Raw genomic sequence first — 72,089 nt, 5'->3', positions numbered from 1 at the left:
TAGTCTCCATGGTTTGAAGTACAGCACCCATGTTGGCCATGTGAGTCTCCAAGCTGTCAAGGCGAGACTCAGTTCTCGCCATCCTCTTACCTGATTCCTGCATAAAGGTACTAACCACATCCTCCAAAGACTGCTTACCCCCATCCTTGTTTCCATTGAACCCCGGAGGATTCAACACATTTCTATTGTTAGCATACGAAAAATTTTCATGATTACGCAAGCTAGGATGATAAGTATTTGGGACAGGGTTACCTCGATAGCCTCCATAACCTCTCTGATTTATGTACTGGGCTTGTTCATGATAGTGTGATTCATCCACTGCAACCGAAACACCTGCTGGTTCTATAACACTCACTTTATTCAATGCAGCTACCTGTGTAGTCAGTGCAGATAATAGAGCAGTGATGGATGTGAGAGGATCCACTGCATACACTCCAGCTGGCTTCTTTACTCCCATACGCTCAGATGGCCATTGAAAACTGTTGACCGTCATGTGCTCCAGCATATCATAAGCCTGCACATGGTCCTTAGAAAAAATGGTGCCTCCAGCAGCAGAATCGACATTCATCCTTGTAGGCGCATTCAGTCCGTTGTAAAACCACTCGATCTGTTCCCAATCTGCAAACTTGTGGTTAGGACAACGTCTAAGTAATTCTTTGTACCTTTCCCATGCCTCGTAGAGCTGTTCAGAATCCATCTGCCTGAAGGTGCTGATTTCGATCTTCAGTTGGGTGGTTTTGGCAGGTGGAAAATATTTCGCAAGAAATTTTTCTGTCATCCCCTCCCAAGTAGTGATTCTTCCAAGCGGCAGTGATTGCAACCAACTTCTGGCTTGATCCCTGAGAGAAAAAGGAAACAAACGTAAGAGTATTGTATCCTCTGAAACACCATTTATTTTGACAGTATCAGTAATCTCTAGAAAAGTGCGCAAGTGTATGTGAGGATCAGCAGTGGCAGTTCCATTGAATTGGTTCTGCTGAACCATGTTAATTAATGCCGGCTTCAACTCAAAGTTGTTGGCATTTATTGTCCCTCGAGCAATTCCAGAATAGTGAGCCTGGATCGTCGTCCTGAAATGATCTCTAATTGGCACCAAGGGCAATTCATTAACATTTTCTCCAGCCATGATTAGTTGTTCTTCTTTCCTTGCTCTTCTCAAAGCGCGTGCAGTTCGTTCAATCTCTGGATCAAAGAGCAAAAAATTCGCACTTTGAGATCTTCGCATAAACTGCAGTTAAGAACAACAGCAATTTATTAGTACATAAATTAAAAATAAAGAAAAGCTCTAAATTAAAACTTCTACTAATTGGTAACAAGACTAAACAAAATCAAAAATTATTCCCCGGCAACGGCGCCAAAAACTTGTTGTGAAAAATACTCGCAAGCGTACGAGTGTCAAGTTTTAGTATAGTGATAAAGAGAGTGTCGATCCTACAGGGAATAATTTGAAAATATTCAATACTTGTAATTAAAATAGCCTTAATTTTATCTAGAAAAATCAAACTTTGGAAAATTTGCTGAAAACTTAAACCAGTAATGGGGAATTATCAAGCTCACGCACACACAAATCTTGAGAAAATATAAATTAGAGAAAAATAGTCCAGAGGTTTTGATTTCACTTGGTCTCGACAATATTCAATCCTAATTAATCTATTTTATGAATTTTTTTCGATTAATAACCAAGAACACTTAGATTATTCTATTCCCCTCTCCCGAGCAACGAATAGAGTGTATCAACTACAATTCGATTTCAATATCCCTATTAAAAATCTAGATGTAGTGATATGTGTAAAACAATGTTCCTTAAAGATTCTATTAAAGCTATATACTCTCTCGAGCTATATAAACAATTAATAGTGTAATTCATATTGATCCTACTCAAAATCTCCTCTCCCGAGCAACGATTCTAAGTAAATATAAAAACTCAATTTATGGCCAGTAAATTAAGAAGATATTCAATTCTAGAAACACAATTAATCTATAGAAATTCAATTCATTAAAATCAAATATTCATGAATATGTCTCAACCAAGCTACGTCAATCTCTAAACTAGAAAAGTTTAGTTCATAATCAAATTCTGAATAAAACAAATCATGTTCAGAAATCTAGACATCAATTCAACAATTAAGAAAGATAAAAATAGAAAAACAAATCCGTAGTCGCTCTTCCGTGTCCGGTTGATTGATCTTCGAGTTCTTCCTTTGATGTAGTGCAGATTTCTCCTCCAATATTTTCTCTCAAATCTCCAGTTTAAGCTCTAATAATTCTTTTATGTATTTTGGCGGCTCTCCCCCTTTGATTGTGTCTTTGAAATCTCTTTTATATGTCCTCGAAGCCCATCAAAGAAAGCCCGACAAATCGAGAGTTTTAAAGTTGCAAAAATCTGCCAATTTCTCGCACAGAGCGGCGCGGGCGCGCAGTAGAGTGGCGAGGGCGCGCCTAAAATCGGGGCGGGCGCGCCTTCCTCTCGCATGAGGAATTCTGCAACGCGCGATAATTTTCAAAAAATCATATCTCTCAAACTAACCGTCGGATTGAGCTGAAATTTTGGCAGAAATTGCTAAAATCCTAAACTTTATTATGAACGGTGAAGATCGGATTTGAATGTCTCAATAATTCCCAGTAATTTTCTGAAGTTGCTGCTCCAAAATTCATCCTTCCGCTTCTTATAGCTACTTTTGCTCCAATCCTTGCAACTCACAAAAACAACAACAAATATGCGTAATATCCACTAAATACATCACAAAAGCCAAGTCAAATCATATATAAATTAAGTGCATAAAATGCACTTATCAATAACTATAAATAAAATCATAAGTTTTTTTCTACTTATTTCGAATTACCTTACATATTTTTTTTCCTTTGATACGATTGTTATATATTACACCGTCAAAGCTCCTCTAAATCATTATTCTCAACCACATAGTCCAAATTTTAATCAAATTATTAGTCGAAATAATTTTCAATTGTTTTACAATAAATCGTCTCGGAATAATTTCCGATGGAAAACCGTCGGAAATGGTTTCAACGGCTTTTCCAACGCATTATTGAAACCATCGAAAAACCGTCAAAATAATATCCAACTATTTTACAATAAACCATTGAAAATATTAAATCGTTGAAATAATTTCCGACGATTTTTATACAACCGTCGGAAACGTTTCGACGATTTTAAAAAAAACCGTCGAAAATGGTTTCAACGAAGGCTTTTCCAACGCCTTATTGCAACCATTGCAAAAGGATCGGAAATGGCCAAATTTTTTTTGTAGTGTTTGCATATTATCACGTATAAATATTTTTTAAACATTTATACGGTGTTTTCAATGTTATTATTTTTTATTAATATTGAAATGGTTTGACGTCTCAATTACAGAAATACCAGATATAAAATTTCAGAGGTAGTGTTATTTGTAGTGTTGGCAACACTTTAAAAACACTTATGCAGCGGAATAATTACTCAATAAAATAAATGACACAAATATTTATGCACAAGTAATAAATACTTGTGCTTGTGCGGTGCCTCAGGAAAAAAAAGATCACTAGTAAAATAGATCAGTTTACACAAAAAAAAAAAGACAACTAGTGAACTCATACGAAAAATACTTTTCTCAACAAATTGAGAAAACCATAAAACATCCTAAACACTAGTTGAAACTAGAACAAAAAACAATAGGATGTTTCCACAATCTGCCGAAAGAAAAAAACCCAAAAACAACCACTTTCAGAACACCCTTCACTCGTGTGATCTTCAATGTATTCAACACTCTTCGACAACACTGGATCTCGACATAAAGAACTTCAGAATTTATTCAATGGTCTGCCTTTATTCTCTACACTTCTAGTTCTCCGTCCTCATTTCATTTCTGTAGGATTGTTCTCTTAAATAGATATTCTTAGAATTCCTACTTAAAAATTCAAACACAAAATTTGTTAGTATAAAATATTTGATAAATAAACTTAATAAGATATAACTCATATCTTTAAACAAGAGATAAATTATTAAATTAAAATATACATGATAATATCAATATGATAAGATCAATTTAAACACATGTCAAGAAAAGGCAAAATCTAAAATAACAAAACGTGATATGCACGTTCTTTCAAACTCCCCATTTTTTGCCTTTCTGGACAAAACACATAAGTACAAATAACTCCCCCTGAGTTAGATAATTACTGCTCCCCCTGAATTTAACCACGTCAGTACTAAGAGTTGTGAATTATTGTTGGCAACACTCAACACTTACTGTCAACACTTAACAAATGTGAGCAGCAAGGTGCAGAAAAATATATCAGACAAAATACTTGATAATTTAAACAACACAACATATAAGACTTCAGACCAAGAGAATGAGCAAAACAATTTTATCACTAATCAGAGCATAACAAGAGAGTCACTAAAAGTAAGAATTGAAAGAACCAGCTCCAGCTCCTGATTATTCATCATCATCATTAGCTCCAGAAGATCCAGCATCATCTACTCCCATTTTTTGTCCATAGAGGTTTTATAAACCAAGCTTGTGTCTGTACTCACCAATAAGGCTTCGTAGTACTCAATATCAGCTTTAACTTGAATGATTTTCTTCTCTGCATGTTGCATTTGAGATCTGATTGCAGTAGAATTTAAGACAAGTAGAGCAGTATTGTGAATGATAGTCGGAAGAACAGGCTCAGTTTTGGCAACACTTGGTGCAACACCTGTCCACGGTAGATCAATTTTACGATTTCCTCGTAACAGAGTAGGAGCAATCATCAACAAATCATCTCCTCTAATTAATTCTTCATCAGCTTCCTTTTGAAATCCCTGGGACTCCAGCATCCCATAGATTAATGAGGGAAAAGGTAGCTTGACTTTCACCCACCATCTCTGAATGATGTAATGATGCAGAACACTTGCTTTCCAAAATCAAACGATGCTAGAGTTCCAACAACAAATAGAACTAAAGCTTGTGGCCTTGTAACCACTGTGGTGTTAGCAGATGGAGTCCAATTTCGAATAGCCAGCTTGTGTAGCACTGAAAAGAACGAGGTCAACTTAGCAGCAGAAAGTCTGTCCGGATGAAGAGGGGATTTTTGAACAAGTCCTTCAGTGATAAGTTTGGTTATCTGATCAATATCCTCATTGACTGCATCATTCTTGAAATCAGGAGTATGATAGTGTTCATTGATGAGCATAGGAGTAAAGTCATAGACTCTGCCTCGAACATACACTTGACCAAACTTGGCAGACTCTTCATTCCACGTACTTGTATTGAGATTACTATAAAATTCAAGTACGGCCTTCCTGGAAAATGGTGCAGCAGTAGTAACTATAGATAACAGTTCTTTTTTTTCTAGAAAACTTACCAAATTCTGCTTGTTTAAGGCATCCAAATCGATGTTCTTTTCTTCCCAACATTCTCGAGTAGAATGTACTTTCCATTCATTAGCAGACTCTTTTGAGTAAAATCTGAGACTGTATGCCTTGGTAGGATCAATCTCACTATCAGATTCATCTGCAGTGTTGTCTTCAGTGTTGGCAACATTGTCTTCTGCAACCAGTTCCTCCCCACTTTCAGAGCTTTCTGTTTCAGCTGCTTCATACTCTTCTTCCTCAGAACTTGAAGAAGGTGTATTATCAGACTTCTGAGGCCTGTTTTCCTCATATTATTGTAGCATTTCAGCGTATGGTTCATCATCATCAGAGGGATTTGGAACAGTTGCCTCAAGACTGGACTTCCGAATGCTACCCATGAAGGAAGCCAGAGAAACTTCATCCTCATCAGAGAAATCAAGCTCACTAGGTACAGTTTTATCAGAAGCCTTAGTTTGGGGCTTTGAGGCAGTATCAACAGTCACACATGATGGCTCTTTTCCATCCAGAGTCACATCATAGTGTGAATCATTATCTAAAGAAATTGAATCCTTCGCCTTTTCCTTTGCATCAGATGGTTTTGGCCTCTCCACAAACTCAAAATCATGATCCTCATAATCATCTCCAGATGAGAAGTTTGGGTCATTCAAAATAGGTCTTGATGTCTCCCCCTTGCTTCGAAATCTTTTGGTGGTAGTAAAATCCGGATTGTAACCTGCTTGGCGTTTGGATCTCCCGTAGGATTGGGGGTGCTGGACACACGCGATTCAACACTAAAAAATCTGGAGGATTTTCAATGTCAATCGCATTCCCAGGTTCTCCAGGGGCAATGAAATCAAGCGGTTTCGGTTGAACAACTGCAGGAACGATCGAGAGAGAGGGTTTTTCTTAGAGATTAGGCGACGATGAATCTAATTCCTTATGCCCCATCTCCGAGCGTATATCGTGAGCATCAAAAGCTTTGCCTGCCATTTTTAGAGAGTTGTATGTGAGAATTTCATAGAGAAAGTGTGTCAGAGATTTGTTTAGGGTTTGGGGAAGATGATGATAAAACCACACAGTAAATCCAATAAATAGGGATTTTAGGATTTAAACGGTAACAAACCCTATCATAATCAATCTCTCAGACTCCTAATTTTTTTGGGCTTCTGTCTTTCAACGGTAAAAAAGATAAGGCCAATGGGTAAATTTTTCAAATTGAAAACTAAATCCTTAATTATAGTATTTACCCGATCAACTCAATGTTTTAAATCAATATCTGCCCCAAAATTAACTCCACATAGAATTAACACCACTGAAATTTAATCTCAAACAATTCAAATTTTAGCAAGTAGGGCAATTTTCAAATTTTTTTGTCCATAAACTTTTAACCCTTGGCGGATAAATATACATACTTAATGTAATATGCATGACCTGATTTATGTCTAAAACATAAATATGATGCATCTAGAAACAAAAATATGCAGTGTGTGCACATTTCATGTTAAGCACTAGTGTTGGCAACACTTTCTAGCAACGCAACAGTCTTCAAAATATTTTGATTGATTTTTACACTCACAGAGCCATGTATCAAAATTATTTTGGTTTATCTCCAGAAGTGGTAGTCTGCGCACTAAAAAAACGGTCTTTCTTGGACTCTTTTAGGTAGCTTTTTCCAATTTTCTTTTGATATATTTGAAAAAGACTCTAAATTTGCGAAACCACTTTTCACATGGGACACGATCATGAAATACACGAACATCCCTCAACTAATTCATGGTTCAATTAAAGCATACTCTAAATTTGCGAAACCACTTTTCACATGGGACAAGATTATGGAATACACGAACATCCCTCAACTACTTTGTGGTTTAGTTAGAGTAAATTATCATGGCAAGTGTTATTCAAAAGAATTTTTGCAGAACACTACAGCATGCTAGTTAATGTTAACAACCAGTGCAAAACAAGGAACAAAATGAAAATGCAGTATGCCTAAGTCCTAAAAATCCACATGCATATTTGGTGTTGTCCTTCAGTGTTGGAAACACTTAAGAACAACAACCTTGAGTGATTATAAAGAACACATGATGAGAGATTTCCTAAGACTGGAGAATCTCTCAAAGTCTAATGCTTTTGTGAAAATATCTGCCAATTGGTTATTGGTTCCAACAAACTCCATATGAATCATGTCTTTCTCAACTAAATCTCGAATGAAGTGATGTCTAATGTCAATGTGTTTTGTTTGAGAGTGTTGTACTGGGTTTTTATATATGTCTATTGCACTTGAGTTGTCACAGTACACAATTGGGATTTTACTTTTTAGACATAGTATTCTAGCATTTGATTCATCCATAACAATTGAGAGCAACAACTTCCAGCTGCCACATATTCAGATTCAGCAGTTGAAAGAGACAAACAATTTTGTTTCTGTTGTACCATGTGTAGTAACCCGCACCTCATTTTAAGTAATTACATGGTTAATCAAGGATTTTAAGGTGTTTAAGAGATCGGAACTTCCGAAGTGGGATCGGAGCTTCCGGTAGAGATCGGAACGTCCGATGGCGATCGAAGCTTCCGATCGATGATCGGAGCTTCCGATGACGTGCACCGATGACATTTTGACAAGTGTCGCACATGCGCATATTAGAGCTTCCGATACAGAACGGAGCTTCCGATCCTGGCCGGGAATTTTGTCTATAAATAGTGGTCTCCGGAGTTCATTTTCAAATACGAATTTCGAGTTTCCTTCTTTCAGTTATATAGTGTGAGATATACACTTGAGGGCCCTATCGGTTATAATAGAGGTTATGAAATAACCAAGGTGTGGTTATAGTCATCCGGGACTAGCGACTTCAAAGGGCTATCTACGGACGAAGGTATGGTACAAGAATCTATTTAAATTTTATGAGTACTTATTAGCTTAGTTAAGACTTATATAACTTGTGTAGTGATACGGTGAACTTTTGAATATAGGCTTGGAACCTAGGATCCTACTAGACTTGAACTAGCCTAGAGGTACGTACACATTGACTGAGATTTCCAGCGAGTATACATGTTTATATATTGCATTTATTTGGGCATTACTATATGGCATGATATATGATTTACCTCTTTTCATATTCATATGTCATGTGCATATACATGTTGAGCCTATACCTTGTTATACCTGATTATAGAGCCGCTCAACTCTATACTCGATAGTCTGTCACTGATACCGCGACGGTGGGGACATATTTGTCTGACTACTCTGGTGTACTAGACGAGTGTGGTTGCACCCAGAGGTTGATCTGTGCTGTGGAAGCACTCATGTGGCGTTGGTACTGAGCATGACTTTCAGATGACATTTTACCAGTCATCATTTTGCATGCATTATATATATATATATATATATATATATATATATATATATATATATATATGTTTACTCATGTTTATGTACTGGGCGTTAGCGCTCACGTCCTAGTTTTTATCTTGGACACCCCATTCCACGGGGCAGGTCGCAGGATGAACGGAGCATGTGGTTCAAGGTAAGACTAGGGAGCCAGAGCTTTTGAGGGATTTTATATAGCAGGATTTGTTTAGCTGTATAATGTTTACTTTTTAGTTTTTCGATTTGGTTGTATCACTACAGTATTAAGCCTGGATTTGTTTTATTAAGCTGATATGTAAATTATGGATTATGTTTCTGCACGTTTTACTCTGTTAAGCATTCTTGCTTTATTAAGTTTAATGCATGCTATTAGTTGTCAGTTAGTAGGTGATACAATGCAGGGTCACTACATTTTTTGTCTCAGAGCATGCTTAGATTTTGGGATTAGTACTTGGGATTTAGTCTAGTCTTAAGTAATTATTGCGCATTTGAGATTTTTAATGTACAATTATTTTCAGGATATGGCTGGCGAGAGTCACGGTTGTGTTGACCAGGGAGGTGGTCATAATCATCGTCACCATCGCCATCATGATGATCGGCATCGTGCTCATGAGGGTAGACATCGCTACACTATCAATAAGTTCATGCAAGTAGTACCGAAACCCTTGGTGGGAGTCGAAAATCCTGAACAGACAAGAGGTTGGATGTCCAAACTCGAGAGTGAGTTTCGAGCTTTCGATTGCACTGAGGAGCAGAATCTTGAAGTTCTATAATTTGTTCTAGAAGATCGAGCACGCTTATGGTGGGATGCCAAGGCTACTCAGGCATGTACTGAGAGAGGACATGCGACTTGGGGGGATTTCTGTCAGCAGTTTCAGAAACTGTATTTTCTTCCAGCTGTTCGCCAGGCACGATTGATGGAGTTGCTTACTTTGAGGCAAGGATCAATGACTATTGATCAATATCAGCAACGATTTCTTGATCTGCTACCTTTCATCCCTCATATCAGGGACAGTGATGCGTCCAAGTATGATATCTTTCTGCAAGGCTTGAACCAAGATATCTACTCACAAGTTGTCGTTTGTGATGATCCGACATCTTATGAAACTTTGGTGAACCGTTTCCGTCAAGTGGAAAACAACAACAGGCAGGCACAGTTGATGATTCCAGAACAGCCTAGTGGATCTCTTGGGCCTAGGCTCAATCTATTGTGCAATCTGGACCTATGTCTTCTTCTACTACTACTACTTCATCTGGTTCTCGTGGATCACGAGGTACATTCCATTTTGGGAAGAATATGAAGAAGGAGGAATTTTGCAGCCATTGCGGTGGAAAGCATCCTGCAGCTTCATGTCGGAAAGCTACTGGTTCTTGTTATATTTGTGGTGAGCAGGGACATCTGCGGAGAGATTGTGCTCAGCGTATGGGTTTTGCTAGTGGATCGGGATCACAGTTTGGATCTCAGGCTTCTACTTTTCCATGTTAGCAGCCAGCACCACAGAGTTCTTTTGGTTACCGTCCATAGACTCAAGGGAAGATATTTGCTCTGTCTCAGGAGCAGGCTACTGAGGGAAGCGATCGCATGTTGGCAGGTACCTTTTTGTTATGCGGTATTCCTGCACTTGTTTTAATTGATACGGGAGCATCGCATTCCTTTATTTCTAGCCATTTTGTTAAGAGACATAGATTACATTATGTATCATTAGATATGGATTTAGTTGTATCTACTCCGTTAGAGCAGGAGGTAGTAACTAAGCGTCTAGTGGTTGCCTTCTAGAGCTTGAGGGAAATTTGTTATCGGCTAATCTGATGATATTAGAGACGACAGATTTTGACTATAATTTTGGAATAGATATGATGACTTTGTATCACGCTACTGAGGATTGTAATCAGCGTCTGGTCCAGTTTCATCTGTTCTGGGTGATAGCTGGTACTTTTATAGTGAGGGTGCGCGACCTCCGATGCCACTTGTATCGGCTCTGAAAGCATGTCATGTCTTGGAGTCAGGTGGGGAGGGTGTTAGAACCTAATGGTGGGGGGGGGGGGGGATTTAGGTTCTATTGGCAACTTTAGCAATTTAAAGCAATTATGCAAGTACGCAAGCGGAAGACTTAAAGTAATCAAATAATAAGTGCGGTAAATAAATGCGTAAGTAAATAAAGCAGTAAAAGGGATAAGAGATGTTTATGGAAGTTCGACGATAAATCGTCTACGTCTCCTCTTCTTGGTTAAGATCGATTAACCAAGGATCCACTAGCACTTCAACGTCTTGGCCTTGATGGCTCCAAGGATAGTCTTACAACTTCAACACGATCACCGCGCCGATACAATACAATATTTGGCCTTAAGGGCTCCAAGGATAGCCACAACACTTGTAAATACACTTGGCTTCACACACAAGTGTTTACAATAATCGAGCAACCAACTCACGAATTAAATTATACAAACAACCCTCGATTTTGAATATAAATCACACAAATATTTTTGAACTCTTGAAGAAGATGATCTTGCTTGTAATGAGAGTTGAGAGTGAATTGGTGAGTTGAGAAGACTTCAAATGGCATGTATTTATAGGTGCCAATCCGAACGGGTTCGGGTCGTCCGAACGGTCCTTCGGGTCTTCCGAACCTTGTCTGGTTGAAATTCAAATTCTTATGGCTGATGAACTGTTCAGGTGGTCCGAAGCCTTCTTCGGGTCGTCCGAACGACGGCATTAAATTCATTCAGGCAATTTTTCTTCCGACAAAATCTTCATTGCCGTAAAGTAGTTCGGGTCATCCGAACATGTCTTCGGGTCGTCCGAAGTGTGCATTTCGTGGCCTCCGAGAGTGCCTCCGATCTTTATTTAATTTCAGAAAAATTTTTGGGTCGTCCGAACTAACTTCGGATCGTCCGAAGTAGTCTTCGAAGCCTCCGAGCCTGTCCTCCGATCTTTATTATATTTTGGAAAATCTTCGGGTCATCCGAAGAGGACTTCGGGTCGTCCGAACCTGGACAGATTCGAACCTTTGAATTTTTATTCGCAATTTTTGATTATCGGTTCTTGCTTCCAATATTGTCTGTACTCAAAAATATTATTACCTGCAAATTTCTTACTTTAAACGGTTAATAACGATAACCAAAGTTTTGTAATCATCAAAACAATTTAATTATGAGAATTGTTAATTTAATATTTGTTAAACATTAATAATTAAAACTCCCCCTCAATTTAATAAATAATTATTTAACCAAATTAATTCTCCCCCTTTTTGCGATAATCAAAAAGCAATTAAAAGACAAGAAAAATTAAATTACACAATAATTTCATTAAACTAATTTAGAAATTTTTTACATAAAAAGCATAAACAAATACAACTTAAAATGCAAAAATAAAATCTAAGAGTCATCATCGTGCATCCATAGATGCAGTAGAAGATGCAAAGTGGGTGGCTAGATTCCCTTCAATGCGATGAAGAGTCTCAAAAAGACGATCAGTCTGAGGAGCGGGGGTAGCAGGAATCTCGGGTAGCTCGAAAGGAAGATCGCCAAGATTTCTTGGAAAAGTATGAAAACCAGAAGAAGAAGGTTCTCCTTCTTCGACAGGAGGCCCATTGGGAAAACCCTTAGCCTTAGAAGTGGGTGAAAGGCTCGAATAGGGGAGTGAAAAATGTTTGTCCGGAAGATATTTTTTAAAGACACGAGTTGGGTCATTAACCCAATAAGAAAGGACAGGATTCCAAGATAGTTCCATCTTGGTAATCGAAGAGTGGTTGACAGTGTGATAATCAGAGATGGCAAGAGGATTTGGGTCATCAAAAGAGATATCAAAATGAGACAAAATGTGGTTGATGACACGAGCAAAAGGTAGAGAAACTTTCCTCGTGGCTTTAGCCGCATTATGCTTAGCCTGCATAATGAATCGAGGAAGGTTGAAAGGACGGGAGGAGACAATATGGTAGAGAACATAGAGGTCAAGATATTTTCAGGTGGATGAGTCTCCACTACGCGGAATGATGGAAGTGGTGATTAATTTTTGAATGATTTGGTAGTCGGGACGGAGTTGTTTCAAAACAAGACGATCGTCGGCAGCAGTAGCTGGACGACCAAGAATGGTAGAAAGGACCTCATCTCGATCAAAGGTGGGATCGTCAATGGGCCATCCCTGAACAAAATAGTTGCTGGGACCCAGCATAGGAAGATCAAACCACTCGGCACAGTTGGAGACAGAAAAGCAAATATGCCGACCCTGGACAATCGTGGAGATATGAAGCTCCTCGCCAAGTTCAAGTTCCAGGTTGGCATAAAACTCGAAAAGTAAAAATGGAAAGATAGCATCCGGAATGGAAGGGTGGAAAAAGGATTCCCAATGCTGGGCAGCAATGAGAGGCAACAAAAACAGATGTGATGTCGCAAGATAAGCGACATCCAGAATACGACCGGGTAAAATCGGTCGAGTGGGATAATCCTCAGGGATAGGGCGAGAAATAGCCGGTAGGTTTGGATCATGGATTGGGATTGGGCGACTAGAGCTGGCTTGATCGCGATGGCTTTTGGCAGGCATTTTTATAGGCTGGATTTCGGATGAGAGATGAGAAAAGAATGATTTTTGGTGTGAATTTTTCGGATGGCCCGAGGGGGTATTTATAGCAAAGGGTTCGGACGATCCGAACTGGGTTCGGACGGTCCGAACCTGATTAATGAGGAGATAAGTTTGACAATCTGTAATTAATGTTCGGAGGGCCCGAAGTGTTTGGATGGTCCGAACGGTTCATTTTAATGTCCGTGACGTCCGAAGCTCTTCGGAGGGCCCGAGGCTGAGGCGGTCAAAAATCAAAAGTTTACCGCGCAGAGTTCGGATGGTCCGAAGTCTATTTCGGATGGTCCGAACTAGCCAGATTGGAGGGAATTTTGAAAGTTTTTAAACTGAACGGGCGCGAGCTGTTCGGACGATCCGAACGATGGTTCGGGTGCTCCGAACTTGCCGAAGTCAGAATTTTCGAAAATGACTCTTAAAAAGATATTTTGCATTTTCAAATAATAAATCAAATAATTCACATAAAATATGAGCTTTTTAATTTTGAATAAATACAATTGATTTATATTATTCAAAATTAAATTGCTCAAATTTAATATTATGTTCCCCCTTAATATGACATTAAATTTTAATTTATGTCTACAAGCGATTATAACTCAATCATGCCAAGTTCACCACGTAAACGTATAAAAGTATTTTCATCTAGTGGTTTTGTAAAAATATCGGCAATTTGATTTGTAGTGTCAACATATTGAAGTTCAACTTCATTTTGTTCGATGTGGTCACGAATAAAATTATGACGAATGTCAATATGTTTGGTGCGCGAATGTTGAATCGGATTCTTTGTTAGACATATGGCGCTAGTGTTGTCACAGAAAATAGGGATTTTTGAAAAAAGACGCCATAGTCGAGCAATTGATGCTTCATCCATAGAATTTGCGCACAACAACTACCAGCAGCCATATATTCGGCTTTGGTCGTTGACAACGCAACACAGTTTTGCTTTTTGGAAAACCAAGAAACCAAACATTTTCCTAAAAAGAAACAGGTTCCACTAGTGCTTTTTCGGTCCACCTTATATCCACCAAAGTCGCCATCACAATAAGCTTTTAAATCAACGAAAGAATTTTTCGAATACCACATGCCGAGATTTGGAGTATTTGAAAGATATTTGAAAATGTGTTTTAAGGCGAACAAATGTGATTCCTTTGGACATGATTGAAATCGTGCACACAAGCAAATACTAAACATAATGTCCGGTCTACTAGCAGTAGCATAAAGTAAGGAGCCAATCATACTACGAAAGGAAGATTGATCTACAGTTTTACCATTATCATCCTTGTCGAGTCTGATTGCTGTGCTCATCGGTGTGGATGATGATTTTGTGTTCTCCATTCCAAACTTCTTTAGAATCTCCTTGATGTATTTGCTTTGGTTCACAAAAAAAAACCATCTTTGCACTGTTTGATTTGTAATCCGAGGAAATAGTTAAGTTCCCCCATCATACTCATCTCGAAGTGTTCCTGCATCAACTTAGAGAATTCTTGACAAAGAGTTTCGTTAGTAGAATCAAAAATTATGTCATCAACATAAATTTGCACAATCAATAAATCATTTTTGACATGTTTGGTAAACAAAGTAATATCAATCTTTCCTCTTGAAAAATTATTTGAAATAAGGAAAGTTGATAGTTTTTCATACCAAGGTCGAGGAGCTTGTTTCAAACCATACAATGCTTTGTTTAGTCTATACACATGATCAGGCAAAGCAGTATCAACAAAGCCATCAGGTTGTTCAATATAAACCTCATCTTTCAATTCACCATTAAGAAATGCACTCTTGACATCCATTTGAAATAATTTAAAATTTCTAGAGCAAGCAAAAGCAAGTAGCATGCGAATAGATTCTAGTCTAGCAACAGGCGCATAAGTCTCATCATAATCAATGTCTTCTTCTTGAATATAACCTTTCGCTACAAGCCTAGCTTTATTTCTAGTGATAGTACCATGCTCGTCAAGTTTATTCCTAAACACCCATTTAGTTCCAATGATAGATCTATCATGCGGCCTAGGAACAAGATTCCAAACATCATTACGCTTAAACTCATTCAACTCATCTTGCATAACAATAATCCAAGAATCATCTAATAAAGTATCATCAATACACTTAAGTTCAACATGCGAAACAAAAGCAAGATGATTGCAAATATTATTAAGAGAAAAGTGAGTGGCTACTCCCTTCGAAGGACTTCCAATGATAAGATCCATTGGGTGATCTTTGTGAAGCGTCCAATCCTTCGGAAGTGGTGTTTCCTCAACGGAAACATCTATATCATTTAGGCTTGAGGAAGCCATCTCTTCTTCGAGAATTTCTACATCATTGTTAGTATTACAAGAAACTATAGACATGGATTCATCAAATATAACATGCATAGATTCTTCAACAAGTAAAGTGCGTTTATTAAAAACTCTAAAAGTCTTACTTGAGGTAGAATAACCGAGAAAGATACCATTGTCGGATTTGGCATCAAATTTGCCAAGGTTGTCCTTACCGTTATTATGAATGTATCATTTGGAACTGAAAGCTCGAAAGTATGAAATGTTAGGCTTTCTCCCTCTCCATAATTCATATGGAGTTTTCTTGAGAATTGACCTTATTGATACACGATTAATGATGTAACAAGCAGTGTTCATTGCTTCAGCCCAAAAATATTTTGGTAGAGAATGCTCACATATCATGGTCCTTGCAATCTTCACAAGTGTCCTATTTTTCCTTTCAACGACCCCGTTTTGTTGAGGAGTCCTAGGACAAAAAAAATTATGACCGATACCTTTATCTTCACAAAAGTTTGAAAAACTCTCATTTTGAAATTCAGTTCCGTGGTCACTACGGATCTGTTTTATTGAAAGATTTTTCTCATTATCAACATGTTTGACAAAAGTTTTAAAATAATCAAATGCATCATTTTTGTGAGCTAAAAACAATGTCCACGTGAAACGTGAAAAATCATCCACAATGACAAATGCATAAAGCTTTCCTCCTAGGCTAGCGTTCCTCGAGGGACCACATAGATCTAGGTGAAGAAGTTCAAGTGGCATAGAAGTTGATATAAAATTTTTGATTTTAAAAGATTCTCTTGTGTGTTTGCCAAGTTGACACGCATCACAAACAGAATCTAATTTTAAATTAAGTTTTGGCATACCAACAACTAAATCAAGTTTAAAAAGTTTTTCTATGGTACTAGGACCAACATGACCTAGTCGTCTATGCCAAAGAATGTTTTCATCAACATTCAAGGATACAAGGCTTTTAATATTTGATAAAAATAAATTATTTAAAGAAACCTTGTATACATTTTCACTTCTATATCCTTTGAAATTTATGGATTTGTCAGATGTGAGTGATATAGTGCAGTGTTGGGGAGTGAACATAACTTCATAACCTCTATCGCACAATTGACTTATGCTTAGTAGGTTATGCTTAAGCCCTTTCACTAGGAGTACATCATCAATCAAGCAGGATTCAGATATACCTATTGAGCCGATTCCTTTGATAACTCCTTTGCTGTTGTCTCCAAAGGTGACAAATCCTTTCTCCTTTGGTTTGATTGATTGGAGTAGTTCTTTGTTCCCCGTCATATGTCTAGAACATCCACTGTCTAGATACCATATGCTAGGGAGAACATTTTTCCTATTTCCCTACAAAAATTTATTTTGGTACCTTTTAGTTCTTTTGGGTCCACAGTGGTAGAAAAGAGAGATATAAAATAGACTTCTAAGAGTTCAGTCTCTCATAGCAACATCATCGCCACTTTCTAAGAGTGCTCCCAGTAGTAGGTAGGGCTATGGCCTCTTTAAAAACCTATTTTTTTGGACAGAGCAACGTTTATCAGGAAGACCAGTGGCAAGTCAAGGCAGTTTAAACCGGTCTATGATGAACTCCCTTAGATCATGATCTCATAATGACAACTGATGAGTTGTTAAGTACTCTTAGGCCTCCATTTCTTATAGCTCTTTTGAACATATTGATATTTTAAAGATCTATATTTATGTCTAGCATGTCCTATTTTACAATAGTAAGAACATGTTGGGGGTGATCTCATTTTTGCTTTAGCAATTAGACTAGTGAAGTCTATTGTTTTCTTACCATATCCTATTCCACCTTTATCAAAACTACATTTCTGCATACTTAGTAAATTATTCAAATTATTACTACTAATATTGAATTTATCAAAAGATTTTTCTAATTGGGATATGTCATCCTTTAATCTTAGGTTCTCATGTCCCTTAGATTCTAATTCATTTTTAAGGTTTCTATTTTACTTTCTAAGAGATTTAGCCATATCAAACATTTGTTTATATGCAAGTAGTAGTTCGTCATAGGAAGGTACCTCATCATCATCGTCGGAGACGATGTCATCACTTTTAGCCATGAGGCAGAGGTTAGCTTCCTCCTTGTCATCGTCGCTATCGCTCCAAGTGGCTAGAAATGCTTTCTTCTTTCCCTTGTCAACCTTCTTCTTGAGAGGACACTCATTTGCATAGTGGCCTTGTTGTTGACAGTTGTAGCAAGTAACTTCCTTGTCCGTCTTCTTTTTGAAGTTGTTTCCTCGCATGAATTTTTTGAATTTTCTTGCGAAGAGTGCCATATCATCATCATCTTCTTCTTCTTTGGATTGGCTAGATAAGGCAATCCCCTTTGCCTTGATATCTTCTTTCTTTATTTCCTTCCTTGTGGATACTTCCAACTCATGGGTTTTTAAGGTCCCATGTAGTTGATCAAGATCGTACGATGCGTTGTCGCCTTTGTTGGACTCAATTATAGCCGTTCTCTTGGAATCCCACTCCTTGGGTAGGGCGCGGAGAGCTCTCCTCCACACTTGCTTGGTTGGATATTGTTCCCCAAGTTGGGCCAACTCATTGATGCTTTGAGTGAGCCTTCGGAACATTGTGTCAACATCCTCATGGGTTTCCATCTCAAATGTTTCGTTTTTGAGTTGGAGTAGATCGATCTTCGTCTCCTTGACTTGGTTTGTAAGGCCCTAAAATTAATTATTTTGGGATTAGTGGAATTTATTAATTATTATAATTTAATTAATGGGAATTAGTTGAGCCGAGATGGAACTGATTTAATTTGGAGTTTCAGGGACCGGTTTGCGAATAAGTTGGTTGACTAGTCTTTGGAGACTTATTATTTTTTTTTATCTACCCTACCTCTCTCCTTCACCCATCACTTCTTCTCTCCCCCATCCCTCCTTCACGTCGACCGAGAGGGATAGAATACATGGCTATCGATTCCCAAGCTTCTTCTTCCGTCCGATTCGCTCGATCCGTCCGTTAGAATTTCTAATTGAAGATATATTCACGATCACCGCAACGAGGGCTACATTCTGACGTAAGTTTTGCTACGATCCACGAATTTTGATTTTTGTTGGGTTGTCAGAATTTGATAATCTCCTAGTATGTTGTTCTTGAGCTAGGATAGATCGTGTATTCAAAGTCGGTTCGGAAAAAGAACGAAGTTTGGATTTTATATGATTTTTGGGGCTTAATTTCAAAAATGGGTTTTAAGATTGTGGTTAGATTTGGTTGTTTTTGATGGATTGGAATATGATATGAGATGGTTTGAGTTGTTTGATGATGTTGGTAAATTATGGGTTGACAGTTTATAGCCGTTATGCCATCGAAATCGTGTTTTGGATTATCGGGTGTTTATTCGGTTGTTTTTCGGGTTTGTTTGAGTTGTTGAATTGATATCGAATCCGTATGTTCTACATTTTCAGAGTTGATTATAGGATTCGGGGTTGGAACGAACTTGGAAGTTGAATCGTTTTGAGAATTGAAGATGATATAGTATTGAACTTCTTGTTTGAACTTGTTTTGATTTGATTCGATATTGATTGAGTTCGTTGTATTTTCTTCCAGATTTGAATCCTCGAAGAATTTGAAAGGTAAGAAGACGACAATTGAATGAATAGGACGATTAACTCGAATTTGAATTAATTCGAGTGCCCAAAAGAAATCACATACTTTCATGCTACTTGAATTATATGTTATTTGTTTTACTTGAATGGGTTTTTGATATGCATCGCATTCATATTGAGCTAAATTCCTTTGTTTTGCGGGCAAGAGAGGCCCTGAAGAATTAGACGTTCTGTGGACTATAGTTGAGTGACATTGGTTAACAGATTTTTACCAATTGTCGAGAAACACTCTCTATAGGTGCCCAGAGTCTAGAAGAGTAAAATATTCACCGTCCACCTCGATCGGGAGAGTCGGTGAGTTGGCGATATTTTATCCTCGGGATCCCAATTGAAAAAAGAGAACTTTTACCTTGTGATTATCCAGACTTGATAATCCCAGAGTTTTAAAGACATGCATTTCATTATATGCATTTGATTTGAGTTTAGACATGCTGTTGGAATTGCTTGTCTTGTATGAATATATCTTGTTTTGATATATTATTTGATATGTATGTTTTGTCTCTTTTACTGGGAATTGTATTCTCATCGGATTATCCGGCTGTCGTTTTGTTTGTATGTGTACTTGATGGTAGGTGGGGCATGATCGTGTCAGAAGAAGCATGAATAGATCGAGTTGGAAGTGATAGAGTGAGACACCGTCTAGAAGTTTGTTCTTTTAGAAATCTTGTATTATAGGGTTGATGAACTTCATGTTTTGAATCATGTTTAGGAAACTCGAATTTATCTGAATTGTCGAATAACCCTATCGTCGAACTTCTTATTGTATTTTTGAAAGAACTTAGACTATTGCATGATCTACTCTCCTTTTGTATTTAGAATATCTTATGATTGTTGAATTATTAGTTGGATCATGTCGGAACCTTTCCGGGTGTTTTTGTACGCTTTTGAAGTCTTTTCGGAGGTGTTTTCAGCAGGCTGTGCGCGCCCGCTCGTCCGGGAGGCGCGCCCGCGCGCCCTGCACCTCCCCGGACAGGATGCTATGCGCGCCCGCGCGTCCGGGCAGGGCGCTATGCGCGGCCGCGCCTGGGGAGGCGCGGCCGCGCGTCCCAAATTTAAAAAAAAAATAAAATTTATTGATTAGTTTTTCTGCGGCTCTTTGTGATCGAATATGTTTGATTAATCGAGTTTAGAAGATTAGAAACGGGGTCTCACATTAAGTGGTATCAGAGCGATAAGATTTTAGGATTTGAACTAGAGTGAGCGGGGTAGATCGAGTCCGCATGAATTGAATTCTCGCATGTGATTGATTTATTTAAATGATTATTTAAATACTTGCGAGCATGATTTATTGATTCTTGAATTAATTGAATTACATGAGTTTAAATTTAATTTTCGAATCACGATTACTTGATTTGATTGAAAGAATGCTTTATTAGTTGTAAATTACTTGAAATTTCATGATTATGTGATTTATAATTTAAAGCATGAATTACTTGAAATATGAATTGTATTTTAATTTTCGGATCCGAGTTCCACTATCTGCATGAGCTAGCAGATCAGAGTTTGTTACGAGGTGAATTAGAATCTGATTGAGATCCAAAATTCAGTAGTCTGTAGTTGATTGGAATTTTCGAACAAAGACGTGGAACACTGAATTTTGAGATGGAGAATTGGTATCCTTTCTTACTGAATATCAGAATTGTCTCCTGAAGAACTTTAGCAGACGACAACCGCCAGTAACTCCTTCGACTGATCTAGATCGTACCACTACTTCACTGTTAGATGTCACTCTGACATCGATGGGTGTTCTAACGAGTAAGTTTTAGTCGTTTAGGTTACCAATTTTGAAGAGTACCGAGAATGCTGTTGGATGCGGGAGTTGAATAGAAGGGATCGATCCGTTGGGTGTTTCTCTGAACTACACAGATGACCGTAGACTTCGGTTAGTGTGGTACCAACTTAGAGGATTGGTAAAAGTTGGTAGGATATGAAGAAGAGAGCATTATTGAATCAAGGTTCGATCACTTTTTGGAATCCTCTTTCATCCGAATTTCTTTGACACATTCCTTTTCACCGTTTGATCAGAGTTAGAGGGACTTGGAGATCATCTTTCATTGAAGAGAAAGCAGTTTTTGAAATCAGTGAGCAGTGCTTTGAGAACAGAAGACACTATCAGGTCCGTCATCAGCCCGAACGCTTTACCAGAGTTCGTCATCTTGTTATTATCGAAAGATCTCCGAAAGGAATTTTCTTGTCTCTTTAACTCCGACAAAGATTTTAGTCGTTTCAGTTGCTCCTATCAGCCGCAGTGACAGAATCTATGAGCAACTTAAATCATTTGGCGAATCAATCTTCGAGGCAACAGATTCTGGTTGTACTCTTATTGATGATCAGACTTAGATTTCACCGATGACGACCACAGGAATCAGTAGAGTATGGTTTCTTTTCTTATTCTGATATGATCGGTTACACACCTTATCTTTCTTCTTATTGATATTTATTGATGCATCTCGGTTTGTTGAACTTTGATTATCCGTAGTCACAATTCTTTGAATTGATGGGATAAGTTGGAACCGAACAGTATTGTACTTCAGATTCTGATTTGATTGAGATTTTGATTTGATTGTAACTGAGCAGTATCGTACTTCAGTTATCAAAGTTCGAGTTGATTTTCGGTTAGCTATTGTATCCAGTACAGGATTACTATGGATTTGCTTCAGGAAGTTGACAGATTTAGATCCAAGTCAATAGACGAACGGAAATCCTCCGGTAAGGATTCTCGATTCTAGGATTCCTTGTTAGTTGATCTGCCGAATGACCTTCTGATTTCAGAATTTCGCGGAGGAATTCTCTTGTTCAACTGATGTCCTAGAATCTAGTCTGAATTGGTTGATAAACCAGTGATTAGAGAGTTGTTGTTATCATCCAGATGAGATTTCTAGATTACCTCTGAGTCATGAGGTTAGATTCAGCAATGACTTGAGATTAGACATTATCAGCTGAGATTTTGATAGAAAGAAGTATTGAAGACTGAACTTGGATCGAGGTATGACTTCTTTGGAGTATAGTCGTACCGTTTGAAGAGAAACTCGTCTACAGTATTGTAGATCTTTTGAACTGAATATATCAGAGATATTTAGATGGAATTAGAAATTCTTATCGATCTTTTCGGTTCTGTTCGAAGAATAGTGTTGATCATACAAAGTATTGGAGATCGGTCTTACAGAATTTTGTGCCGAGATGAGGCATGTTTTACTATTGAAGTCTGAATTTTGATTGTATAGAGATGTCCTTTCCTCGATCATTTAATTCCAGAGCTGGAATTTCAGCGATCATGGCAAGACTGAAGCTATTTTGATTGAAACCAATCCGACATCGGTACATAAGAATTGAAGATTTTGAATTCTATAGCAGATTTTCGAGAGATTCTTATCGTCGTGGAGCCGATTTCTCATCTAACTCTAGAGAATGCACTTGTACCTGAATCGAATCTTATGTGATCAGTTTGTTTGACTTGAAGAAGAGATCGACCCGAGATTCAATAATTCTTATTTTCCTCTGTACTGATAATCTTCAGTGCATTGCATCTTCTTATTCCGATTCTGGAGGTTTTATTATTCAGAGGAAGTCTATATTAGTAGCAGTTGGAGCAGTTCGAGACTCAATATCTGATTCGTGTTATTGTTTGGCAGTAATCTTATTGCTTGTTAGATCGAACATCACTATCTCCAGTGAAATTTTCGAAGTCTTTTGTTGAACCGAGAAGTCAGAGTATGAGTCTCGCAACCGAACTGATTTTGAGATTGAGGTAAAAATTGGGTATGATGAAGATTCCGATTGTGAAATTCCAGTATGATCCGAAGTATTACAATGAAGCAACTACGGTTTGAACAGAATGATTTGTTATTATTTTATCTACTATCGTTATTCTCCTTGAGCCGATGGATCTGTTCTTATTTTATCTACTATCCTTGACTTCACCGACCGATGAATGTTGCACTCCTGATTTAGAGTCTGGAACAAATGGGAAGTCTATCAGAATTCTTTTATCCGAACTGGACCAGAATTGATTTAGAAGATGGAGATAGCGCATAAAACAGATTCAAATTGGGGAATTTATTGAAGAAGAGTCAGAACTGGGCACAGGCTGAGTTTCAGGACAGTGACGGTACCTCAGTTTTGAGTAATTGTTTTGGCATGTTAGAGATTTTGATTGAGACAGAGTACCTTGAGATTATCCCTTTGCAGTTATTCACTAATCTTTCAGACGACCGAAAGTTATTCAGAGGATTGAGGAATCGATAAGTCTGGAAATTAGAAGCAAATGAGCTTTATTAGACAGATTGCAGAACCTGCTACTGTATCCCGTACGGAATGAATTTCAGAGTTGACCCGATGTTGAGAGGTTGGTCTGAAAGAGTGGGTGCCCAGTGAGCCAACTTGTGGCTATGGGCTTTGATGACTCTTTGTAAAAACAATCTTTTTTTTAATGTAATTTACACTTTTATTAATGGCAATGACTTTATATTACTTCATATTGTTATATTGTGATATACTATTGTTGTTTTGATAAAGACCTTGAATATACCATAGTGTATGTAAGATGTGGTAGAACATGGAGATGTCTATCATGAAATACATCTTATAGTCACTGTATATTCTAAACTGTTCCTAGTCGATTGAGCCGTCCGATAATAAGGATAAGGATCGCTCGAGTTTGAGACTAGCATTTGCGATGCGGAGTACCACGTTTCATTGGTAGGGAACATAGAGATGTTCGAAGCATGCAAATGGATATTCATAGGATGAATAATCGAACTACCCTATCCGGACTTTCCAAGTGGTTATCACTTATCGAGTGGATAAAGTCCGCGGTTTTGGTTGTACACCATTAGTCCTTACGACTTGAAACATCATGGAGACTCTATATGCTAGTGCTGTGCTTTGACTCGTTTACCGACTCTATGGGGTCATCAGGTGTCGAGATTGGGTACAGTTACGACACATATAGGAGTCGATGCATTGTTGTCAAGGATTCACCACATACTTGCGAGTGTGGATATCCTATGCGATCTGAGGAGATATTAGTGTGACAAATCTCTGGCCAGAGTACTTGATGTGATTTAAGAAATGGTTTCTTAGTAGCACATGCGATGTCACTAATTTGATCTTCAAGATGTATTGCATAGTTATCGAATCTTGAGCGACTCTCGATATACCAATGGTTGTTGATTCGATCGGGATATATGGATGAAGGGACCGTACTGTACGCTAACCAAAATCTACTGGTTCTTGTAGGCACTATCAGTGATACCTAGGGAATCATGGGGCGATGTTGCTAGGCGCTTTACCATGATTCGTTGGGCAAGTCGGAAAGTGTTGTTCCGAGTCACAAGGAGTTGTGAGCCCACGGCTAGCTGTATCCCTGAACCATTGAGGGTCACACAGTGTAATGGAGTTTTAATCCCCGTTGAGATAGTTAAATTTAAAGAGTTAAATTTAATGAACTAAGGAGTTGGACTTCTTAAATAAGAGTAAGGGAGTAGGATTTCCTAAAATGACATAGGGATGGACATTTTTGGAAACCACTGAATTCGGATTCAGGAAAATTTATTTTGACTTTAAAATGTGCAGAAATGGTTTCTGTGCACATTGGTGAAATCGGTTCATCAATCGGAGTCACGATGAATTTTATATTAATTTCTGAACGAGCGGGCTTTGCTTGTCGGGCCTGAACTTATGACTAATGGGCCCTAAGCTGTTAGTGGCCTGCATTATAAATAAGTTATTGCAGTACAGAATTACACACAACAGCTCATTATTCTGAGAGAGAAAAAAAATCGAACCCTAGCTCTCTCAAAGAATTTTCGGCCGTCCCCCTCCTGCTCTGCCCGAGAAAATTTCGGTCTGTGATTTTGAATCGCAGTCAGGAATAACGAATCAGATTCGTTTAATCTCTTCGCAGAAAACTTCTGACAGATTTTCTAGTGCAATCTGTCAGAGGGATTTAAACCTCATTCGTGGACCTGATTGAAGGAGTTCATCAGTTCCTGGGAGATACAAGAAGCGCAGAGAAATCTGTGTGGTGTCCATTAATCTCGCTTCGAGATTGAAGGTAAAATTTAATTAATTGTTATTTGAATTTTACACACACAATAATTTAATCGTTGAACGGTTGATACCCACACCATGGAATTGTTCCATGATAAAATTTTAAACTTCCGCTGCACCGGGTATCAATCGTGATTGATCTGACCGCCAGTTTTCCAACAGTGGTATCAGAGCTAGGTTGCTCAGACCAAACGATTAAATTAATCGATTGTACAAAATTTTTGAATCTCGGTTTTTGGAAAACAAAATAAATATTTTTTAAATAAAAATTTTTTTCGGGGCAAAACCCGGGCAGTGATTGGATCGCTGCCCGGTGGGGCAGCAATTGTTGCTGCCCCGGGCGGCGCACGGCGCCGCCCAAAGGGGGCGCACGGCGCCGCCCAGGACGGCGACCGTCGCCGCCCAGGGCGGCGCACGGCGCTGCCCAGGGGCGGCGCACGGCGCCGCCAGGGCAGCGAGAGTGCTGCCCTAAGGGGGCAGCCGGGCTGCCCCCGGCCCGCTCCCCGGGTGCGGGCCGGCCCGGGAGTGTCCCGGGCGGCCCGCGGGAAAAAATTTTATTTTTATTTAAAAATTAATTTTAATGTGTTAAAATTTTATTTTTGGTCCGGTCAAAAATTGTTTTTGATTGGTTCACGAGATTTCGGATCGAATTGTTCGAGTCCGTAAATTTTAAAATTGATTTTTGGATAAATTTGAATTTTTGGAAAATTTTAATATTTTATCCTTAAATTGAATTTTGAAATCAATTATTTTTGGTACAATTGATGATAAGATATGATCTTATGATATATTAAGTAAAATATGATTTTATCTGTAAAATTGGATTTTATAGATGAAATATGATTTTATTTGATATAGAGATAAAATATGATTTTATATGTAAAATGAGATTTTATATAAAATATGATTTTATCTTGTTTAAATTTGAATTGCCACTGCATGTTATCCAATAAATTAATTTTGAATTAAATGTTATTGGATAAGGATGATCGATTGCCATGACCAATTTTGTAGGTGTATGTTAGGAATTTACATTTTGTTTTTATTGTTGTTGGTTTTATTAATGGGCCTGGTTTATGGCCCGATATGAATGTCATATGTAATAAAAGTGGGCTTGGTTTATAGCCCGTTCCCACCCCTAAAAATGTATCCCCTACTTGTCATTGTTATTTATTGTAAATACATTAGTTTTAGTGGGAGATCAAGATTTGAAGACGGTGGGCCCAGCAGACAATAAAGACTGAAGAAATGTAAATTGGAAGCACATGTAATAGGATTGCATTGCATACTGCATATTACCTAGGATTGGACTAAGACCCGTGATTGGCAACCACGGGTCAATTAGAAATGGAATCGATCATCCTATATAATATTTGATATTATGATTGTATGCATGTTTAGACATAATTGCGTGAATCCGGCAAGCATGCAATAAATTAAATATGATGAGACAAATATTTTTATAATTAAAAATCACTCATTTTAAATATGATTTAAAATTGATATCAAGATAAATAAAGGAAATTTAAATTTGTTTAAATGTTCCTACCTTCCATCAACGGTCAATGTATGTGATGCTACCCGCGGATACGGTCCGGCTCATATTATTGGGGGGCCCGTCCGTCGGAAAGCTGTACATTGGATCGACAAATGTTGTAAGTTGGGTGGAACTCCCATGGGATCGTCTCATATTATTGGGGGATCCACATGGCGACCGTCCATCACAACTTAATATTGATGGGTCATCTTGACATGTCACTTTAAACGGCGTCATATTATTGGGCCCTTATTGGACATGAGGTAAACACATGGGGGTTGCTTTGGAAGCAATTGGGCTCTACCTCTTGAGAATTATGGTTGGCTGATATTATTCGGGACCATAAGTTTGTCAATTGGACTCCATGTTCTCACTAAGGAAAAAGTTTCCCGTTTTCACCAGAGGGTGGTGAAATCGTTAAAATAGTGGGAGTGAAATTCATAAAATTAAATTCGCCTATTTTATGTCTTAGTAAATTATTTAAACAATCATTGATATATGTCTGTTTTTCTTTTCAGTATTTCATACGATGAATTCGCGTAATCCTTTATTCTCGATCCTCGAACAAAACAAGTTGACTGGCGCCAACTATACGGAATGGTTCCGGAAGTTGAAGATTGTCTTAACTTCGGAGAAAATGCTCTACGTGTTAGAGAAAGCACCTCCGAAGGAAGCACCAGCTGATGTAAGTCCGGAGGAATTGGCCAAGCTTGATGCATGGTGGGACCATGACATCAAGACCAAATGCTATATGCAAGCCTCGATGTCTGATGAACTCCAGAGGCGATTTGAGGACACGGTGAATGCTGCTGACATTCACGCGCAACTCAAGGAACTTTTTGGGGCTCAGTCGAGGGCTAAAAGGTTCGCAACTGTTAAGGAGTTGATGACGTGCCGCATGCGTGAAGGGACTTCGGTCCGTGATCATGGGGTACGAATGATTTGGCTCATACAAAAGTTGGCGACCCTTGATTTGGTGTTGGAGCATGAACTCAATGTGGATTTACTGCTTCTGTCTCTTCCTTCTTCATTTGATGGATTTGTGGTAAATTTTAATATGAACAAGATAGAGGCCACCCTTGAAGAGATGGTCAATATGCTCGTTACATATGAATCCACACTTAAGAAGGATAAGCCCGTTTTCTTGGTGGGCTCCTCATCTTCTGCTAAGAAGGGGCCAAGTATGAAGGGCAAGAAACGTTCTGCCCCACCCAAGAAAATCGAGCCCGAGAAGAAGCAAAAGACAAAGGCTTCAAACAATGGAAAATCCAAGGATGTTTGCCATTACTGCAAGAAGCCGGGACATTGGAAGCGTAACTGCAAGGAATATCTTGAGCAGTTGCGAACTGCAAAGGGTATGTTCTATATTGAAATTAAAGTTTCGCTTAACACTACTTCTTGGGTATTGGATACCGGATGTGGATCTCACATTTGCAATGATTTGCAGGTGATGACAAGAAGTCGGAGGCTTAGAATGGGTGAGACCCAGCTGAGGCTCGGGAATGGTTCCAGAGTTGAAGCTACAGCCGTAGGAGACGTTTGTTTAACTTTGCAGAACGGTTTTAAGTTATTATTAAGAGATGTTTTATTTGTTCCGGATTTAATTAAAAACATTATTTCTGTTTCTATGCTAGATAGAGATGGTTATTCTTGCAATTTTGTGAATGGGATTTGCAATATTTACAAGAATGAATGTTTGATTGGAAATGGACAACTTGAAAACGATCTATACAACTTAAAACTAAAAGACGTTCCAATTAATTATTTTGATAAACCGGCTACAACAAACAAAAGGAAAATCGATAGTCAAAACCCGGCAAACCTTTGGCACGCTAGGCTAGGTCATATTTCCTCAAGGAGGATGAATAAGCTAGTGGGAGAGGGCATGTTTGATATGTCTGATATTAACTCTCTACCTACTTGTGAATCCTGCCTAAAAGGAAAAATGACTAAATCTCCTTTTAAGGGGAAACCTGAGCGTAGTCAGAATCTGTTGGATTTGATCCATACAGATGTTTGTGGTCCATTTAGAGTAGGGACTCAACATGGCCACACCTACTTCATTACCTTTACTGATGATTATTCAAGGTATGGGTATTTATATTTAATGAAATATAAGTCTGAAGCATTTGAAAAGTTCAAAGAATTCAAGGCTGAAGTAGAAAACAAGCTAGGTAAAAGTATTAAAGCACTTCGATCGGATCGAGGTGGAGAATACTTGAGTACCGAGTTTTTGGACTATCTGAAAGAGAATGGGATTCTCTCTCAGTGGACTCCTCCTATGACACCACAGCTTAATGGTGTATCGGAGCGTCGTAATCGAACTTTGTTGGACATGGTTCGATCTATGATGAGCTTCACTGAGCTTCCACCTTCGTTTTGGGGCTATGCGCTTGAAACGGCGGTATTGTTGTTGAACAACGTCCACACTAAAGCAGTGGACAAAACACCATACGAGTTATGGAATGGCAAAGCTCCTAAGTATTCGTACTTGAGGATTTGGGGATGTCCTGCTTACGTGAAGCAGACAGTGGGAGACAAGTTGGATAGTCGATCCAGCTTATGTTATTTTGTGGGGTATCCGAAAAATTCAATCGGATATTATTTCTATTATCCTAATGAAACAAAGGTGTTTGTTTCTAGGAATGCCACCTTCTTGGAGAAGGAGTTCTTATTGGATAAGAAAGGCGAGATGATGGAACTCGAAGAGGTTCGAGAAGAACCCGAAATACAAAATAACGATCCTACTCCTCAGGAACCATTGCTGAACACGCCTGAACCTAGAAGATCCGAGAGGACTTCTAGACCTCCTATTCGATATGGTCTTCTTCTTGAAGGGGATCAAGATGAACCCGACATTGGATGTGATCCAAGAAACTTCAAGGAAGCAATTTCTGATGCGGATTCGAATTTATGGCTTGAAGCTATGCAGTCAGAATTGGATTCGATGCATACAAACCAAGTTTGGTCTTTGGTAGATCCTCCCGATGGAATTGTTCCAATAGGGTGTAAATGGATCTACAAAAGAAAGCTTGGGCCTGATGGTAAGGTATTGACCTACAAGGCGCGATTGGTGGCGAAAGGTTATACTCAAAGGCAAGGAGTTGACTATGATGAAACCTTTTCACCAGTTGCTATGTTCAAGTCCATAAGAATCCTTATTGCCATAGCTGCATAGTATGACTATGAGATATGGCAAATGGATGTGAAGACTGCTTTTCTTAATGGAGACATTAAGGAGGAAATCTATATGAAGCAGCCTGAAGGGTTCACATCCATGGGAAGCGAGCATAAGGTATGCAAGCTTCAGAGATCAATTTATGGTCTAAAACAAGCATCAAGAAGTTGGAACCAGAAATTTGATGAAACAATAAAAGATTTTGGTTTCATCAAGAACCCGGAGGAACCTTGCGTGTACAAGAAAGTAGTTAAGGATGCGGTGACATTCTTAGTACTTTATGTTGACGACATCCTACTCATTGGGAATGATGTAGGGATGTTACAGTCAACAAAGATATGGTTATCAGGTAGATTCTCGATGAAGGATTTGGGTGAGGCATCCTACATTCTTGGGATACAGATCTATAGAGATAGATCTAAGAGAATGATAGGACTCACACAATCAACCTACATCGACACCATATTGAAACGGTTTTCAATGGATGGGTCCAAGAGAGGACATCTACCCATGTGTCATGGAGTTTCTCTATCCAAGTCTATGTGTCCCAAGACTGATGCAGAGATAGAGAATATGACACATGTACCATATGCGTCAGCTATAGGTAGTATCATGTATGGGATGATATCTACTAGACCGGATGTAGCATTTGCTCTGAGTGTCATGAGCAGATATCAGTCTAATCCTGGTCAAATGCATTGGAAAGCCGTGAAGGACATTCTTAAGTACTTGCAAAGGACTAAGAATATGTTCATGGTTTATGGAGGACGAGAACTCAAATTGGAAGGCTATACCGACTCTAGCTTCCAAAGTGACGTGGATGACTCGAAGTCAACCTCTGGATTTGTATTCATGCTCAATGGCGGTGCTGTCTCTTGGAAGAGTTCCAAGCAGGACACCACAGCGGATTCCACCACTGAGGCTGAATACATTGCAGCATCAGCTGCTGCTAAAGAGGCCGTTTGGATGAGGAATTTCGTCCAAGAGTTGGGCGTCATTCCTGAATTTGTTGGTCCAGTCCCGGTGTACTGCGACAACACGGGTGCCGTTGCTCAAGCAAAGGAACCAAGGTCTCATCAAAGATCCAAACACGTACTGAGGAAATACCACATCATCCGGGAGATTGTGGAAAGAGGAGACATCACTGTCGAACGAGTGGCCTCTGCAGACAATATCGCTGATCCGCTTACTAAGCCCTTGCCAGGACCATTGTTTGACAAACATCGCGAAGCAATGGGTCTACGTAGTATGACTAGTTGGCTATAGGGCAAGTGGGAGATTGAAAGAGTGGGTGCCCAGTGAGCCAACTTGTGGCTATGGGCTTTGATGACTCTTTGTAAAAACAATCTTTTGTTTAATGTAATTTACACTTTTATTAATGGCAATGACTTTATATTACTTCATATTGTTATATTGTGATATACTATTGTTGTTTTGATAAAGACCTTGAATATACCATAGTGTATGTAAGATGTGGTAGAACATGGAGATGTCTATCATGAAATACATCTTATAGTCACTGTATATTCTAAACTGTTCCTAGTCGATTGAGCCGTCCGATAATAAGGATAAGGATCGCTCGAGTTTGAGACTAGCATTTGCGATGCGGAGTACCACGTTTCATTGGTAGGGAACATAGAGATGTTCGAAGCATGCAAATGGATATTCATAGGATGAATAATCGAACTACCCTATCCGGACTTTCCAAGTGGTTATCACTTATCGAGTGGATAAAGTCCGCGGTTTTGGTTGTACACCATTAGTCCTTACGACTTGAAACATCATGGAGACTCTATATGCTAGTGCTGTGCTTTGACTCGTTTACCGACTCTATGGGGTCATCAGGTGTCGAGATTGGATACAGTTACGACACATATAGGAGTCGATGCATTGTTGTCAAGGATTCACCACATACTTGCGAGTGTGGATATCCTATGCGATCTGAGGAGATATTAGTGTGACAAATCTCTGGCCAGAGTACTTGATGTGATTTAAGAAATGGTTTCTTAGTAGCACATGCGATGTCACTAATTTGATCTTCAAGATGTATTGCATAGTTATCGAATCTTGAGCGACTCTCGATATACCAATGGTTGTTGATTCGATCGGGATATATGGATGAAGGGACCGTACTGTACGCTAACCAAAATCTACTGGTTCTTGTAGGCACTATCAGTGATACCTAGGGAATCATGGGGCGATGTTGCTAGGCGCTTTACCATGATTCGTTGGGCAAGTCGGAAAGTGTTGTTCCGAGTCACAAGGAGTTGTGAGCCCACGGCTAGCTGTATCCCTGAACCATTGAGGGTCACACAGTGTAATGGAGTTTTAATCCCCGTTGAGATAGTTAAATTTAAAGAGTTAAATTTAATGAACTAAGGAGTTGGACTTCTTAAATAAGAGTAAGGGAGTAGGATTTCCTAAAATGACATAGGGATGGACATTTTTGGAAACCACTGAATTCGGATTCAGGAAAATTTATTTTGACTTTAAAATGTGCAGAAATGGTTTCTGTGCACATTGGTGAAATCGGTTCATCAATCGGAGTCACGATGAATTTTATATTAATTTCTGAACGAGCGGGCTTTGCTTGTCGGGCCTGAACTTATGACTAATGGGCCCTAAGCTGTTAGTGGCCTGCATTATAAATAAGTTATTGCAGTACAGAATTACACACAACAGCTCATTATTCTGAGAGAGAAAAAAAATCGAACCCTAGCTCTCTCAAAGAATTTTCGGCCGTCCCCCTCCTGCTCTGCCCGAGAAAATTTCGGTCTGTGATTTTGAATCGCAGTCAGGAATAACGAATCAGATTCGTTTAATCTCTTCGCAGAAAACTTCTGACAGATTTTCTAGTGCAATCTGTCAGAGGGATTTAAACCTCATTCGTGGACCTGATTGAAGGAGTTCATCAGTTCCTGGGAGATACAAGAAGCGCAGAGAAATCTGTGTGGTGTCCATTAATCTCGCTTCGAGATTGAAGGTAAAATTTAATTAATTGTTATTTGAATTTTACACACACAATAATTTAATCGTTGAACGGTTGATACCCACACCATGGAATTGTTCCATGATAAAATTTTAAACTTCCGCTGCACCGGGTATCAATCGTGATTGATCTGACCGCCAGTTTTCCAACATGGTCAAAAAGAATTTCAGTTTATTTTTGCTCTGTCATAGTTTTATCCGTACAGAATAGAATTGGGAGCGTGCGACATGTGGTCACGGAAGTATAGAGCTGTCTGATTTGGAGATGCTATCTGATTATTGTCGAGATATTGCTGTAGTCTGTTTCTGTTTCCTTACAGAATGGATTTCAGAGACGCCAGTATGATTGGGATTGTTGTGAGGAGAATTTTCAGCTAGTTGACTTGTCAAGGTCTGTCCTCTCAGAATGAGATTTTGAGTTAACTCTCACCTTGAACTCAGTCTTGAAGAGACCTTGTTATTGGATTAGCATTGAGTTCAGTTTATTATCCACAGAACGACGGACAACCAAGAATAAGCGATATAGACTTTAAGAGGATATGCTGAGCTGTAGTGCAAGATTTGACACTTGCTGGATGGATTTCTCATCTTGAGAAGTTTCTGTACAACAGATATCAAACGAGTATCTTGGTATCATCTCTTTTGTAAATGAGTTGTACGAGGAGAAATGGAAATCCCAATTAAATTGATATGATTTTCTGAGTTCCCTGACTTGGGATCAAATGTGATTCGAGGTTCGTTAGACGGATGAAGAATTCCTGTCTAGGTGTAGACGACTTGAGAAGAAGGACGAACGAAATAGTCGAATTCCAGCACAGATCTCTGTACTTATGTGCAGGGAGGCCGAGTAATTCAAAAGATTCCTCCTTTTAAAGGTTTTGGCAGTTATGCTAAGAGAGAGAACTATCTCGTTTAACTCACGGGTTCCTTTGATATTTTAGAGGAGTTAGGCGATCTCGCCTACCGACTTTTACTCCTTCAGTTCTCCTTGTTTCCATCACTTTGTTACTCCGTATTCTTCGGATATTCTCGACGTGCTTCACGTCTTTTGTTGCCAGTTTTGTTGGAGACAACCGATTCTTATGAGTTTGTGCAGTTGAGCCGATACAAAATTGAAGAAACGGTGCAAGAAGCAGAGTTTGTTTAGAACCGCGATTTCAGAGTTGTTGTGGGAGAAGAATTATTAGTGCAGTCTTTGAACTTTATCTTGTTTTCTGAGAAGGAACTGCTTTGATTTCGAGGACGAAATCGATTCTTAGAGGGGGAGAATTGTAAGGCCCTGAAATTAATTATTTTGGGATTAGTGGAATTTATTAATTATTATAATTTAATTAATGGGAATTAGTTGAGCCGAGATGGAACTGATTTAATTTGGAGTTTCAGGGACCGGTTTGCGAATAAGTTGGTTGACTAGTCTTTGGGGACTTATTATTATTTTTTACCTACCCTACCTCTCTCCTTCACCCATCACTTCTTCTCTCCCCCATCCCTCCTTCACGTCGACCGAGAGGGAGAGAAGCCATGGCTATCGATTCCCAAGCTTCTTCTTCCGTCCGATTCGCTCGATCCGTCTGTTAGAATTTCGAATTGAAGATATATTCACGATCACCGCAACGAGGGCTACATTCTGACGTAAGTTTTGCTACGATCCACAAATTTTGATTTTTTTTGGGTTGTCAGAATTTGATAATCTCCTTGTATGTTGTTCTTGAGCTAGCATAGATCGTGTATTCGAAGTCGGTTCGGAAAAAGAACGAAGTTTGGATTTTATATGATTTTTGGGGCTTAATTTCGAAAATGGGTTTTAAGATTGTGGTTAGATTTGGTTGTTTTTGATGGACTGGAATATTATATGAGATGGTTTGAGTTGTTTGATGATGTTGGTAAATTATGGGTTGACCGTTTATAGCCGTTATGCCGTCGAAATCGATTTTTGGATTATCGGTTGTTTATTTGGTTGTTTTCTGGGTTTGTTTGAGTTGTTGAATTGATATCGAATCCGTATGTTTTACATTTTCAGAGTTGATTATAGGATTCGGGGTTGGAACGAACTTGGAAGTTGAATCGTTTTGAGAATTGAAGACAGTATAGTATTGAACTTCTTGTTTGAACTTGTTTTGATTTGATTCGATATTGATTGAGTTCGTTGTCTTTTCTTCCAGATTTGAATCCTCGACGAACTTGAAAGGTAAGAAGACGACAATTGAATGAATGAGACGATTAACTCGAATTTGAATTAATTCGAGTGTCCAAAAGAAATCACATACTTTCATGCTACTTGAATTATATGTTATTTGTTTTACTTGAATGGGTTTGATATGCATCGCATTCATATTGAGCTAAATTCCTTTGTTTTGCGGGCAAGAGAGGCCCAGAAGAATTAGACGTTCTGTGGACTATAGTTGAGTGACATTGGTTAACAGATTTTTACCAATTGTCGAGAAACACTCTCTATAGGTGCCAAGAGTCTAGAGGAGTAAAATATTTACCGTCCACCTCGATCGGGAGAGTCGGTGAGTTGGCGATATTTTATCCTCGGGATCCCAATTGAGAATAGAGAACTTTTACCTTGTGATTATCCAGACTTGATAATCCCAGAGTTTTAAAGACATGCATTGCATTATATGCATTTGATTTGAGTTTAGACATGCTGTTGGAATTACTTGTCTTGTATGAATATATCTTGTTTTGATATATTATTTGATATGCATGTTTTGTCTCTTTTACTGGAAATTGTATTCTCACCGGATTATCCGGCTGTCGTTTTGTTTGTATGTGTACTTGACGGCAGGTGGGGCATGATCGTGTCAGAAGCAGCATGAATAGATCGAGTTGGAAGTGATAGAGTGAGACACCGTCTAGAAGTTTGTTCTTTTAGAAATCTTGTATTATAGGGTTGATGAATTTCATGTTTTGAATCATGTTTAGGAAACTCGAATTTATCTGAATTGTCAAATAACCCTATCGTCGAACTTCTTATTGTATTTTTGAAAGAACTTAGACTATTGCATGATCTACTCTCCTTTTGTATTTCAAATATCTTATGATTGTTGAATTATTAGTTGGATCATGTCGGAACCTTTCCGGGTGTTTTTGTGCGCTTTTGAAGTCTTTTCGGAGGTGTTTTCAGCAGGCTGTGCGCGCCCGCTCGTCCGGGAGGCGCGGCCGCGCGTCCCAAATTTAAAAAAAAAATTATTGATTAGTTTTTCCGCGTCTCTTTGTGATCGAATATGTTTGATTAATCGAGTTTAGAAGATTAGAAACGGGGTCTCACATGGTTAGTCCCTTCATGGCATATCTCCAACTTGTCCCATATTTCTTTAGCGGATGAGCACATCGAGATCCTGTTGTACTCTTTCATATCTAAGGAACAATGAAGAATATTCATGGCTTTAGCATTTTGAGAATTAAGTTTCATATCCTCTTTAGAAAAGTCGTCCATTCCCTTAGGAATTTTGACACCCTCAACCTCTTTAGTAGGTATGTAGGGACCTTTCACACTAACCTTCCAAAGGTCATAGTCTACGGATTGGATATATAGGGACATTCGGTTTTTCCAATACCCGTAGTTTATGCCATTGAAAAGAGGAGGACGATTTGTTGATTGCTCTTGAGCATAGTCGCTCGCTAGATTTGCCATAGATCCTTTTTGAAAATATTTTGTAAAAAGGTGGCTCTGATACCACTTGTTAGAACCTAATGGGGGGGAATTTAGGTTCTATTGGCAACTTTAGAAATTTAAAGTAATTATGCAAGTACGCAAGCGGAAGACTTAAAGTAATCAAATAATAAGTGCGGTAAATAAATGCGTAAGTAAATAAAGCAGTAAAAGGGATAAGAGATGTTTATGGAAGTTCGACGATAAATCATCTACGTCTCCCCTTCTTGGTTAAGATCTATTAACCAAGGATCCACTAGCACTTCAACGTCTTGGCCTTGATGGCTCCAAGGATAGCCTTACAACTTCAACACGATCACCCTGCCGATACAACACAACACTTGGCCTTAAGGGCTCCAAGGATAGCCACAACACTTGTAAATACACTTGGCTTCACACACAAGTGTTTACAATAACCGAGCAACCAACTCACAAATAAACTTATGCAAACAACCCTCGATTTTGAATATAAATCACACAAATATTTTTGAACTCTTGAAGGAGATGATCTTGCTTGTAATGAGAGTTAAGAGTGATTTGGTGAGTTGAGAAGACTTCAAATGACATGTATTTATAGGTGCCAATCCAAACGGGTTCGGGTCGTCTGAACGGTCCTTCGGGTCGTCCGAACCTTGTCTGGTTGAAATTCAAATTCTTACGACTGATGAACTGTTCGGGTGGTCCGAAGCCTTCTTCGGGTCGTCCGAACGACGACATTAAATTCATTCAGGCAATTTTTCTTCCGACAAAATCTTCATGGCCGTAAAGTAGTTCGGGTCATCCGAAACTGTCTTCGGGTCGTCCGAAGTGTGCATTTCGTGGCCTCTGAGAGTGCCTCCGATCTTTATTTAATTTCAGAAAAATCTTCGGGTCGTCCGAACTAACTTCGGATCGTCCGAAGTAGTCTTAGAAGCCTCCGAGCCTGTCCTCCGATCTTTATTATATTTTGGAAAATCTTCGGGTCATCCGAAGAGGACTTTGGGTCGTCCGAACCTGGACAGATTCGAACCTTTGAATTTTTATTCCCAATTTTTGATTATCGGTTCTTGCTTCTAATATTGTCTGTACTCAAAAATATTATTACCTGCAAATTTCTCACTTTAAACGGTTAATAACGATAACCAAAGTTTTGTAATCATCAAAACAATTTAATTATGAGAATTGTTAATGCATTAAAAATATTAATCTCATTACACGAGATTTGTATGCGTTTAAGGCGTAACAGAGGGCTACCTCATTTATGCAGTTGATATGTTCACAAGTAGTCCAGGTATTGATCATTTATCAGTTGTCAGCGAGTTTTCTGATGTATTCCCTGATGATATTCCTGGTTTTCCTCTGGTTCGAGAGGTTGAATATGGTATTGATTTAGTACCAGGAACTACGCCTATATCCCGAGCACCTTATCGTCTGGCGCCGTCAGAGATGAAGGAATTGAAACAGCAGTTGCAGGATCTGCTTGATAAGGGATATATTTGTCCGAGTGTTTCTCCGTGGGGAGAACCTGTGTTATTTGTCAAGAAGAAGGATGGATCGATGCGATTATGTATTTATTAAATGCAGTTGAATCGTGTCACCATCAAGAATAAGTATCATTTGCCGCGGATTGATGATCTGTTCGATCAATTACATGTACTTATGTCTACTCTAAGATAGATCTGAGATCTGGATACCAACAGATGCGGGTACGAGAATGAGATATTTCTACCACTGCTTTCAGGACCAGATACGAGCATTATGAATTTCTGGTAATGCCATTCGGTTTGACGAATGCACCGGCAGTCTTTATGAATTTGATGAATCAGGTATTTCGAGAATATCTGGATAGATTTCTCATCGTCTTCATTGATGATATTCTTGTCTATTCTCATGACAAGGATGAGCATGCACAACATTTGAGAATTATTTTGCAGACGTTACGAGATAAGCAGTTGTATGCGAAATTGAGCAAGTGTGAATTTTGGCTTGATCGGGTAGTGTTTCTCGATCATGTGATTTCTAGTGAAGGAATATTTGTTGATCCTAGTAAGATAGAGGCAGTGCTGAACTGGTCTCGTCCTATGACGGTTGCTGAGATTCGTAGTTTCTTGGGTCTAGTTGGATATTACCGTCGGTTCATCGAGAATTTTGCACATTTGGCCAGGCCTTTGACACAGCTTACACGGAAAGATGTTTCCTTCATATGGTCCTCAGATTGTGAGGAGTTATTTCATGAGCTGTGTAGACGTCTTACTACTGCACTTGTGCTAGCTCTACCTTCTGGATCAGGGGGTTATGTTGTCTATGCTGATGCCTCTGGTCAGGGGTTAGGATGTGTTCTCACACAGCATGGACATGTTATTGCCTATGCTTCTCGACAGTTGAAGACGCATGAGAATAATTATCCAGTGCATGATCTCAAGTTAGCCGTCATTGTATTTGCGCTCAAGATCTGGAAGCATTATCTTTATGGCAAGAAATTTGAGATATTCACGGATCACAAGAGTTTGAAGTATTTATTCACTCAGGCGGATTTGAATATGCGACAGAGACGCTGGATGGAACTCCTGAAAGATTATGACTGCGAGATCAAGTATCATCCAGGTTTGGCTAATCTTACTGCTGATGCCTTGAGTCGGCAGGTGAGACTTTCTGCACTTTAGACTAGCGAATTATCTCATATGATTCAGGAGTGATGTTCATTGAATTTTACAATCAAGCATAAGAAAGAGGGAAATGGTATTCAGTTTTATACTATTCTATCTAAGCCAGTATTGTATTCTCGGATCAGAGATGCTCAGATATCTGATGTTAAGACTCGGCGTTTGGCACGTCTAGCCAATGGAGTTAATACATCTGGATTCCATTTTCAGGAAGATGGTTTATTGTGCTTATCGAATCAAGTGTTTGTGCCTGATGTTGCAGAGCTCAGGAACGATATTATTTCTCAAGCTCACATGAGTCGATTGTCAATTCATCCTGGAAGCATGAAAATGTATAAGGATTTGCGAACCACATTCTGGTGGAAAGGGATAAAGCGGAGTGTGTATCAATTTATTTCTAGACGTTTGGTTTGTCAACAGGTCAAGGCTGAACACCGACGATCAGGTGGATTACTGCAGAATCTTGAGATTCCCGAATGGAAGTGGGAGCACGTGACTATGGATTTTGTCACCCACTTGCCTATGACTTCACGTCAGTGTGATGCTATCTGGGACGTTGTCGACCGTTTGACAAAATCAGCACATTTTATTCCTTGTAACCGGTAGTATTCTTATGATCGCATGACACGCTTATACATCCAGGAGAGAGTGCGATTGCATGGAATTCCAGTGAATATAGTCACTGATAGAGACTCGCGATTTATCTCACGTTTCTGGGGTAGTTTTCAGCAGGCGTTGGGTACCACTCTGAGTTTGAGCACTGCATATCATCCGGAGACTGATGGGCAGTCTGAACGGATGATTCGTACATTGGAGGATATGCTCCGTTCTTCTGTCATGGATTTTGTTTTGACTTGGCAGGATCAGTTACCTTTGATCGAATTTGCCTACAATAACAGTTATTATTGTAGTATTGATATGACATATTTTGAGGCATTGTATGGTCGACGGTGTCGTACTCCGTTATTCAGGGATGAAGTCGGGGAACGACAAGTCTAGGGTCCTGAGTTGGTGCAGCAGATTGTAGACAAGGTAGATTTGATCAAACGGAGGATCAAAGCTTCTCAAGATCGGCAAGACAGTTATGCTAATATTCACCGCAGGCCACTTCAGATCGAGCCTGGTGAATATGTGTTCTTGAGAGTATCACCTTTCAGGAAGGTGATGAGATTCGGTGTGAAAGGCATGTTGTCACCTCGTTTCATTGGGCCTTTCCAAATACTGGAAAAGATCGGAGATGTTGCATATCGTTTGGCATTACTGCCATATCTTTCCAGTATACATGATGTTTTTCATGTGTCGTTACTTCGACAGTACATAGCTGATGAATCTCATATTATTCAGCCTACTAATGTTTAGCTAGAGCCAGATCTGTCGTATGTTGAGCGACCACTCCGTATTCTAGACCGGAAAGAGAAAGTTCTTTGGAACAAGACTATACCACTTGTGATGTACAGTGGCAGCGCCGAGGCGTTGAAGAAGCAATTTTGAAAACCGAGAGCCATATGCGAGCGGAATATCCTGTTATTTGCTTTGTACTTTTGATTACTATGTAAAGATGTAATTACAGTTGTTGTAATAAAACATGATTTGATGTTTCATATTGTTATCTAGATTTGTCTTTAGATTTTATTTCGCGGACGAAATATCTAAAGGTGGGGAGAATGTAGTAACTCCTACCTCATTTTAAGTAATTACATGTTAATCAAGGATTTTAAGGTGTTTAAGAGATCGGAACTTCCAAAGTGGGATTGTAGCTTCCGGTAGAGATCGGAACGTCCGATGCAGGATCGAAACATCCGATGGCGATCGGAGCTTCCGATGATGTACACCGATGACTAAGCTTCAGATTTTTACGAGTGTCGTACATGCGGAGATCGGAGCTTTCGATCCCGAATGGAGCTTCCGATCCTGGCCGGGAATTTTGGCTATAAATAGGGGTTTCCGGAGTTTATTTTCAAATACGAATTCCGAGTTTTCTTTTTTCAGTTATATAGTGTGAGATATACACTTGAGGGCCCTATCGGTTATAATAGAGATCTGGAATAACCAAGGTGTGGTTATAGTCATCCGGGACTAGAGACTTCAAAGGGCTATCTACGGACGAAGGTATGGTCCAGGAATCTATTTAAATTTTGGGAGCACTTATTAGCTTAGTTAAGGCTTATAGAACTTGTGTCGTGATACGATGAACTTTTGAATATAGGCTTGGAACCTAGGATCCTACTAGACTTGAACTAGCCTAGAGGTACATACATATTGACTGAGATTGCCAGCGAGTATACATTTTTATATATTGCATTTATTTGGGCATTACTATATGGCATGATATATGATTTACCGTTTCATATTCATATGTCATGTGCATATACATGTTGAGCCTATACCTTGTTATACCTGATTATAAAGCCGCTCAGCTCTATACTCGATAGTCTGTCACTAAGAGTACCGCGATGGCGGGGACATATTTGTTTGACTACTCTGGTGTACTAGACGAGTGTGGTTGCACCCAGATGTTGATCCGTGTGGTGAGAGCACTCATGTGGCGCCGGTACTGAGCATGACTTTTCAGATGACCTTTTACCAGTCATCATGTTACATGCATAATATATATATGTTTACTCATTTTTATGTTGTAGTGACCCAACATGGAATCACTTACTAACTGGAAACTAATAGTATGCATTAAACTTAATACAACAAAATACTTAGCAGAGTAAAAACATGCGGAAACATAATACATAATTTACATATCAGCTAAGTAAAACAAATCCAGGCTTAAATTTGTAGTGATACAACCAAATCGAAGAACTTAACGTAACAGTCTAAAACATGTATACAGCTAAACAAATCCTGCTGTATAAAATTCCCTGAAAAACTCTGGCTCCCTAGTCCTGCCTCGAACTACCAGCTCCGTCCATCCTGCGACCTGCCCCATGGAATAGGGTGTCCAAGATAACAACTAGGACGTGAGCGATAACGACCAGTACATAGACATGAGTAAACATATGTATATAATGCATGCAACATGATGACTGGTAAAAGGTCATCCGAAAAGTCATGCTCAGTACCGGCGCCACATGAGTGCTGCCACCGCGTGGATCATCCTCTGGGTGCAACCACATTCGTCTAGTACACTAGAGTAGTCAGACATAAATGTCCCCGCCGTCGTGGTACTCTCAGTGACAGACTATCAAGTATATAGCTGAGCGGCTCTATAGTCAGGTATAACAAGGTATAGGCTCAACGTGTATATGCACATGACATATGAGTATGGAAAACGATAAATCATATATCATGTCATATAATAATGTCAAATAAGTGCAACATATAAACATGTATACTCGCTGGCAATCTCAGTCAATGTGTATATACCTCTAGGCTAGTTCAAGTATAGTAGATCCTAGGTTCCAAGCCTATATTCAAAAGTTCACCGTATCACTACACAAGTTCTATAAGCCTTAACTAAGCTAATAAGTACTCCCAAAACTTAAATAGATTCTCGGACCATATCTTTTCCGTAGATATCCCTTTGGAGTCGCTAGTATCGGATAACTATAACCACAACTTGGTTATTCCAGAACTTCTATTATAACCGATAGGGCCCTCAAGTGTATATCTCACAATATAAAACTGAAAGAAGGAAAGCTCGGGAATTCGTAATTGAAATGAAATCAGACAAGCCCTATTTATAGACAAAATTCCCGGCCAGGATCGGAACTTCCGATTTTGGGATCGGAGCTTCCGATCTAGCTCACGGCGTGCATGCGTGACACGTCGGGATCGGAACTTCTGATCGGGCGATCGGAGCTTCCGATCTTTTCTACGTACAACACTTGTCAAAACTCGAGGCTGAGTCATTGAACATTGCTGGCAGCTGGAGATCGGAACTTCCATTCTTGGATCGGAGCTTCCGATCTCTGTGCTTCCGATCAACTTCCGAAGTGGCTAGGATCGGAAATTCCGATCTGGGTTCGGAGCTTCCGATCCGGCCCAAATGTCAAAAGCCCAAATTTCCTTCTGAAGTTCAATTACACTTCGAAATTGGTTAATTACTAACCCTTAATCATGTTTAACATATTATTATCTTAAAATAGAATCTGGGTTACTACATTCTCCCCACCTTTAGATATTTCGTCCGCGAAATAACATCTAAAGATAAATCAAGATAACAATATGAAACATCAAACCATGTTTTATTACAACAACTGAATTACATCTTTACATGGTAATCAAAAGTACAAAGCAAACAACTCAGGATATTCTGCTTGCATACGACTCTCAGTTTCCCAAGTTGCTTCTTCAACGCCTCGGCGCTGCCACTGTACCATAACAAGTGGTATAGTCTTGTTCCGAAGAACTTTCTCCTTCCTGTCTAGGATACAGAGTGGTCGTTCATCAAATGACAGATCTGGCTTTAGCTGAACATCAGTAGATTTAATTACATGTGATTCATCAGCTATGTATTATCGAAGCAACGACACATGAAAAAAATTGTGTATACTGGAAAGATTTGGCGGTAACGCCAAACGATAAGCAACATCTCCGATTTTCTCCAGTATCTGGAAAGGCCCAATGAAACAAGGTGACAACTTGCCTTTCACACCGAACCTCATCACCTTCCTAAAAGGTGAAACTCGCAGAAAAACATATTCACCAGAGTCGAACTGAAGTGGCATGCGGTGAATATTAGCATAACTGGCTTGCCGATCTTGAGCAATTTTGATCCTTCGCTTGATCAAATCTACCTTATCTACAATCTGCTGCACCAATTTAGGACCCTCGACTTGTCGTTCCCCGACTTCATTCTAGAATAACGGAGTACGACACCGTCGACTATACAATGCCTTGAAAGGTGTCATATCAATACTTCGATGATAACTGTTATTGTAGGCAAATTCTATCAAAGGTAATTGATCCTGCCAAGATAAGCCAAAGTCCATGACAGAAGAACATAGCATATCCTCCAGTGTACGAATAGTGCGCTCTGACTGCCCATAAGTCTCCGAATTATATGCAGTGCTCAAACTCAGAGTGGTACCCAACGCCTGCTGAAAACTACCCCAAAAATGTGAGGTAAATCGCGGGTCTCTATCACTAACTATGCTCACTGGAATTCCATGAAATCTCACTATCTCCTGGATATATAAGCGTGCCATGCGATCATAAGAATACTCTCGGTTATAAGGAATGAAATGTGCTGATTTCGTCAACCGGTCAACGACAACCCAGATAGCATCACACTGACGTGAAGTCATAGGCAAGTGGGTGACAAAATCCATAGTCACGTGCTCCCACTTCCATTCGGGAATCTCAAGATTCTGCAGTAATCCACCTGGTCGTCGATGTTCAGCCTTGACCTGTTGACAAACCAAACATCTCGAAAAAAACTGATAAACACTTCGCTTCATCCCTTTCCACCAGAATCTAGTTCGCAAGTCCTTATACATTTTCATGCTACCAGGATGAACTGATAATCGACTCCTGTGAGCTTGAGAAAGAATATCATTCCTGAGCTCCGCAACATCAGGTACAACCACTCGATTCGATAAGCACAATAAACCATCTGCCTGAAAATGAAATCCAGATGTATGAACCCCATTGACTAGAAGTGCCAAACCCTGAGTCTTAACATCAGACATCTGAGCATCTCAAATCCGAGAATACAATGCTGGCTCATATAGAATAGTATACAATCTAATCCCATTCCTCCCTTTCTTGTGCTTGAGCGTAAAACTCAACGAACAACACTCTTGAATCATATGAGATACTTCATTAGTCTGAAGTGCAGAAAGTCTCACCTGCCGACTCAAGGCATCAGCAGTAAGATTAGCAGAACCTGGACATATTTGATTTCACAATCATAATCCTTCAAAAGATCCATCCAGCGTCTCTGTCGCATATTCAACTCTGCCTGAGTGAATAAATACTTCAAACTCTTATGATCCGTGAATATCTCAAATTTCTCTCCATAAAGATAATGCCTCCAAATATTGAGTGCAAATACAATGGCGGCTAACTCGAGATCATGCACTAGATAATTATTCTCATGTGTCTTCAACTGAAGAGAAGCATAGACAATAAAATGTCCATGCTGTGTCAAAACACATCATAACCCCTGACCAGAGGCATCATAAAAGACAACATAACCTCCTGCCAGAAGGTAGAGCTATCACATGTGCAGTAGTAAGACGTCTACGCAGCTCATGAAATGACTCCTCACAATCCGAGGACCAAATGAAGGTAACATCTTTCCGAGTAAGCTGAATCAAAGGCCTGGCCAACTGTGAAAAATTCTCGATGAACCGACGGTAATATACATCTAGACCCAAGAAACTACGAATCTCAGAAACTGTCATCGGACGAGACCAGTTCAGCACTGCCTCTATCTTACTAGGATCAACAGATATTCCTTCAGTAGAAATCACATGACCGAGAAACACTACCCGATCAAGCCAAAATTCACACTTGCTCAATTTCGCATACAACTGTTTATCTCGTAACTTCTGTAAAACAATCCTTAAATGTTGTGCATGCTCATCCTTGTCATGAGAATAGACAAGAATATCATCAATGAAGACAATGACAAATCTATCCAGATATTCTCAAAATACCTGATTCATCAGATTCATAAAGACTGCCGGTGCATTCGTCAAACCAAATGGCATCACCAGAAATTCATAATGCCCATATCTGGTCCTGAAAGCAGTCGTAGAAATATCTGAGTCTCGTACCTGCATCTGGTGGTATCCAGATCTCAGATCTATCTTCGAGTAAACAGAAGTACCCTGTAATTGATCGAACAAATCATCGATTCGCGGCAAAGGATACTTATTCTTTATGGTGACACGATTCAGCTTCCTGTAATCAATACATAATCGCATCGACCCATCCTTTTTCTTGACAAATAAAACAGGTGCTCCCCACAGAGAAACACTCGGACGAATATATCCCTTATCAAGTAGATCTTGCAACTGCTGTTTCAATTCCCTCATCTCTGAAGGTGCCAGACGATAAGGTGCTCGGGATATAGGCGTAGTTCCTGTTACTAGATCAATACCAAATTCAACCTCTCGAACCGGAGGAAAATCAGGAATCTCATCAGGAAATACATCAGAAAACTCACTGACAATCGATAGCTGATCAATACCGGTACTACTCATGGACATATCAACTGCATAGATGAGGTAGCCCTCCCCACCTGACTCCAAGACATGACATGCCTTCAGAGCCGATACAAGTGGCATCAGAGGTCGCGCACCCTCACCATAAAAGTACCAGCTATCACCCTCAACATGATGAAACTGTACTAGACGCTGATAAAAATCCACAGTAGCATGATACAAAGTCGGCATATCTATTCCCAAAATACAATCAAAATCTGCCATCGCTAATATCATCAAATTAGCCGATAACACATTACCCTCAAACTCCAGAAGGCAACCCATCACTAGACTCTTAGTTACTACCTCCTGCTCCAGTGGAGTAGATACAACTAAATCCATATCTAATGGTACATAAGGTAATATATGTCTCTTAACAAAGCGACTAGAAATAAAGGAATGTGATGCTCCAGTATCAATTAAGACAAGTGCAGGAATACCACATAACAAAAAGGTACCTGCCAACATGCGATTGCTTCCCTCAGTAGCCTGCTCCTGAGACAGAGAAAACACCTGCCCTTGAGTCTGGGGACGATAACCAGAAAAACTCTGTGGTGATGGCTGCTGACGTGGAAAATTAGAAGCCTGAGATCCAACCTGGGATCCCGATCCACTAGCAGAACCCATGCGCTGAGGACAATCTCTCCGCAGATGTCCCTGCTGACCACAAATATAACAAGCCCCAGTAGCCCTCAGACATGAAGCTGCAGGATGCTTCCCTCCACAGTGGCTACAAAATTCCTCCTTCTTCTTCTTCTTCCCAAAACGAAATGTACCTCGTGAACCACGAGAACCAGACGAAGTAGTAGGAGTAGAAGAAGACATAGGTACAAATTGCACAACAGATTGAGCTCTAGGTTCAAAAGATCCACTAGGCTGTCCTGGCATCATCAACTGTGCCCGCCTGTTGCTGGTCTCCACAAGACGGCAACGGCTCACCAAAGTCTCATAAGATGTCGGATCATCACAGACGACAACTTGTGAGTAAATATCTTGGTTCAAGCCTTGCAGAAAGATATCATACTTTGATGTATCACTGTTACTAATATGAGGACTGAAAGGTAGCAGATCAATAAATCGTTGTTGATATTGATCAATAGTCATTGACCCTTGCCTCAGAGTAAGCAACTCCATCGATCGTGCTTGGCGAACAGCCAGAGGAAAATACAGTTTCTGAAACTGCTAACAGAAATCTTCCCAAGTCACCTGTCCTCTCTCAGTACGTGCCTGAGCAGCTTTGGCATCCCGCCAAAAACGTGCTCAATACTCTAGAAAGAATTCTAGAACTTCCAGTTTCTGCTCCTCAGTGCACTCGAAAGCTCAAAATGTACTCTCAAGTTTAGACATCCAACTTCTAGCTTGTTCAGGATTCTCACCTCCCACCAAGGGTTTCGGACCTACTTGCATGAACTTATTGATAGTGTAACGACGTCTACCCTCATGAGGACGATGTCGATCCTCCTGATGGTGATGGTGACGATGATGATGACCACCTCCCTGGCCAACACTATCGTGACTCTCGTCAGCCATATCCTGAAAAGAATTGCACATTAAAATCCCAATGCGCAAGAATTACAAGACTAAATCTCAAGTACTAATCCCAAAATCTAGCATGCTCTGATACCAAAAATATAGTGACCCAACATGGAATCACCTACTAACTGGAAAATAATAGCATGCATTAAACTTAATGCAGCAAAATACTTAGCAGAGTAAAAACGTTCGGAAACATAATCCATAATTTACATATCAGCTGAGTAAAACAAATCCAGGCTTAAATCTGTAGTGATACAACCAAATCGAAGAACATAACGTAACAGTCTAAAACATGTATACAGCTAAACAAATCTTGCAGTATAAAATTCCCTGAAAAGCTCTGGCTCCCTAGTCCTGCCTCGAACTACCAGCTCCGTCCATCCTGCGACCTGCCCCATGGAATAGGGTGTCCAAGATAACAACTAGGACCTGAGCGATAACGACCAGTACATAGACATGAGTAAACATATGTATATAATGCATGCAACATGATGACTGGTAAAAGGTCATCCGAAAAGTCATGCTCAGTACCGGCGCCACATGAGTGCTGCCACCGCGCGGATCATCCTCTGGGTGCAACCATACTCGTCTAGTACACTAGAGTAGTCAGACATAAATGTCCCCACCGTCGCGGTACTCTCAGTGATAGACTATCGAGTATAGAGCTGAGCGGCTCTATAGTCAGGTATAACAAGGTATAGGCACAATGTGTATATGCACATGACATATGAGTATGGAAAACGGTAAATCATATATCATGCCATATAATAATATCAAATAAGTGCAACATATAAACATGTATACTCGCTGCCAATCTCAGTCAATGTTTACGTACCTCTAGGCTAGTTCAAGTATAGTAGATCTTAGGTTCCAAGCCTATATTCAAAAGTTCACCGTATCACTACACAAGTTCTATAAGCCTTAACTAAGCTAATAAGTACTCCCAAAACTTAAATAGATTCCCGGACCATACCTTTTTCCATAGATAGCCCTTTGGAGTCGCTAGTCCCGGATAACTATAACCACAACTTGGTTATTCCAGAACTTTTATTATAACCGATAGGGCCCTCAAGTGTATATCTCACACTATAAAACTGAAAGAAGGAAAGCTCGGGAATTCGTAATTGAAATGAATTCAGACAAGCCCTATTTATAGACAAAATTCCCGGCCAGGATCGGAACTTCCGATTTCGGGATCGGAGCTTCCGATCCAGCTCACGGTGTGCATGCGTGACACGTCGGGATCGGAACTTCCGATCGGGCGATCGGAGATTCTGATCTGCTCTACGTACAACACTTGTCAAAACTCGAGGCTGAGTCATTGAACATTGCTGGCAGCTGGAGATCGGAACTTTCGTTCCTGGATCGGAGCATCCGATCTCTGTGCTTTCGATCAACTTCCGAAGTGGCTGGGATCGGAAATTCCAATCTGGGTTCGGAGCTTGATCCGGCCCAAATGTCAAAAGCCCAAATTTCCTTTTGAAGTCCAATTACACTCCGAAATTGGTTAATTACTAACCCTTAATCATGTTTAACATATTATTATCTTAAAATGGAATCTGGGTTACTACATATGTACTGGGCGTTAGCGCTCACGTCCTAGTTTTTATCTTGGACACCCTATTCCATGGGGCAGGTCGCAGGATAGACGGAGCAGGTGGTTCAAGGCAAGACTAGGGAGCCAGAGCTTTTGAGGGGATTTTATACAACAGGATTTGTTTAGCTGTATAATGTTTACTTTTTACTTTTTTGATTTGGTTGTATCACTACAGTATTAAGCCTGGATTTGTTTTATTAAGCTGATATGTAAATTATGGATTATGTTTCCGCACGTTTACTCTGTTAAGCATTCTTGCTTTATTAAGTTTAATGCATGCTATTAGTTGTCAGTTAATAGGTGATACCATGCAGGGTCACTACACCATGACACCAAGTTATTCCCCAAGTAAAAACAACCCCTCGTGGTGCTTTTTCTCTCATCAACATCCCCTGCTCAATCTGCATCTCTATAATCTACCAAATTTGTGTTGGTTGTCTTAGTGTACCACAAACCCAATTCTAAAGTGCCCACCACATATCGCAAAATTCTTTTTACATCTTTCAAATGTGTGACTTTAGGATTAGATTGATATCGAGCACACAAACACACACTGAACATAATATCAGGTCGACTCGCACTCAAATACAGTAAGCTATCAATCATGCTTTTGTACAGAGTTTTGTCAACATTGTCCGCAACACTGTCTTTGCACAGTTTTTTGCTTGATCCCATTGGGGTTTTCATGTGTTTAGCATTATCAGTACAGAACTTCTTCACCAAATTCCTAGCATATTTTCTTTGACACAGAAAAATACCATCACTCATTTGTTTCACTTGCAAACCTAAGAAATAATTTATTTCACCAACCATGCTCATTTCAAAAGTATTAGACATGCATTCAACAAAACCATCCACAAGTTTTTGTGATGAACCACATAAAACTATGTCATCAACATAAATTTGACAAATGAAAATGTTACCTTGACCTTTTTGCACAAAAAGAGTTTTGTCTACATCACCTCTTTTGAATCCAATGGTAAGCAAGTATTCAGTGAGCCTTCCATACCAAGCACGAGGTGCTTGTTTTAGTCCATATAGTGCTTTCTTTAGCTTATAAACATGATTAGGATTGTGTGGATCTTCAAATACCTTTGGTTGTTTTACATACACATCCTCATTCAAAATTCCATTAAAAACGCACTCTTAACATCCATTTGAAAAAGTTTCATGTTCAAGTGATATGCAATGGCTAGCAACAGTCGGATAGACTCAATGTGGGCTACAGGAGCGAAGGTTTCATCAAAGTCCACCCCATCAACCTGTGTGTACCCCTGAGCTACCAACCTAGCTTTGTTCCTCACAATATTTCCAGATTCATCAGTTTTATTCTTAAAAATCCACTTTGTTCCAATGACATCACTGTGATAAGGTGGAGGAACCAAACACAAAACATCATTTCTCACAAATTGTTCAAGTTCATCATGCATTGCACCGACCCAAAAATCATCTTTTAAAGCTTCAACAACATTTTTTGGTTCGATGCTTGACACAAAACACGAGTGCCTTACTTGAGAATATGCGGAGCTCATGCATACCAATCCTACCATTTTCCTGTAGTCAACTTTCTCCTTCCTTCGGGTTTGCCTGCTTCCTTGATTATCTCCAATGATTTGAGATGATGGATGATTTTTTTGAATTCAACTTGGGACATCATATCCATAATCATGCAATTATTCTTCAGATACTTACTGTTCATCAGTTTGTTCAGGTGAGTTCGAGGTAAGTGTTGAGTTAGGTGTTGTGCTCAGTGTTGTGGCAAGTGGGACAACACTTGAAACAACACTGGAATCTGTGTGTGGAGTGACAGTATCCAGCAGATCATCAACATTGTCTTCAACTGTTTTACCTTTCAAATCTGCATATTCATCAAATACCACGTTAATAGATTCAATAATTGTCCTAGTTCTCAAATTGAACACACGATAAGCTCGACTATTTATAGCATATCCAAGAAATAGACACTTATCACTCTTTGAATCGAACTTGGCCAGATGCATCATGTCATTCAACACACATAACAGATACAACCAAAAATACGAAAATACTTGAGATTAGGCCTCTTTCCCATGAGGATTTCATAGGATGTCATAGTAGAACCTTTTCTCAAATAGACTCTATTCGAAATATGACATGCATTATTCAAGGCTTCAGCCCAAAATATTTTTGCAATATTTTTTGAGCTTAACATAACCCTTGCCATTTCTTGCAGAGTTCTGTTTTTCCGCTCTGCAATGCCATTCTGTTGAGGTGTTTTTGGTGCTGAGTATTCATGTGAGATTCCTTTCTTTTCACAAAACTGATCAAATAAGGAGTTTTCAAATTCCTTACCATGGTCTGTTCGTATCCTGATAACCTTCAAGTCAAACAGGTTAGTGATATTTTTTATAAATTTTTTAAAAGTATCAAATGTTACAGACTTTTCTCTTAAAAAACTTACCCATGAGTACCTTAAAAAGTCATCTACACATACAAGAGAATACCTTTTACCACCACAGCTTTCAATATCCATGGGTCTCATTAAGTCCATGTGTAAGAGTTCAAGACAGCGTGTTGTCCCAAAGTGTTGCAACACTGGGTATGACACTCGAGATTGCTTTCCTTTTTGACATGTCCACACACGTATGGAACTCCAGAAGTAAGGTTTGGCATTCCACGTACAACATCAAGCTTGCTGAGTTTTTTCAGTGCTTTAAAGTTAGCATGCCCTAACTTTTGATGTCATAGATCCAAATCATCAACTTTGGTATGTTTGCATGCAATATCCTCTCCAAGTTGATAACAGTTGTCAGATGATCTGGAACCTGTAAAAACACACAAATTATTCTTACCAAACACTTCACACAAAGTTTTATCAAATTTAACATAAAGATCATCATCACAAAGTTGACTAATGCTAATAAAATTAACATTCAATCCTTCAACATGCAAGACATTGTGAAGTTTGGGCAGTCCTTCCACATCCAGAGTGTCTTTCCCAACAATTTTTCCTTGGGCTCCACCTCCATATGTCACCTTTCCTTTCTCTTGTTTAACATAATTAAAAAGGTACTCCTTTGATCCTGTCATGTGGCGTGAGCAACCGCTGTCAAAGTACCAATTTCCTGCAACATTAGTTTTCATGGAAGTATAAATAACATTGCAATTTGATTTATTTTTTGGTACTCAAATGTTTTTCTCAGTATTTTTCTTCTTGGCAGTGTTCTGGTGCAGTGTTGGCAACATTGGTTGTAACACTCTCCTTTCATTCATGTACATATATTCATACATGAGCTTAAAACAATAGGGTTTGATGTGACCTAGTTTGTGACAGTAATGGCAGATGTACCGACGCTTCTTTTTCTTAGGCCTCTGAACAGCAGGAACTTTTGTTTTCAAAGGGACTGATTTTTCCTTTGGAGGACTGATTTGACTACTAGCAGGTTGACTATTTTCCTTGATGAACACAATTTTTGTAACGCCATGTTTTTATCTTAAATGAGTTTATTTGAGTTAATCGGAGATTGCAGAGTTCACGAGCCGACTTGATTTTGATCAGGGTTCTTTTTGCAAATTTTGGAAATTTCAGGGACTAAAACGCAATTATTGGATTTTATATATTATCTACACTTAGATTTTTATGTGAGAAGTCTCCTCTTCCTCCCCAAACCGTGAAGCACCATTGAAGCTTGGGGAAACGCCTTTCAAGCTTTTCCAATCTCGATTTTCGGTCGATCCGTCCGTTAGAAATTATTTCTGAAGGCAGATTAGCGATCACTGCTGCGAGAGCTTCGTTCTATCGTAAGTTATTCTACGATCGGATACATTCTAGTTTTTGGATGTTTTTAGAATCGTTCTAGATTCGAGTATGTTGTTCTCTTCAGAGTTCTGATCGTTTATTATCTGTCGGTTTTGAAATAGAGCGACGTTCGGAATTGTTATGATTTTTGGAAGCCATTTTCGAAAGTTTGAGTTTTGAGATTTGTTGGGATTGCCTTGTTGTTGTTGTATTAGCATTGTTATGATATTATATCAGTATTGAACTGCTGTCTGCGTTTCCGATTTGTTCAGTTTATAGCCGTTATGCCGTCGGTTTGAGTTTTGGGGATTTTGAACCGTCTTTGAGTTGTGATCTTGGCTTGTAAGTTGATCGTGGTTATTGATCATTTATTTGTATCTGAATAGATTCGTTTGGAGCTTGTCAAGCCCAAGGTTAACAGCAATTGTTCGTTTCAGAGTTTTGGACGAAGAACGGTATAGAGAATTACCTTGAGCCGTGTTGTTTTTTAGATTGGTTAGACTTTGATACAATATTTTGTTGTAGCTTTCCAGAAGTTGGAACTACTGCCTTGAAAGGTAAATGCAGTCATCGTAGCGGGATAGCATACTCGGGACTGTGGTTCTCGAGTTTCCCTTTTCAAATCACATATTGCATCGATACTTGTTCTAGCATGTGAAACTTGTATTTTGTTGATTGATTGAGTTTTACAATGTGGCTTATGTTTACGTTTCTGTAATGCATTCATCTTGAGCCTACTTTGATTTCAGCGGGCATAACCGCCCTTTTTGTTTAGACATTTGGGAACTATGATTGAGTGGCCTAGGTTGTAGTATTTTGCCTAGTGCTAGCATACTCATTATGGTTGCTCAAAGTCTAGAGGAGTGGGATACGTGGCACCACCTCGATTGGGAGAGTCGGTGAGTCGTTAAGTGATCTCATCCTTGGGATCCTAAAAGCAGAGCAGCACTCCCTTGTTTATCAAAATTGATATCCTGGTTTTAAATACATGCATATCATTATCTTTGACTTGAATATATTGTCTGGATAGCATGTTGTTTATTTATTACTTGTTATGTTGTTTTTACTGGGAATGTCATTCTCACCGGTTTATCCGGCTATTGCTTTGTTTTATATGTGTACTTGGCAACAGGTGGGATAGGACCAAGTCACGAAGGCCTGGTTAGCAACAAGAGGGAGAGCTAGTAGTGAGACTCGGTTTAGAAGTCGTGTCAGCATGTCTACCTAGTTGTATTTGAACATGTTTAAATATCGAACTTCGTTATGTTATTGTATTGTTTATGCGAGCTGTGTTGAAAGTTTGTCGTTACAAATCCAATACTTTTGAGCGGTTGTGTAACCCTAGAACTTCATGTATTAGTTGGAGAATTTGTGATTGTAATGCATGATGATTTGTTGTTGGTTTTGGACTCAAGTTTCTAGCATGATTTCTGCTGTTTTTGCTCTGTTTCTGTCACCGCTCGATCCGCAAGATCTTGCGGATCGAGCGAGAGCAAGCTGTGCAGTCCTCTGTTTCAAAGTTTTTTTGGCTCGCTCGATCTACAAGATCTTGCGGATCGAGCGAGGGCGGGTTTTCTCGGGCAGAACCTTTGGCAAAAGTTGCTCGCTCGATCCGCAGGATCTTGCAGATCGAGCGAGGCACTATTTCAAAAAAAAAAAAAATTCTTTTAATTGCTTTAACCTTTGGTTATTGTTTGTCTTAGTGTTGTTTAATCCCAAGATTAGATATTTAGAATCGAGGTCTCACATTAAGTGGTATCAGAGAGTTAAGATTCTTGGTCGAAATATAGTGAGCGGGGTAGATCGAGTCTGCGTGTATTGGCTCCTCGCATGTGTTTGAAATATTTAAACTGCGTACTTAATTCCATGCGAGCATGCTTTATTGTTGAGAATTATTGAATTACATGGTTTTGTGATTTAATTTATAAAGCATGATCTACTTGAGATATTGATAAGTGTATTTTATACACTTAATTTATATATGATTTTATTATTAAATATTTGTTTCGAGCAGATTTATGTGGGTATTTTAGTGTTTTTGTGTTTACAGGGAATTATGGAATTTTGTGGAGAAAAGAATAGTTATTGAATTATTTGGAGAGGAGTGGAAGAAGATTTAAAAGAGAAAAAAGAAAAGAATAAAAGAAAGGAAGGAAAAGAAGAAAAGAAGAAAAGAAAAGAAAAGAAACGTACAGAGAAAGAAGAGGAATAGTGTTGGGCCATATTATTGGGCCTAAGTTCAGCGCTCCTTGTTAGCGCTCAAAGAAGAGCTATCGCTCAAGTTCTTGGGAAGGCGAGAAACTTGAGAACAGAGGCCTATGCGCGGGCGCGTGATTTCTGGAGCGGTCGCGCGTCGCCAATTTCTGAACTTGGAAATATTTTATCGGAAGAAAACTTCTATATTTTGTGGGCTTTTGAGTGGGCTTTTGAGATGCGATATAAAAGGAATACATTAGAATCTGAGAGGAGAGGAGCCGCCACAACACACTATAGAGATCAGAGTTTTAATTGGGTGACTTTTGAAGGATTTCAGGAGCTTAACTTGAAGAACAAAGATGGAGTTTGATAGACCGGACACGGCGTCGACGACGGATTTGATTTCTTACTTTTATTTTATTCTGAATATGTTTGAATTTATGGATTATTGTTTTATTAAGAATTTTATTATGAACTAAACTTTTAGAGTTTAGAGGTCGGATGGAACCTGGTGTAGACACTTTCATGAATTCTTGATTTTATTGAATTGAGTTTCTTCTAGATTAATTGTTTTTTCTAGAATTGATTGTCTTTTCAATTATCTGATCAATATTTGATTTATAATATTTATTTGAAATCTGGCACTCGGGAGAGGAGATTTTGAATAGGACCATTGGAAAATACACTGTTAATTTTTTATCTGACTCGGGAGAGCTTATAACTTTAATAGAGCTTTTAAAAAGAACATTGTTTTGAATTGATCACTACAAGTAAATTCTTAATAGGGATATTGGAATTGAATTTTAGTTGATATATTTTATTCGGCACTCGGGAGAGGGAATAATACACTTAAGTGTTCTTGACTATTAATTGCTTGGAATTCATGAAGATTAATTAATTAGGATTGATTGTTGTTGAAACCAGGTGAAATCTAATCCTCTAGACCATTATTCTCTGATTGATTATTCCTGAAAGTTGTGTGCGTGCTATCTAAAATCATCTTGATTATTTATTTTATTGAAAAATTCTCAAAGTTTGATTTTCTAGATAAAGTTTGGACTATTCTAATTACAAGCACTATTATTTTCATTTTACTCCCTGTGGGAACGATATCTGATTTTATCAGTATATTAAAACTTGAGACTCGTACGCTTGCGAGGAATTTTCACAACAAGTTTTTGGCGCCGTTGCCGGGGAGTAAATTTTGATTATTTTTTAGTCTTGTTACCAATTAGTTTAGATTTTAATTTAGAGTTTTTAATTTAATTTTTTAAGTTACTAATTAATTTCTTCTTATTTTTAATTGCAGTCTATGCGACGATCTCAAAGTTCTAATTCTCTACTTCTTGATCCGGAGATCGAGCGCAATGCACGTGCTTTGAGAAGAGAGAGAAGAGAAGAAATTAATAACATGGCTGAAGAGAATGTGAATCAAGCTCCCTTGGTGCCAATTAGAGATCACTTTCGGTCGACGATCCAGGCTCACTATTCTGGAATCGCTCGTGGAACTATCAATGCAAACAATTTTGAGCTAAAGCCGTCCTTGATCAACATGTTTCAACAGAACCAATTTAATGGGAGCGCCATTGCTGATCCTCACCTACACCTACGCACCTTCTTGGAGATAACTGATACGATAAAAATAAATGGTGTGTCTGAGGATATTATTCGCTTACGCTTGTTTCCGTTTTCTCTTAGGGATCAAGCCAGAAGTTGGTTGCAGTCACTGCCACTTGGAAGCATCACTACATGGGAGGGGATGGCAGAAAAATTTCTTGCGAAATATTTTCCACCTGCCAAAATCACCCAACTGAAGATTGAGATCAGTACTTTCAGGCAGATGGATTCTGAACAGCTTTACGAGGCGTGGGAAAGGTATAAAGAATTACTTAGACGTTGTCCTAACCACAATTTTGCAGATTGGGAACAGATCGAGTGGTTTTACAACGGACTGAATGCGCCTACGAGAATGAATGTGGACTCAGCGGTTGGAGGTACTATATTTGCGAAGGACCATGTGCAGGCCTATGATATGCTGGAGAAGATGACGGTCAATAGTTTCAAATGGCCATCTGAGCGTATAGGAGTCAAGAAGCCGGCTGGAGTATATGCTGTGGATCCTCTCACATCTATCACCGCTCAATTATCTGCACTGACTACACAGGTAGCTTCTTTGAATAAAATTAATGTCGCAGATTCAAATCGAGTTGAAGGATCACATACACAAGAGGAGGTGAGTTATATTAATCCTAATGGATACCGAGGTTATGGAGGCTATCGAGGTAACACTGTCCCAAATACTTATCACCCTAATTTGCGGAATAATGAAGATTTTTCTTATGCTAACAATACTAATAAGGGTGATGGTAAGTTGTCTTTGGAGGATGTGGTTAGTACCTTTTTGCAGGAATCAGGTAAGAGGATGGCGAGAACTGAGTCTTGCCTCGACATCTTGGAGACGCACATGGCCAACATGGGCGTGGTGTTGCAATCCATGGAAACCAGCATAGGTCAGTTGGCGAACGCACTGAAGGATAATAACAGAGGTCAGTTTCTGAGCAACACTGAGGTAAATCCAAAGGTGCAGTGCAATTCCATAGAGTTGAGGAGTGGAAAATAAATTGGAGTTCAAGAACCTGCTGTTGAAGAGGAGAAAATTGAGAAGAAAGTCGAAGAGAAGGAGCCTGAACCGGAGCCGAAACCGATGTATAAGCCTCCACTTCCATACCCGCAGAGGTTCAAAAAGAAGGCTCTTGATGAGCAGTTCTCCAAATTCTTGGAAATTTTCAAGAAGATTCATATCAACATCCCCTTTGCTGATGCTTTGGAGCAAATGCCGAACTATGCGAAGTTCATCAAGGAGATGATGTCTAAGAAGAGGAGGCTGCTAGAGAACGAGGTGGTGAATTTGACTGAAAAATGTAGTGAGGTGCTCCAAAAGAAGATGCCACAAAAGCTTAAGGATCCAGGGAGTTTTTCTATTCCTTGCACTATTGGTTCTTCTTAATTTAATAATGCACTTTGCGATTTAGGAGCTAGCATTAATCTAATGTCTTTGTCTGTGTTCAGGAGCTTAGGAATTGGTGAGGTGAAGCCCAAAATGATCGCGCTGCAGTTGGCTAATAGATCTATCACATATCCGCTTGGAATCATTGAAGATGTTTTGGTAAAAGTAGATAAATTTATTTTTCCTGCGGATTTTGTTGTGTTAGATATGGAGGAGGATGCAAATATGCCCCTGATATTGGGGAGACCTTTCTTGGCCACTGCTGATGCCAAGACAGAAGTGAAGAAGGGTGCGTTGTCGATGGGTGTGGAAGGCGAGAGAGTGATTTTTAACTTATTCGTGAAGACATCTAATCCACCCATAGAAGACTTATGCTCAATTGAACCGGTTATGAAGTTGGAGAACTGTAAAAGATCTGATTTTGCGGTCGATTCATCGAAGGAGAAAGCGCCAAATTTACCACCAAAGAAGGCCACGAAAAATAAAGTAAAATTTAAAAGGCAGTTCGTGGAATTTATTTGGCGAGTGAAAGAGAAAGGGAAGATCTAACACCGGTGAAAGTCGGGCTGACGACTATAAACCAAGCGCTTTTTGGGAGGCAGCCCAAAATTTTTGTTTTGCTTTATTTCTATTTTTATTTTTATTTTATTTATTTTTATTTATTTATTATTTTCTTCTTTAATTTTGTTTTTGTTCTTTAGTTAATTTATGTTTTTTTTAAAATCATTATTGGGAATTTTGGAGGCCTGATTTTATAAATCTTTGAATTGTTTCAGGAATTTAAAGCTTATGGCAGAGCTTTGTGCGTGCTCGCTTATGACTCTCCCGCGCCCGCCTCACCTCTACGCATACTTAAGTGCGCAACACATGCGCTATCGCGCTAACCATTCGCGCATAACTCAGCGCTATCGCGCATCACTCACCTTGCGCTAATGCACCATCCATCAGCTCTCCTCCATGCGCTATCGCGCTCCATTCTCACTATCTGCGCAAACCAACAGCGCAACCATAAGCGCAATCGCGCCCCTCCACTTCCCCTCCATGCGCTATCGCGCCAAACTCCTCCCCATCTGCGCAACTCCAGCCCCAACCGCGCAACCATCTGCATGGAACGAGTTTCTTCATCTGCGCAAACACTGCTACAAATATCCTCCACCAACCAGGTCCACCAGCAACAGCGCAGCAATCAATCCCATCAGCGCTCACTCCAGTGCAATCGCGCCACTCTATTTCCCTTATGTGCTTCATCAAGTGCAATTGCCAGCTGCTTCTCCTCAATGCAGCAGCTCTTCATGCGCGATCGTGATTACTGGTGCAATCACTTCCTTGTGCAAACAAATGTCCCAGCTGATCTTTCACCTTGTGCATACAGGATCCTCAGCCATGCATGTCCAGCAGCCCTCTCATTCCTTGTGCTATTTAAATCCTTCGTGCATCAATCATGAGCTATTGTGTTCTTAAAGGGAACCCCGAATCGAGCACCATACAACACACATATAATGACAGAACACCCTAGCTGCTAATCGCCATGCGAGATCGAACATTCACTATGCGCATTTTCTCTTCTTTCCTATACATTAAGTGCCATATCTATCTTGCTTTGATTTTATGTTTGTATCTTATTGTATGCATGAATTAATTTTCAGGATCATTTGGATGTTCATGTGGTGCGTCTTAACTATTTTAACCATGGAATTTCAGCTGCGGAATTATTTTGGAGGAGTTGATTTTGATAACATCGGGTCCTGATGCTCGGTGTCGAAGGTACGTGTCCCGAGTCCCTTGTTTATTTTTCTTTGTTTTTAATCATTAGGGACAATGATTATATTAAGTTTGGGGGGAAGAGTAGTTGAATTTTATTGTGTGCTTTATAGATAAAATTTTTGTTGAGATTAGTTGTTGATTTTGTTGAGTTGAGTAAAAAAAAGTTGAGAATGAAATGGGTGCATGGCTGATAAAAAAATATTTTTGTGCTATAACTGAAATTTATGATTGTCTACCTAACAAAATATTTTTGAAAAAATGGAACCAAGTGAATGAACAATTTCCTATATACTCTGTGATTAATGCTTGAATCTGATTTTTGAGACATACAGACATAGATATGATTGAGGCATTGTTTTGAATTTTTTTGGGCCTGAATTTTCATTGAATAATTTATCCTTAGTTGCCTATTTGAGCCTACACGTTTATAAGTACATTGAGGTACGAGAAAAATCTGAAATTTGTTGAAAATCATCGTTAACTGCTGATGATTGTTCTTTTTCTGCACTGATTGAGATTTGTATGAATTAATTGTAGATTGATACTTGTCTAGAACTAGTTCAGACACTCTTCGAGGCGCAATACGGGCAAAACTGAGATTAGGGATGATTTAGGCGATTTTTCTGAATTCGTTTGAGCCTTTCAAGTTACCTAATTATTTATTGTTATCCCTAGTACCTTGTTTGAGCTTTATTTGAAAATCGAATGACATGCATGTAAACGTGTGACTAAACCTCCATTCGTAATTATTTCAAGGTCCTACATTAACTACCTGAATAGCCTATACACTAATTCCTACCTTTAAGAGAGTAATTTGAATGCTAAATTGTTATATGCTCCTAGTTGATATTTGTGAAAAATGGAATGATGTAGTGGTTAATTGAAAATAAAAGATGAAAAAAGGTAGTAGAAGAAAAAAAGAGTTGGAAGAAAAAAATATAATGTAAACGAAAAAGAGTTGTGAAAGAAGTTGAAAAATATATGAAGTGAATTGAATTAAGTGTGAAATTGTGAATGAAAAAGGAGTCGTAATTGAGTTTGATAAAATATAAATTACTCCTTTATTTGAATTCTTATCATTTATTTGTAGCCGTGAGTCAGGCCTTACATTATAAGCTGATTAAGTCCTATTGACCGAGTCTCAGTTGCCCAATATACTAGTGGAGAAGAGTTGCAAGAATTTAGCCTATGGACTGTTGATAGATACTTTTAATGATTATGAATTTTGATCGAAACACTTACACACTATTATTCGTTGAATTTACCTAATTGTGAGTGTTTTTTATAAATATCCTTTAATTGATCCTATTCTACCTTGAAAAGTCCTCATAATCTATGAATGTTTGAATTGAACTTGAAGAATGGTGTTTTGAACGTGAGTTGCGGAAATTGTGAGTTTATGCGATTATTTTGTTATGATTGAAACTTTCGAGTGTTAGTTGGGTGTGATATGATTGTATTTGATATTTTTTGAAATCATTGTTGATGTCAGTGCTCCATATTATTTCTTGGCTATTCTTGTTGGTTTGAGAGAATGAGTTTTTGAAGATATTTGATTTGAATTGTTTTGTTCGGAACTAGCAAAAGTCTAAGTTTGGGGGTATTTGATAAGTGTATTTTATACACTTAATTTATATATAATTTTAATTATTAAATATTTGTTTCGAGCAGATTTATGTGGGTATTTTAGTGTTTTTGTGTTTACAGGGAATTATGGAATTTTGTGGAGAAAAGAATATTTATTGAATTATTTGGAGAGGAGTGGAAGAAGATTTAAAAGAGAAAAAAGAAAAGAATAAAAGAAAGGAAGGAAAAGAAGAAAAGAAAAGAAAAGAAACGTACAGAGAAAGAAGAGGAATAGTGTTGGGCCATATTACTGGGCCTAAGTTCAGCGCTCCTTGTTAGCGCTCAAAGAAGAGCTATCGCTCAAGTTCTTGGGAAGGCGAGAAACTTGAGAACAGAGGCCTATGCGCGGGCGCGTGATTTTTGGAGCGGCCGCGCGTCGCCAATTTCTGAACTTGGAAATATTTTATCGGAAAAAAACTTCTATATTTTGTGGGCTTTTGAGTGGGCTTTTGAGATGAGATATAAAAGGAATACATTAGAATCTGAGAGGAGAGGAGCCGCCACAACATACTACAGAGATCAGAGTTTTAATTGGGTGACTTTTGAAGGATTTCAGGAGCTTAACTTGAAGAACAACGACGGAGTTTGATAGACCGGACACGGCGTCGACGACGGATTTGATTTCTTACTTTTATTTTATTCTGAATATGTTTGAATTTATGGATTATTGTTTTATTCAAAATTTTATTATGAACTAAACTTTTAGAGTTTAGAGGTCGGATGGAACATGGTGTAGACACTTTCATGAATTCTTGATTTTATTGAATTGAGTTTCTTCTAGATTAATTGTTTTTTTTAGAATAGATTGTCTTTTCAATTATCTGATCAATAATTGATTTGTAATATTTATTTGAAATCTGGCACTCGGGAGAGGAGATTTTGAATAGGACCATTGGAAAATACACTGTTAATTGTTTATCTGACTCGGGAGAGCTTATAACTTTAATAGAGCTTTTAAAAAGAACATTGTTTTGAATTGATCACTGCAAGTAAATTCTTAATAGAGATATTGGAATTGAATTGTAGTTGATATATTTTATTCGGCACTCGGGAGAGGGAATAATACACTTAAGTGTTATTGGCTATTAATTGCTTGGAATTCTTGAAGATTAATTAATTAGGATTGATTGTTGTTAAAACCAGGTGAAATCTAATCCTCTAGACCATTATTCTCTGATTGATTATTCCTGAAAGTTGTGTGCGTGCTATCTAAAATCATCTTGATTATTTATTTTATTGCAAAATTGTCAAAGTTTGATTTTCTAGATAAAGTTTGGACTATTCTAATTACAATCACTATTATTTTAATTTTACTCCCTATGGGAACGATATCTGATTTTATCACTATATTAAAACTTGACACTCGTACGCTTGCGAGGAATTTTCACAACAGATATAATTGTTTCTATTATCGACTAGTATCCGGTATTCCAAGCGGTTGTAAGGGCACTACAGTAGCGATTGAGATATCTTGTGTCCTAACCTTTGATTATCAGATGGGTCCTCGTCGAGTGATAAACAGAAACATACCGCCAGTTATCCCTACAACTGAGCAAGCTAGTACTGAAACGATTGAGATGGATGCTACAGCGACGCCTATGGAAACCTTGCTGAAGAGGTTTCAGTCGTTCAATCCGCCGTTGTTGTTGGGTTCAGAAAATCCAGTTGACTGTGAGAGTTGGTTGGATGATATTGATCAGCTGTTCGATTCTATTGATTACACCGATGACCGTCGGATCAGGTTAGACATTCATCAGCTTCGTGGGGTTGCAAAGAGCTGGTGGATCATGACAAAGAAAGAAATAGAGAGTAGAGGTACGGAAGTTACTTGGAATGTAACGTCCCGTTTTTATCTTAATTGATGTTATTTGAGATAACCAGTGATTTCAAAATTCGAGAGCCGACTTTTTATTAATCAGGGACCTTTTTGCAATTTTCAGAAATTTCAGAGACTAAAATGCAAAAAGGGGAATTGTTATAATATTAAGACTTGGACTAAGTCTTCTCCTCATCTTATCTCCTTCCCCAAACCGTGCTCCATCCATTGAAGACGCCCAAAGCTTGTCCAAGCTTTTGTGATTTCGATTCTAGCTCAATCCGTCCGAAAGAATTGAATTCTGACTTGATATCTACGATCACGGCGACGAGTGCTCCGTTTGGAAGTAAGTTTATCTTAATTTTGAGAAGTTTGAATTTATCGATGTTGTCAGAATTTGTTTATATTGGGAGAGGACGTTAGATGTTGCGGATCGAGCGAGGCACTATTTCAAAAAAAAAAATTCTTTTAATTGCTTTAACCTTTGGTTATTGTTTGTCTTAGTGTTGTTTAATCCCAAGATTAGATGTTTAGAATCGAGGTTTTCACAATTTTTGATGACTCTCCCACTTCGAACTTGCTGTTCTAAAACCCTAGTCCAGTTATATCATTATGTCCCATCATTAGCATCGATTCCAGTTTGGCTTTGCTTGAGTTGAACTTGGCAATTGTAGTTGTAGCTTTTCCAAGTTCCTCTTTTACTCTATACAACTCCTAATATTTTTTGCTCAGAATAACTTCAAGTCTAGCCACTGCTGCCTTCAGTTCACTGTTTCCCTTTGTTAGAGCAGAGTTTGACTTGTTCCTTACCACCCAATTAGCAAACAACTCTTCATACATCTTTTGGACATTTTCGAGAGAAAGTTCATCCTCACCATCATTCTGATCATTCAAACTTTCAGATACAGATATGTTCATACAGAACAGCTTTTGGACAGTGCTGTGACCAAGTGTTGAGACACCTGTGACAACCCTGCTCTTCTTCAACTTCAGAACATCCAGTGCATTGTGAGTAACTTTTTCTTCTCCTTGTTCTATACCCTCTTCATCTTCATCATGAATTAAGGAAGCATTCATCCCTCTTCGAAGTCTAGTTGGAAACTCATTTGCATAGTGACCAAAACCTGTGCATTCATGACACTTTACAGAATCAATCCTCTTCGAAATAGTCAGAGTTTTTCCTTTATTTTGACTCTTAGATGAGATGGTATTCTGATCTGGTCCACCGATTCTATAGTGACAATATCTTACAGAAATTATATAATGATAATTATAATGATAGGAAAATTAAAAAATTATTCTTCACAAAAAATCTTTGCAATACACAAATTAAATCCAAAATCACATGCAAATTAATTAAACTATATTTATTATAAAATAACACCGCATTGTAATAAATTATATACCGAATTTAGTTTATTAATTTGTTACACACGCTTTCACGGCTAATTTAAAACTATGAGATTTATATTATTTAATTATTATTAAAGTCTGTAAATATATCTATGTTAATCATGAATATACTATGGATTAGTTAATAAATAAAAAAAATTTTAGAAAAATTATGGATGACACGTCTCACATTAAATTAAAGATCCTGTAAAAATTACATTGATGCAAAATTTTCAATCAGATGAATAAATAAAAAAAATATGCAACAAAACGGTTGAGATAAAATATGCAATGTTAAAATTTATAATTAAATAAATTCAAAATTCAATCAAAAATTTCAGCAATGAGAGCATTGTAAGCAAAAAGAGATCGGTAAATTTTGAAAAACGAGAAATCAAAAATAAAAGAGATGTCCAACAAATACATTGATTGTTAACGATACTGACATATAAGTAATGGAAGACGATAACATACCAAAATGCATATGAGAATGATGAAATTATTGTTATTCTTTGCAATTAAATATTTTTATCATAAAAAAGAGACTGTTTGATTAAATAATAACGATAAAAAAATGCAAATTATTGATGAAGATAGTATCACAAGAATTGTTAGTAAAGATGATGATAATAATGATTCTTTAATTGAGAATAAAAAACACATGATATGAAAAATCGTTAAAGAGAAAAAAAATCTCAAATATAAAATAAAAACATATTTGACTCTATAATGTAAATTAAGGTTTAGAATTCATTATCTATATCAATATTTTTTTTTCATAAATCAATAGTAATCAACATATAACATAAAAATTACAAAATAATATTTAATATAATTTGATTAACATATCTCACTTATTAACAAATAAAAAATAAATCATACATACATGAAATAGAAAATAAGACTAATCCATGGTACGAAGCATGTCATAATTTCTCAAGATTAATAAAAAAATAAAAAAACTCTATCGATCTGTAATACTCACATAAGTTTCAATATCAATACTGTATTAATGTAAAACTACAATAAATGCAACATTTATATTTATAAGCTTACACAGAGTTATTGATAATGTCTCATTCTAAACTAATAATGTGAATGTAAATTATTAATCATGATCGTAAATAATAAAAACATTGAAACTGCAAGTGTTACATTGTCGAAAATGTTGCAAATATTTTAATTAGTTGCAATGTCAAAAAATTATATTGATTACATCACTAAGACATGTAATAGGTTTTTTTTTTTAAAAAAGTATATATTATTACCATAAAAATTATTTATTAAATGCGTGTTAATATCTTTTTATCTCAATTAATTTATTTAACAACGTTTATCGACAACAAAAGATGAAAAAATATTATTTTTTACTATAAACATGAACAAAATCGACTCATCTCAAGAATATAATCCACTTGACCGGTCTAGACTTAATTACTCATCAAATAGCAAATAAAATATTTTTGAGCAAGTCACCATTGAGATGGTGTTATATATTTATATCTTCGATACAACCTAAATTTACAATAAAAATAATAATACTTTTTGAAATAAAAATATAATATTTTTTCATGAATCAAATTCAACAAAAGATTTATATTACAAAATCGAGATGTAAAACCGTATTGCATGAATTTGTTGTGAACATGATTTGGTTTGATACACACACAGCCTTTTGTTTTTGGGTAAATTTTATTTGCTCAATATATTTTATGTTATAAAGAAAAGAAGTCGCCCCTTAGGGGTGTCCAAGTTGGTGGAGTAGATGAACTCTTGATCAGAGGTCAGGAGTTCGATTCCTTCTACCAACACCTTCTTGGATTACTCAATGCGCACCGAAGATAGCGGTTGCGGGTTCTCACGCTCAAAAAAAAAGGAAAAAAAAAAGAAGTGTATATATGATGAGTAATAAATAGGGAGCGATCATGGGCCCATAGTATTTTCCACGTATGAAGGCCACGCAGACACCTATACAACGTCGTTTTGTACACCCAAGTAATTGTAATTTTTTATACATGTGAAAATGATAAATGAGTTTACTACAATCTTAAACTCAGGCTATCATTGACAATGACCATCATTGATTATGACGTCACTGTTCTCATCCAACCAACGCTGGGAATTAGTATTAATGGATACATGGGAGTTACTTTCAATGTAATACTAGCTATTACAATCTTTTAAATCATTGTTTTCATAAGTACGTAATACTTTGGTGTATTATATTTACATGTTACAAATTTACAATCCTTTCTCCATCTCTTTTACTTTAAGTATATGCCGATTTCAGCTAGCCAACATCAACCAGAGCCTTTATGAAAGTGGAAGAAAGAAATATATCTTGAAGAAGCATGCCCCTCCAAGGGTTCCGCGTGCGGTAAAAATGGGGGGCCCCGCGCGAAGAGACTCCGCGCGGTGAAGCCCACCATTTAATAAAAAAAAAAAAAAAATTTAAATAAATGGCCAGATCTTAAAAAAAAAAAAAAAAGTCTAAAAAAAAAGAATGGTTGGGATGATCTTGCCGTTGAAGATCAACGGCGAGATCAATCCCAGCCTATTTTTTTAAAAAAAATATTAAAAATTAAAAAAAAATTTAAAAAAATCCGAATTTTTTTTTTAAATTCTGAAAAAGTACAAACGGTTATATTTTTCAAATTCAAGTCTTCATCTATAAATAGGTTTGGATGCATCTCATAAAATTCACAATTTCTACTACTTGAATTCCAAAAATTCTATATTCTCCAACTTTCATTATATTTTCAATCCAATTTCGAAAATGGATTCATTGAAAAATAATGATCTCAATACTCCTTCACCAAATAATTTCTAATTCACCGACGAGCAAATGTTGAGTTTTATGTTCAACCAAACTCAATTCTCCCAAAATCCCATCGAAATATCGCCTTCTACCTTTGAAGCCCCGTCTACTAAATCTAGAAGAAAATGAAAAAATATTGTTGTTGGCGATGGTGGTGAAGGCATTAGAAGGAAACCTTGGACGAAGGTTGAAAATGAACGTCTCGCAAATCATGGTGCAACGCTTCAACCAATCCGGCACTTGGCAATGATCAAAGAAACTCGAGTTTTTGGAGATTGGTTTGGAATGAATATAACCATGAGTTAGCAAATGGATGGAAAATACGCTCACCGGACTACATGCGACAACATTGGAATGATGTTTCAAAACGAGTGTTCGTCTTCCAAAACAAAATAAGCGAACTTGAAGCACTCAACCAAAGAGGATCTTAATTTGATATGAAGGTATGAATTCATAATTTTTTTAAATTTAAATTCAACATTTTCGAACTTGTTTTTTTTTGTTTTATTTAGTATGCTCAAGCTCAAACGATGTACGAACAAGATCATAATCATCCATGGTCCGATGAGAAAGCTTGGTTAGTGTTGAAGGATCAACCAAAATGGAAGATATGGTCGTTCGATAAATTCGTAGGAGTTTCGACGAATGCTACGAAGAAGCTTAAGAATATTGATGGTGAATCCTCTCCATCTCCTTTCTCCACACCATCTGATACACAAACCGACGAAGAAAGAGATGATATGCAAGAAGTGAGCAAAAAAACTAGGCCGATGGGACGGAAGGCCTTCAAAAGGGCAATGAGAGGAGAAGGATCGAAAGATACAAACATGGTGGAAATGTTGAAAACAATACATGAAGTAGAAAAAAAAAAGGGATGAAGAGAGGACTGCTTTGACAAAAGAGAATTTGCAACAATGGCTCAAAATATGGAAAAAAAAGTTCGAAATGAGGATGATGGAACACGAGATGAGGGTGAGGGAGCAAGAAAGAATTGAGAGAGAACAAGAAAATCGAATCATGAAAAAAGATGTTAATGATCCAAGGCTCACTGACATTCAATGTCAGTACTACATGAAGATGCAAGAACAAATTCTTCGAAAAAGATTCAATTAGTAATTTATTTCAGTGTTATCTCATTATATTTTATTCGATTGTAATCCTTTTAAATTTATTGTTTTTTTTATTTCTTGTATTTTGTTATTGCGTGTAATCTTTATTTCGAGTGATTTTATATTTCAAGTAAGTTTTAAATTTTAATTATGTGTATTTTAAATTTATTTTATTTATGTTCAATTTTATTATGTTTAAATATATTAAATATAATAAAATAATAATATTTAATTTTTTATATTTATGTTCATTTTTATTATGTAATTATTAAATTTAATTATGTATATTTTTAATTTGTTAATTGTATTTTTATTATGTTTTAAAAATATTATTTAAATAGATTAAAAAAATCAACATCACCACTACAACATCACCACACCATTGTAGAAACGTACAATGAAGTTATCAATGCTGACATCATCATGAGATCAAGTTACCAACTTGACCATATCAACTTCCTTACATCCTTGTACATGCTCTAAACATGATTTACAATGTACACATGCATAATTTATTATATATTTCCGGTGTTCAAAAATTATGTGCGTGACTTACTAGTATGAAAGTTCAAATAACTAATAGTCCTTATGTTGCAGGAGGATGCAAATTAAATCGATTATGAAAGTTCAAATAACTAATAGTCCTTATATATTTAACAATGTTTATCGACAACAAAAGATGAAAAATATTATTTTTTACTATAAATATGAACAAAATCGACTCATCACAAGAATATAATCTTCTTGATCCGTCTAGACTTAATTACTCATCAAATAGCAAATAAAATATTTTTGAGCAAGTCACCATTGAGATGGTGTTATGTATTTATATCTTCGATACAACCTAAATTTACAATAAAAATAATAATAGTTTTGAAAGAAAAATATAATATTTTTTCATGAATCGAATTCAACAAAAAATTTATCAAATCGAGATGTGAAACCGTATTACATGAATTTGTTGTGAACATGATTTGGTTTGACACACACACATCCTTTTGTTTTTGGGTAAAAATTTTATTTTCTCAATATATTTTATGTTATAAAGAAAAGAAGACTATATATATATGATGAGTAATAAATAGGGAGTGATCATGGGCCCACAATATTTTTCACGTATGGAGGCCACGCAAACACCTATACAACGTCGTTTTGTACACCCAAGTAATTGTAATTTGTTATACATGTGAAAATGATAAATGTGTTGCCAATGACTTCTGGGTCAGATGGTAATCTTCTTGATCCGTCTAGACTTAATTACTCATCAAATAGCAAATAAAATATTTTTGAGCAAGTCACCATTGAGATGGTGTTATGTATTTATATCTTCGATACAACCTAAATTTACAATAAAAATAATAATAGTTTTGAAAGAAAAATATAATATTTTTTCATGAATCGAATTCAACAAAAAATTTATCAAATCGAGATGTGAAACCGTATTACATGAATTTGTTGTGAACATGATTTGGTTTGACACACACACATCCTTTTGTTTTTGGGTAAAAATTTTATTTTCTCAATATATTTTATGTTATAAAGAAAAGAAGACTATATATATATGATGAGTAATAAATAGGGAGTGATCATGGGCCCACAATATTTTTCACGTATGGAGGCCACGCAGACACCTATACAACGTCGTTTTGTACACCCAAGTAATTGTAATTTGTTATACATGTGAAAATGATAAATGTGTTGCCAATGACTTCTGGGTCAGATGGCATTCCCTCTCCCACAATTGGGAGAGGTCAGATGGCATTCCCTCTCCCAAAAAAAAATAATAAATGTGTTTATGATAAGTGCATTTTGTGCACTTAAATTGTGTTGATATTATTGGATAATTGCTGGGTTTCGAGCTGAATTATGTGGAAGAAGTTGTTATTTTTGTTAGATGTCAGGAATTACAGGAAATAATGAATTTATGATGAATGGAACCAAAAGAGTCAAGAACAGAGCGAAACAAGCGAAGATGGTTCATGTTTTGAAGAGTAGATGAAGACAGGGTAGAAGGCTATGCGCGCCCGCGCCTGGTTTGGCGCGCCCGCGCGTCAGTTGAATAGGATTTTGGAAATTTTTACAGAGTTTCATGTGCGCCCGCGCATGACTGACGCGCGCCCGCGCGTGAATTCGAGGAGTGAAGTTATTGAGACAGTGTTCCATGCGCACTCGCACCTGGCGTGGCGCGCTCGCGCGTCGGTGTCTGTAAGCCGAATGCTGTGTTTAATTGGAAATTTTTGGGATAATTTGGAATGTGTTTGGATGAAATTGGGAGGCGTATTTAAGGGTTGTTTAGACCTAATTGAAGGGGGCTAGCCTCCAAAACACAGAAAATTCTTAAGAGAAAATTCGTGGAAGTTTCGATCGAGATTTGAAGTTGCTTGAAACAAAGACGAAGACTTTTTGACTAGACACGAAAGAAAAACTACGGCTTTGTATCTCTATTTTATTTATTTCTTTTGAGTGAAATTATGTTTGAATATCTGAACATGATTTATGTTGCTATGAATTTGAGTATGAACTAAAATCTTAAAGTTTAGAGGTTGATGTAGCTTGGTCAAGACATATTTATGAATTGTTGATTTTAATGAATTGAGTCCTTCTAAATTAATTGTGATTCTATTTTTGAAGGTCTTTTCAATTTACTGGCCATAAATTGATTTGTTATATTTATTCAGAATCCGGCACTCGGGATAGGGGATTTAGAATATGATCAATAGAATTTGCACTGTTAATTTTTTATATGACTCGGGAGAGCTTATAGCTTTAATAGAGCCTAAAAAGAACATTGTTTTACACATATCATTACAAGTAGATTTTTAATAGGGATATTGGAATTGATCTGTAATTAATACATGCTAATTGATACTCGGGAGAGGGAAATAGTATAATTTATGTGTTCTTGGTTATTAATTGAAATGAATTCATGAAAATAGATTGATTAGGATTGAATATTGTCGAGACCAGGTGAAATCAAACCTCTAGACTATCTTTTTCTGATTGTTAATCTCTTAAGGATTGTGTTTGTGCGCGCT

The sequence above is a fragment of the Henckelia pumila genome, chromosome 1 (assembly GCF_033568475.1).
Source record: "Henckelia pumila isolate YLH828 chromosome 1, ASM3356847v2, whole genome shotgun sequence".
Classification (NCBI taxonomy): Eukaryota; Viridiplantae; Streptophyta; class Magnoliopsida; order Lamiales; family Gesneriaceae; genus Henckelia; species Henckelia pumila.
The sequence above is the reverse complement of the archived record's forward strand: the minus strand, read 5'-3'. Positions refer to the sequence as shown.